General features: G+C 44.4%; 1 protein-coding gene across 1 annotated transcript; it reads right to left on the bottom strand.

The window, feature by feature from the left end:
• Positions 1 to 22,807: 22,807 nt before the first annotated feature.
• Positions 22,808 to 68,816, bottom strand: SQOR (sulfide quinone oxidoreductase). The gene is made up of 10 exons (XM_082647986.1): positions 68,499 to 68,816; positions 47,714 to 47,964; positions 44,744 to 44,914; positions 37,593 to 37,646; positions 34,242 to 34,436; positions 32,200 to 32,409; positions 26,993 to 27,176; positions 24,854 to 24,921; positions 24,385 to 24,563; positions 22,808 to 23,146 (listed from the first exon to the last, which is right to left on the bottom strand). Exons 2-10 carry the CDS (start codon positions 47,945 to 47,947, stop codon positions 23,089 to 23,091), a joined length of 1,353 nt encoding a protein of 450 aa, XP_082504112.1. The 5' UTR covers positions 47,948 to 47,964; positions 68,499 to 68,816; the 3' UTR covers positions 22,808 to 23,088.
• Between the last annotated feature and the right edge of the window lie 3,273 nt (positions 68,817 to 72,089).

Raw genomic sequence — 72,089 nt, 5'->3', positions numbered from 1 at the left:
TTCATACTGCAAGGACTTCATATACTCATAAAACCTGTATTTCTTTGACCATGGAACTATCACAGTGATTTAAAAAATTTCTTTAGCAACAGAATTCTTCATTTAAATTAAATCTCACACAGAACCCTAACAGATATAAGAACGAGTTGCTCTGATTAAAGAGAGAAAAGCCAAAGGCCCCCTTGCCCTTGAACCCCACCTCAAACATCTTAGCGAATCTCTGAGACCAAGAGGAAACCTTTTAGGTCCCTTGGGCCCTATGTAATCGCAGCAGTATAATATTTTGATGTATTAACCAATTCTGTTAACCTCCATATTCCCAGTTACCCTGTGAGCCAGCCTCACTCATACATCCAGACATGAGGCATCCACTGCCTCAAGGAGGGCTCATCCCATGGAACTGCAGAGCCAAAAGGTCAGACGCTTAGCTTTTGTTTTCAAAAGGCAAGGTCCAGGTTGAATTAGTCTGCCCGATTAACATCAGGCTATCCTACAGCAAAAATTGAACCAGAAATATCAGCGGCTTGACACAAGAAAACTTATCTGGGTTGAGCCTTCCTCCTCCATCTTTTGGCAACATCATTTGGAACACATGGCCTTGAAGGTCAGTGCAACAAAGGAAGAAAGAGAATAAAGAGCTCACATTCAATGTAAAATTCCTCAGCCTGTATATTTATTCTGATCAGGCTGCCATAACAAAATACCACAGACTGGGTGGCTCAAACAGCAGAAATTGATTTCTCACAGTTCTGGAGAAAAGAAGTCCAAAACCAAGGTGTCAGCCAGTTTGGTTCCTCCTGAGGCCTCTCTCCTAGGCTTGCCAATAGTTGCCTTCTATGTCCTCACACGGCCTTTCCTCTGTGCACATATCCCTGGTGTTGCTTCCTCCTCTTATAAGGACACATGTTGGATTAGGGCCCCACACTTTTGACCTCATCTAACCTTAATTATCTCTTTAAAGGCCCTCTCTCCAAATATAGTCACATTGGGGGTTGGGCTTCAACGCATGAATTTGGGAAGGTTGGAGGGGCGGGAGAGGACACAATTCCATCCATAACCACCTGGAATCAGAAAATGCAACTTCCATTCACATTTTGTTGGCCAGAACAAGTCACATGACCCACCTAACTGCAGGAGAGGCTGGAAAGCTTCATCTTCACATGTGCCCCAGAAGAAAAGGAGAACCAGATGTGGGTGAGCACTAGCAATCTCTACCTCACAAAGGTAACACAAAAAGATTTAGGAAATATATGACTGGGCACAAAGAGTCTTCCCCACCCCTAGGGTGAGTGATGGGGAGGGAGGAGGGAAGGGTGATGAAAGGGAAGCAATGAGGGATTCAACAAAGGGCCCTCACTGGAGAAACTGTGTGGACAGAAGCACAGGCAGCACCCAGAGGCACGCCCCTCACTCCCCCTGCATTCAAGCAACAACCCCCAGCGCCAGGAAGACAATTGGAAGCTGAGTTCATGCTCACAGATGGCCCAGACTCCATTCCATGAGAGTAAAGCACTCTATACCTGTAGAACTGAGAAGCCATGCTAGTCATCGTGCCCTCTGACATCTGGAGAGGTTCTTTTATCAGCAGTAGCCTGCACACTGCCCACCAACCATCCAGAAGGACTGCTGCCCATGTGCCCCAGACTTGGTCAGTATCTGACTGCTCCATCACCTGGCTACTCCAAGGGACTACCCCCTACACACACACACACACACACACACACACACACACACACACACACACACACACACACACACACACACACACACACACACACACACACACACACCTGCAGCTCTCAAAGATAGAGACACCGAAGGTAGAGATGGTAATAGGGGTGGTGGGAGGTGGGGAGAACGTCCATCCACCATTCTCCTCACCTGTGGGACTGAATGAAACAGCTCAAGATTTCCCCACCAGCCAGGGCAAAAGCGAATGAACTTCAGACATTAAGTGGCACCAAACTAATGTGTCAGATCAAGGAAAGCCATAGAGCCATCTACTGGTCACAAGTGAAAAGGGAAGTCATCGGAAAACAATAAACAGGGGAAAATAAAAATAATCAAATTCGACTATAATAACTTCATTATAGAAATGTGAAGGGAAGTGTCATCTCATTCCCTTCAACACAGGAAACTATAAGAGACAAGGAGTTAGACATGCCTTGAGTAAATGTGTTTAGGAAATTAGAATTGTAGCAGGTCATCCAGCACACGGTTCTAAGGTGCTTTTCATTTCTGTCAATTCTACAGATTCAAATTCTGTAAAAATAGGACACGGGTTCATTTTATGAAACCCAAAGCCTCCACCTTTAATTAAGGAATTTGCAATCCTGCAGCCCGGCTGACAAATGATACACTTAGCACCCTGCTCTTAGGTGCTGTGCTCACAGCCTCCACGACGCTGTGACGTGAGACTGACGCTCCTGAACGGTCAGGAAGGTTTTTTAACGCAAAAGAGCTCCGAAGACCTGGATCGGGGGTGGGAGCAACAAAGGCCTCACTCAAGTCGTTCCCACTTTAAAGGGCAATATTGGATTTAGAAATTGAGCTATGTCAGCTAAAACACCAAGCAACCTTGCTGCTTAAAAGAAAGCCAATGAGTTACGGTCAACCCAATTTCCCCACCCTCACGGGCTTAGAATGTGACCTTAATGTAGTCTCTGCTTCCAAGTACAAAACCCAGAAAAGACTGCCCAGGCAAAGGCTCAGAAGAAACACCTCAGGGTCATTTTCACAGCCTGTGGGCATAATTCCAAAACTCAGCCCAGGATATGATCCAGCCTACAGTGAATGCTACATTTGAGCATGCTACAGAATGCTACAGAATGGCTGACCTTCCCTTTAGGGTCAGAAATTGGCTAATCTGTTTCTCAGACTTGCTCCACAGAAGCTGAACAGAAAGATCAAGTTTAACTAAAAGGATGCCAGACGCCTTGCCTTCGCCAAACGGAAATCTTGGAGATACGCTGACCACCATGCACTGGTACACAGCGCCACCTACAGCACTACTGGTGCAATTCATCACAGCACTCTTCAAAGGCGGCGTTGTAGTGAATAGCAGAAAGTCTGGGAGAACCCTTCAGGAACCTGTACAGGGCAGAAAGAATCTAACCCAAACATCAAACTTGGCATATATTATGTTTACTTGGGGGTGGAAAAAATAGAGAAGTTTGATAACAGGGAGGAGGTTGGGCTGATTGGTTATAGGCTTGTCTATTTGCTTCTTGCTGGCTTTAGGCTAACAGCATTGAATTCTGACGTGTTGATTTTTTTTCTGATATCTGTTGCAAGAGTTCACCAAGGAGGAAAATCAATCAAAAATAACTGTCAAGAGCAGTTGCAATTGAAATCTGATGTGAAACACTCAGTCAATCATATCTGCCATCTCTGAAATTTAGAAAATAAAACCCCAGCAGAAGTCCTCATCTTACAAGTCCTTATGGATTTGAATGTGATCATAGCTGAGAGTTCTAAAAAGGGTTGCTACAATCATCTTCTCGCTAATTCCTGAAATGACGAGGACAGAGTGTGGGGTGTCTTGAATGACAGGTAAGAAGCTTGGATTTTTTCCTGCTTCTTCAAAACTGCCAGCTTGATCAAAAGACAATGACAGTAGCCAAACAAAATTAGATTAATCTGGTGAAAGTATGAGATGAATTTGAGGGGAAAGAAACTGGAGCTGAAAGGAGCAGTTACTTTAAAATAAATAATGATATTGATGGGTTACAACCATTGAATAAAATGGGAATCTATAAGGCCTTAAAGATATAAATAAATAAATGAGTACAAGTGTGAGTCTGGAACATCTTGTTGTGTAAGAAAGTAAGGAATCAATGCAATCCCTAACAAGATTGCAATGGCATTTTTTACAGTAGAAAAAGCACTCCTGAATTTATATAGAACCACAAAAGACCCTGAATAGCCAAAGAAATCCTGAGAATGAAGAACAAACCAGGAGGCATCACACTTTCTGATTTCAAGTTATACTATAAAGCTATAGTCATCAAAACAGTATGGTCCTGGCATAAAAACAGACAAATTGACAAATAGAACAGAATCAAAAGCCCAGAAATAAACCCAAGCATGTATGGTTAGCTAATGTTTGACAAGGAAGCCAAGAATACTCAATGGAAAAAACAAACAAACAAACAGTCTCTTCAATAAATGGTGCTGGGATAATTGGATTTCACATGTAAAAGAATAAAACTGGACCCATCTCTTACAGCACTCACAAACATTAACTCAAATGTATTAAAGACTTCAATGTAAGACCTGAAACCATGAAACTCCTAGAAGAAAACAGGAATAAAGCTCCTTGATATGGGCCTTGGTAATGATTATTTGGATATGACACCTAAAGCACAGGCAAGAAAATTAAAAATAAAGTGGGACTCCATCAAACTAAGGCTTCTGTACAGCTTTTTAAAACCATCAATGAAGTGAAAAGACAACCTATGCAGTGGGAAAAAATATCTGCAAACCACATATCTAATAAGGGGTTAATATCCAAAATATATTAAAAACTCATACAACTCAATAGCAAAAAAGAACAAATAACCCAATTAAAAAATGGGCAAAGGACCCAAATAGACATTTCTCCAAAGAATATATGCAAAAGGCCAACAGGTACATGAAAAGATGCTCAACATCACTAGTCATTAAAGAAATGCAAATTAAAACCACAGTGGTATAACACCTCATGCCTGCTGGAATGGCCATCATCAAAAAGGCAGGACATAACAAATGCTGACCTGGATGTGGAGAAAAGGGAATCCTAGCACACTGTTGGTGGGAATGTAAACTGGTGTGGCCACTATGGAAAACAGTACAGAGGTTCCTCAGAAAAGTAAAAATAGAACTACCATATGACCCAGCAAGTCCACTTATGGGAATATATCCAAAGGAAATGAAAACAGTTATTTCAAAAAGATATCTGCCCCCCCATGTTCATAGCAGCATCATTTATAATAGCCAAGACATGGAAACAACCTAAGTGTCCATTGACACTTGTATATTTCAATGAAATATTATTCAGCCATTAAAAAAACAACAAGGAAATCCTACCATTTGCAACAATACGATGGACCTTGAAGGTACTATGCTAAGTCAGAGAGAGAAAGACAAATATTATATGATCTCACCTATATGTAGAATCTTAAAAAAAAAAACCTCATAGAAAAAGAGATCAGACTTGCGGTTTTGCTAGAGGCAGAGGGTGGGGGGAGAGGGAATTGGAGGAAGAGGGTCAAAAGGTGAAAACTTCCAGCTACAGGCACACCTCTTTTTATTGCCCTTCACTTTATTACACTTCACAGATACTACATATTTTACAAATTGAAGATTTGTGGCAACGTTGCAGTCAAACAAATCTATTGTCGCCACTTTTCCAACAGCATTTGCTCATGTCGTGTCTCAGTGCCACATTTTGGTAATTATCACAATACTTCAAGGTTTTTCATTATTATTATATTTGTTATAGTGATCTGTGATCAGTGACCTTGGATGTGACTATCCTAATTGTTTTCAGGCACCATGAACCACACCCATAGAAGACAGCAAACTTAACTGATAAATGTTGTGCGTGTTCTGACTGCTCCATCAACCAGCCATTCCCTCTTCTTTCTCCATCTCCTCCAGCCTCCCTACTGCCTGAGACACAGCAATATTGTGATTAGGCTAATTAATAACCCTACAATGGCCTCTAAGTGTTAAAGTGAAAGGAAGAGTTGTACATCTCTCACTTTACATCTCTCACTTTAAATCAAACAAATAATTAAGCTTGGTGAGGAAGGCATGTCCAAAGCCAAGATGTGCCGGAAGCTAGGCCTCTTGCACCAAACAGTTAGCCAAGTTGTGAAGGCAAAATTTTCTTGAAGAAAATTGAAAGCAGTACTCCAGTGAATACACGAATGATAAGAAAGTAAAACTGCCTTGCTGCTGATATGAAGAAAGTTTTAGTGGTCTGGATATAAGATCAAACCAGCCACAACATTCACTTAAGCCAAAGCCTAATTCAGAGCAAGGGCCTAACTCACTTCAATTCTACAAAGAGTGAGAAAGGTGAAGAAGCTGCAGAAAAAAAGATTTGAAGCCAGTAGAGATAGGTTCATGAGGTTTAAGGTAAGAAGCCATCTCTGTAACATCCAAGTGCAAGGCGAGACAGCAAGGGCTGATGTAGAAGCTGCAGCAAGTTATCCAGATCTAGCTAAGATAATTAATGAAGGTGGCTACACTAAACAACAGATTTTCAATGTAGACAAAACAGCCTTATTCTGGAAGAAAATGCCATCTGGGACTTTCATAGCTAGAGAGGAGAAGTCAGTGCCTGGTTTCAAAGATTCAAAGACCAGGCTGACTCTCTTGCTAAGGGCCAATGCAGCTGGTGACTTTAAGCTGAAGCCAATGCTCATTTACCATTCTGAAAATCCTAGGGCCCTGAAGAATTATGCTATATGTACTCTGCCTGTGCTCTATAAGTGGAACAAAGCCTGGGTGAAAGCACATCTGTTTACAACATGGCTTAATGAATATTTTAGGCCGCTGCTGAGACCTACTGCTCAGAAAAAGAGATTCCTTTCAAAATATTACTGCTTATTGACAATGCACCTGGTCACCTAAGAGCTCTGACAGAGATGTACAATGTGATTTAATGTTGTTTTCATGCCTGCTAACACAACATCCATTCTGCAGCCCATGGATCAAGGAGTAATGTTGACTTTCAAGTTTTATTGTTTAAGAAATACATTTTGTAAAGCTATAGCTACCATAGATAGTGATTCCTTTGATGGAGCTGGGTAAACTAAATCAAAAACTTTCTGGAAAGGATTCACCATTCTAGATGCCATTACAAACACTCGTGTTTCATGGGAAGAGGTCAAAATATCAAACATTAACAGGAGTTTGGAGGAAGTTGATTCTAATCCTCATGGATGACTTTGAGGGGTTCAAGACTTCAGTGGAGGAAGTAACGGCAGATGTGGTGGAAACAGCAAGAGAACTAGATTTGGAAGTGGAGCCTGAAGATGTGACTGAATTGCTGCAATCTCATGATAAAATTTGAATGGATGAGGAGTTATTTCTTATGGATGAGCAAAGAAAGTGGTTTCTGGAGATGGAGTCTACTCCTGGTGAAGATCCTGTGAAAATTGGTAAAATGACAAGGGATTTAGAATATTACATAAAGTTAGATGATAAAGCAGCGGCAGGGTTTGAGAAAATTGACTCGTTTTGAAAGACGCTCTACTGTGGGTAAAATGCTATCAAATATCAAAGAGCAGGCTTCCCTGGTGGCGCAGTGGTTGGGAGTCTGCCTGCCGATGCAGGGGACGCGGGTTCGTGCCCCGGTCCCGGAAGATCCCACATGCCGCGGAGCGGCTGGGCCCGTGAGCCATGGCCGCTGAGCCTGCGCGTCCGGAGCCTGTGCTCCGCAACGGGAGAGGCCACAACAGTGAGAGGCCTGCGTACAGCAAATATATATATATATATATATATATATATATATATATATATATATATATATATATATATATATATATATATATATCAAAGAGCATTGCATGGTAAAGAGAAATTGTTTCTGAAAGGAAGAGTCAATTGATGCAAAAAACTTCATCGTTGTCTTATTCTAAGAAACCGCCATAGCCCCCCAGCCTTCAGAAACCACCAGCCTGATCAGTCAGCAGCCGTCAACACCGAGGCAGGACCCTCACCAGCAAAAAGACTACAACTCACTGAAGGCACGGATGGTGGGTAGCATTTTTCAGCAATACAATATTTTTTAACTAAGGTATGTACATTATTTTTCTAGACACAACGCTATTGCACACTGAACAGACTACAGTATAGTATAAATAAAGCTCTTATATGCACTGGGGAACCGAAAAATTCATATGACTTGCTTTACTGCGATACTCACTTTATTACGGTGGTCTGTAACCCAACCTGCAATATCTCTGAGGTTTGCCCGTATAAGATAAATAGGTACCGGGGAAGTCCAGCATGGTGACTATGGCTAACACTGCTGCTGTATAGGAAAGTTGTTGAGAGTAAATCCTAATAGTTCTCATCACAAGGAGAAAATTCTTTCCCTTTTTTTTTCTTTCTATTGTATCTATATAAGAAGATGGATGTTAGATGAACCTGTTGCGGAGACCATTTCACAATATAAATATCAAACCATCGTGCTGTACACCTTAAACTTATATAGTGATGTTTGCCAATTATTTCTCAATAAAACTGGGGTGGGTAGGGGGGAGAAACAGATTTGACCTTCCACAAAAGTAAGGAAGCACTCAAAGGTTAACGAAGACATGTCCAAAGAGCTCAGGAGTCAGCTTGAAGGGGTTCCCACCAGCCAAACTTGGGAAATGTGAGCTTTAGAGCAAATGATAATAATGGGGTTTACAGCCCATTAAATAAAATGAGAACCCATGAGACCTCAAAGCTGGATGGATGGATGGAAGGAAGGAAGGAAGGAAAGGAGGGAAAGGGAAAGCTCTTCCTTACAGTAAAACGCCAACGAATAAATGCGGCAGGAATGATGAAAATAGAAAATCACCACCTGGCAACCATTATGGAGGGTGTCATCAGTAATTGCAAAGACTGTGAGTAAAGGTTTGATGAGAAATAGGATATTGGTGTAATTTCAAAATATCTCCCCACAAAAATACTTACTAATCACAAGGGGGGGAAATGGTGGCTTTTTGGTGGAGAAATCTGACAGAAGATATTTGAAAGGTGGTCAAGGTGAATATCACCAGTGGTGGAAAGAGTTCTCATCAGGTACCTGCTAACGTGATGCACCAAGTGGAGCAGAGCATCACGTCTGTGGAATTACTGCCAAGAATGCGTGGCCTCAGTGGCCATGAGAACACATCAGACAGACCCAGGTTGAAAGCCAGCCTCCAAAATGAAAGGTCAGTGCTCTGTAAATCTTTGTAGGTCCTTCAAGACAGTGAAATACTGAGGAATTATTCCAGACTGAAGGAGACTAAGAGACATGATAAGTAAATGCAATCTGATTCTGGACTGGATCCCAGACCGGAACAGCAAAAATGGCATTGTTGGGATAGTTGGAAAAACTTGGGTGTAAATGTATCAATGTTGACTTTTTTTTTTTTTTTTTTTGGAGGATCGTACGATGGTTATTTAGGAAAGTGCTGTTTGGAGGGGGAAGATCCACTGTAGTATTTAGAGGTGTTGAGGCATCATATCCACAGCTTGCTCTTATTAAGTAGTTCAGGGGAAAAGAAGAGGAAAAATGATGCTATATAAGGTTTTGTTTTCAGTTACAATAAGGCGATATATGCAAAACACCTGGAACATGGTAGAGCCTCACTTCAAGTTAGTTGTCTCCCCCAAGAAATTAGGAGGAAATGTGCAGGCTGTGTCTACACACTGTCTGAAATGAAGACTGACATCACATAAACTCTCTTTAACATACAGGGGGAAAGCCCCCATGAAAACGGCAGTGATAGTAACTGGTATTTAGCAACATGCAGTATAATGATAGCTCTTTTTGGATTACAAAGCACTTTGGAGAACATTATCTCATTTTATCCTCATAGTACTTGGGGTGGGCAATTATCTTTATTGTTGCCATTTTTTAATATTATTATTACATTTTCTATTATGAAGAAATGGCAGTTCAGAGGCTTCAGATTGGGACTAAATAAATAATATTTTCAATGATGGTTTACTTAAAATACTGTATCCCTGTAAATTTGTGAGGTTGATAATTGTACTGTGGTTACATAAGAGACTGTCCCTATCGCAGTACACCTAATATTGTGGTTCAGTGTCTAGTGTAATATAGTATTTAGAGTTAAAGGCCATGATGCATGTAACTTACCCTTAAATTATTCAGAAAAGAAATGTATGTACACACATATGTATAGTATGTATAAATATATGTATGCATGTATATAAATGTATGTATATGTATATACATACGTACGTACAAAGATTCCATATATTTAGAGAGCGAGAAAGAAAGGTAAAGACCATGAATGATACAGTAAACCGGAGTAAAATGTTCCAAAGGGTGAATCTCAGTAAAGGGTACATAGGTGCTACTTGCACTATTTTATGTTTGCAAACTTTTTGTAAGTTTGAAAGGATTTCCCCCCAAAACTGGAGGAAAGACATGGTAGTTCTGGCCCTCGGGGCTGGGCTCTGGAAGAGCTAACAAGCAGGAAGAATTCAGGTATGTCTTTGGCCCTCACCAGACAGACCCTTTTCTGTGCCCCAAACTTTTTAACAATAACATTAATTCACATTAAAATGGCTAATGCTTTAATAGCGCTCTTGTGCTTATCAGACACCACTTTACCTTAAGACACCACTTAATGCCTTAAGTATATTAACTCATGTAATAATGGTTCACACACTATTATCCCATTTGATATCATAAGCCCCATTTTATAAATGAGAAGAGTATAAACCAGTAAGCCAGTGACTCTCCGTGAAAGGCGGTCACCTTGGGCAAGTGGTGAAGCCAGGACACACACCTGCCTCTTTCTCTTCCACGTTCCGTCCTTTTTCCACCCCCACATGGTTCCCAAACCTGGAAGAGCTCCCAACTTACTCAAGAGCCTTTTAAAAGTATAGATTCCTAAGTCCTCCCTCAGATTCACTGGTCAGAATCACCAGAAAGGGCATCCAGAGACCAGTTTCTGGATTTTGTTTGGTTGTTTGCCACCCTCTTCTGTCCCCATTATGCTCCCGCATTACCCCTGCTCCTAGACATCCAGTGTCCCCCTGATCACACCCTCCCAGACCTGCACTCCTACTCATCTGGCCTCTGGCCTCCTCTATGGAAACACCAGCACCCAGAGTCCCTGCGTGCCCTGGAAGGCCCTAGCTCAAGGATGTCTATGGCCAGCTGATTCGAGCTGAGGGGTAAAAGGCCCCATAGGCCAGTCCAACCTTCTATTTCACTCCCAGGTGATGTGGGATATGGTAAGCCTAGAGGATTCTATACTCATATGCCCATTACCACACCTCCTTCACTGTAAAATGAGGTTTCTGGTCTGAAAAGCTGTTAGGTAGGCTCCCATGACAGTAAACAAGCACTCTGTGAACACTGGGATGATATTAGCGGAGGCGCAGGAAAGGCCAATGAATATCTGGTGGGATCAGTTCCAAAAAGGATGAATCACTGTCCCCTATAGGATGATAAAGTCCTGAGGGCATCAACTTGGTGACAAAGGTATGGCTGGACTTCTTGAGAAATGGTACCATATCAAGAGTTCATCTTTTATCTCTGCCGTTAACACATCAGGTATTCAGAAGTGGCAATAACTGGACCAGCTTTGGGCAGAGGAAGCCCATGCAGAGCCTCTATCCCTGCTACTGTAGCTCCATCCATGGGCCCATTGGGTGAGCACCGGGACGGCCAAGAGCACAGGCTGACAGACATCCATCAGACGAGTCATCTTGACTACCTGGTTGTTGAGTGACCCCTCTGCTGGGTATTGATGGTCAACATAAAGACCTGCCCACTCCCATAGTTCAATCACATGTTTCTTCCCCAGACTCCTGGTCTTGGATCTTCCACTCCTAATCCTTCCAGACACCTAACCAAATTATTTACCACTGCCCAGGAGTCTGTGGAAACTACCTCAGGCCACCTCTCCTTCCATGCGAAATGGACAAATAAGGGTACCACTCACAGCTCTGCCTATTGGGATTATCTCCCTCATCACAGTCCTTAAGGCCACTCTTGTGACAGCAGTCCATTTCAACCCCTGCCAACAGACCCAAGCTCTTCTCCCAGCATCATAGGGAACCTCCACCCCACCCCACCCCATGAAGCCATAATAAGAGCCGGGGGAGATATTGGTGCAGCAGAGGTAGATGCCACAGGGATGCGCACCACCTGTCCATGTAACACAGATTGCCAGGCTTCAGCCCAAAGTGATCTAGACAGAATCCCCAGGCAAAGGCTTTAAAAAGAAAAAAAAAAAAAGTTGATTGTACTGTACCACCAGGTTTGGGAACCACAGATATGCAGCTGCCCAGCATCAAGACTCAACACAGTACATAGTAAGGCTTCGTTGCATAAAGTAGATAGATCTTTGCCCTCCAGAAGCCTAAAGTCTGGTGGGGGGCAATCAGTGGATACGTACTTCCTTAATGAAGGTTTAAAAACTATCACTTTAAATCGATTGATAATTAGAAACTAGAGTGGTTACTTACAATCAGAAATGACCTGTTGAAACGAGGCAATCAGGAATGGCCAATAGCGATATTCTCCTCTGTAACGAACACGTCATTTAGACACCCCTCAATCAGACCAAGAGTTGGGAGCAAGGGAAAATTGGGAGAGGGAAATAGAAAAAGAGGAAGACTGATGCCTTTAGGTTATCTCAGACAGAGGAAAACAGCTACTCCAGACTTTAATTCTAAGTGTTATCGGGGCAAGGGAGACCCCAGCACTAGCCTGAGAGGACGCTCTAGGTAAGTGGGCAGCTTGCACGCATAGGCACACGGTGTGGATTGCCAGCCATAACTCACCAAGGCCTCTCGTGGCTTTACAGCTTCCTCCCATATGGTATCGATGACCAACATCCCAGATTGTAGAAGACTCCTAAATTCAAAAATTCTGCCTCCTGTCACACCAGATGTAGTCTAATTTCCAGTTCCAGAAACGTGTTCATCCTACCTACAGCCCATATTCCCAACGCTGTCCATTTCCTCCAATAAATAAACACATACATAAATACGTACATACATACATACTGTGTTTATGTGGGTTCTTAACGTTTGTCAAAATACATTGCGGGTTTTCCCCAAGGAAAAGCAAGACTCATAGGACAGTATTGAAAAAGGAGGTGCGCCCTCTTGTGGCTCTGGCCTGACCTGGTCTCTTCCTAGCCACGTGCGCTGGGCGAGTTACTTCTCTAATTTAAGTCTCAGTCCTTTATAAGACACAAGTAAAATGCTCTCCCGTATGGTGATCACGAAGATGAAGTATGAAACTGGATGCAAAGCCCCTAGCCAAGTGTCTGCCTCAAAGTACTCAAAATTATACCAATTAATTTTTCTTTCTTTTTTTTTTTTCTTTTTGCGGTACGCGGGCCTCTCACCGTTGTGGCCTTCGCGGAGCACAGGCTCTGGACCCGCAGGCTCAGCGGCCATGGCTCACGGGCCCAGCCGCTCCACGGCATGTGGGATCTTCCCGGCCCGGGGCACGAATCCGTGTCCTCTGCATCGGCAGGCGGACTCTCAACCGCTGCGCCACCAGGGAAGCCCCACCAATTAATATTATTTTGATTATGATTGTGATTATGGCTGAGCCGACTCACCTCGCAGGACCTGGTAAGGAAAGGGAACGCGGCGCCGTCCCTGTGGTCCCTGTGCCGTGTGAGGTGGTGGGGAAGGCGGCTGGACAGACGGGCAGAGGCTCCCCGTGACGCGGAATTCTGGCTCCTTTACTCAGCGCTCACCTGGCTGCCAGTTAATCAGGTGCAGGTGGTAAACACGCACGGCTTGGCGTTACTTCAAACCTAGCGTTTACTGGGCCCCATTTGTAAAAGAAGATCCGCAGGCGCTCCAGTTCTCCAGCAGGCGGCGCCCACAGCCCGGCTCCGGGACCCAGCCAGGCGCGCTCTCGCCTTCCCCACTCCCTCTCCGCGGGCCAGGACTTCACCGGCTCTGTCACAGAGCCTACTGAGAGACCCTGGGAAGCTGAAAGGGCTCTTGTTGGCAGGTCCTGGCAGGAATCCCTGGTGTCAGCGGGCATCCTGGAGGAGCTGCAGTCCGCCTCCCTAGTCCGGAGGATGCTTTGCGACGGTGCAAAAGGACCATTCCTGAAAACGCAGGCTCCCTGAGGGTCTAAGCTCCTCCAACGGGGGAACCCAGCTTACCCACCTGAGGACCCCAGCAGCCGGCCAGAGACTGAGTGAGTAAGTAGACTAATGTTGACAATGGAGAAGAAGATAGGATGTGTCCACCTTCTTATTCTTGTAGTAAAAAGAGGTTTTTAACCCGAGCATCTCATTGGAGAATCACCACCACCACCCCCATTCTCAGTCCAAGTGGCTCCCACAGAGCTGACCCAATCCTCTCCCCCAAGATTGGTTCAACAAGTCACAAACTCAGCTTGGATCATCACACCTTTCCCCAGATTTTTGCCATTTTAACAGAAAAGAGGGACTGTGGGCTCTAAAGGCCAGAGGTAAGCCTGACCCTGCCCCACTTTGTCAGCATGTGAAGTGGTGTACCTGAGGAAGAAACCAACACAAAGAAACGCAGAGCAAGAACAAGAGAGGAAGAAATTGAGCCTCTGTATCCAGCCATGCCTGATCTCCTTCCCAAACTTCTAAGTACATAAGCCAATAAATTGCTTTTTTGCTACTTGGAAAATGAGAGAACTTGGACTAATGCATGTCTCCTTTTTCTTTTACTCCTGAGAAGAAATATGACAGCACTGAAGTAAGAGAAGCCTTCCAAAGTAATCCTGATATCAACAATTTTTCTCAGACACAGTGAGAACAGACTGCGATTCAAATCCCAGTTCTGTGTCTTATTTGCTATGCAATCTTGAAAATCTTTTGGAACTTTTGACAATGAACATATAGTTCCTAGTCACAAATAACATCCTTTTCCTAGATTTATAAATTGGATTCTAGAAAAGTTTCATTTTAACCACAACCATTCAAATTACTATATTGTTTGTACAGTTATTGATGTTGAAGTACCTACAGTATTGTATTTGCACAGAAAATCCATAAGAAGGCATTCCTCATTTAGAAGACAACCACTAATTAGTCAGATATACAGTGGGTTCACAGGATGTATGGATGGATTTACAAGCTGGACTATTACCAATTTGGAGGAAGTAAGCAATAAAATCAGCTTTGCTGGAGTGAAAAGGCCTCCATTTGCTGAGATAAGGAAGAAATAAGGTACGGAGAGTTTTCTGCCACAATCTTGTTAAATTTCAGGGGATGGTCCCCAGTCAACCTAGGTCATCTACTCTGGGAGGAAGGGCCCTGACTGACCACTGAGATAGTAAACAGGGGCGGGCAGAGGCCAAGGGCTGGTCAGCAATTGTCCCTTTCCCCACGTCCTCCCATTGCCCCCATACAGGGATTAAGTGACCACTGCCCTTTTTAATGAGGTCCTCCCAGGTGCAACGCTTTCTCTCCTCTCCACCCTCTGCCTCTCACCACCTCTCCCTCCACTCTGCTCTTTTCACCTCATCGCTTTGCTTCAGGCCTCTCTCTGCCATTCACGGGACTACACATGCCAACAGGGCCCTTGGGCCAAAGAGATTGCCAATGTTTTCCATCTCCTGGAACGTCTCCTTTAAAAGGAATACTTATAACTTGCTTTAGCCTATAAGCTTGGAAAGATATGTTAATCCCAGGCTTGTAAATCCAATTTTCTTATGTCAAAACTACTTTATGGTTTCACTCCATGAATATCACTGAGTGACGGAGTCTGAGTAAAACCCCATCGCAGGGGCTTCCCTGGTGGCGCAGTGGTTGCGAGTCCGCCTGCCGATGCAGGGGACACGGGTTTGTGCCCCGGTCCGGGAAGATCCCTCGTGCCGCGGAGCGGCTGGGCCCGTGAGCCATGGCCGCTGAGCCTGCATGTCCAGAGCCTGTGCTCCGCAACGGGAGAGGCCACAACAGTGAAAGGCCCGCGTACTGCAAAAAAAAAAAAAACCCATCACAGAACTTGGCTGAGACCCCACAGTTGGCAGGGATTTGGGAAACTAACCTGCTGGCAGTGCCTCTCTCCCTGTCCAGAATCTTCTCTTCCACCCCCCTCCCTCTCCGTGGCGGCACTGTCATCCATCACAGTCACCGAAGCCTCGCAGTCATCCCAGCCTCCCTATCCCCCACCCATTGTAGTCATCCCAAAGCCCTGGGCTTCTGTATCCCTGTCTCTCCTATACTCACCTCTGTATCACGGACGAAAGCTGGGAAAAGACAACTGGTTTCATCCAAAGTCTTCCAGTGAGGGAGGGGCATTTGCATCTCCTTCCAGATTGAAGATGGAAGGGAAGCCCTTTCCCTTTGGCAATGGCTGGCATACCAGTCCGTAGACATGAGGCTTGCAGGCAATCACCTGATTTGATGGGGCAAATCCTGAGATCAATGGGGCCAGTATTCCTGCAATTTCTGTAGCCTCTTGACCCCCTGAAAACCAGCAGTACTTGCCCATGATGTTTGTTTCCCCAGCCATTCCTAGAGTTCTATACGTACCAACTTCCCAATGTTCCAGGAGTTGGTGAAGTTTTTTCTGTAAAGGGCCAGCTAGTCAATATTTTAGCCTTTGAGGGCCACGTTCAGTCTCTGTCACAACTACTCAGCTCTGCCACTGTAGTGCAAAAGCAGCCCTAGACAATACAGAAATGGAGGAGGATGGCTGTGTTCCAATAAAACTTCATTTATAAAAACAGGCAGTGGGCTGAATTTGGCTCACAGGTCATAGTTTGCCAGCCTCTGCACTTTCCAATTCCTTTCTGCCTGCACTATTTACATAGTGGTTTCTGTTTGCCTGACATACAGTATCCTAAATATTCCTGATTTTTTCCCCTCCTCTCCTTCCTTAGTGCCTTAATTCAAGCCCTCACCCTTCCTTGCTGAAGTTAGTTGGCCCTGGCCTTGGTCAGCCTGTCTGGAGTCTTCTCCTCCATGCATAGCTCACCCAAGCTGCTACAGTCTCCTCTCATTCACGCGTAAATTCCTTCAGTGGCTCTGCACCCCTTTGAGTTTACGTTGTGTCAGTCAGCGGCCCAACAGAAAGCAGATGACACGGTCAAGTGAGGCTAGTTCACGAAGGGCTTATGTACAAAGGTGGGCCAGGTTGGGGGAACCGCAGGCCCAGTGAGGTCCCTCGGGATTCGTAGGCAGGGAGCTGTTGCCACCCTTGTGCCCGTCAGGATGGGTGCAGGGAGAGGGCATCAGAACCCAAAAAGAGAGTGGGGCTTCTCCAGCCATCTGTGCTGAAGGACCAGATTTGTGGGATTTGTTTTCATTTTGTTTGATTTTTTAAAAATCTAATTCTTCTCAGACTAGTACTTCTGCAAAATACAATTAAAAATTATTGGGAAAAAATGAAATTTGAAAACACATAAAACACAAGCCCCCACAGGGAGATCAGCTCAGTGCTTTGTGACCGCCTGGAGGGGTGGGATAGGGAGGTGGGGAGGGAGGGAGACGCAAGAGGGAAGAGATATGGGAACATATGTATATGTATAACTGATTCACTTTGTTATAAAGCAAAAACTAACACAGCATCGTAAAGCAATTATACTCCAATAAAGAGGTAAAAAAAAAAAACACAAGCCCCAATTTTTTTATTATTAGATCCAACAGGTAACATATATAAATTATCTCTGTCAAATTAACTCCTACTCTCAATTTCTGTTCTTACCTCATCATAGGGCCAAGATAGCCCCGCCAGGAGGGAGCCAGAAAAAGAAACGCCCCAGCCTTACCCTCCTCCCTCCCTCCCACCTCTTACCAACCCACACTGGCCAAACCCAACCAGAAACTAGACAGCAGGGGAGACCATTCGCGGCCTGTGCTGGGCCGCCTCCCAGGGCAGACAGCAGGATGCAGAAAGTCCAGGGTGGGGCTGGAGGAACAAAAGGCAACATCAGAGATCCCAACCCAAGATCCTCCAGAAGCCCATTTCCCACCGTCTTCCTGTCGTTCAGTATCCCTCGTACACATACCAAGTTACCCACAGTCCCCACAGCCTCCCGCCTGCATCCCTTTACACATACTGTTCCCCACGCCTGGGAAGTTTCCGCTCCTCTGCTCCTGGCCAAGTCTAACTCGCAGATCAGGACTGTAGTGGTAATAATGGTTTGGAGTGCTGAGAACATTTGTCCATCAATCTACTTCTTTAGGTAGCAAACCCCACTCCCCTAGCTATTAAGTGGGCACATGGCCAAAGTGTAGCTGGTTCGTTCAGCTAACAAATATTTACTGAGAACTTACTGTGTGCTGCTCTAGGTACTGCGAATACAGCACTCAACAGAAAGAGCACTCTTACGGATAGGGGAAACACAGTTATCTGTTCATCTGCTAATAATCATAATCCTTCCCCAGAACTGGTCTGTGGACATTTCGAAAGCCAAGTTCTTTTTTCCACTAAGGAGGCCAAGCCAGGAGGACATGCATGTAGCCAGCCCTCTTCCCTGGGCACAGTGAGAAAGCCTGTCTGTCGCAGAGAGTGAGTCAGAGGGAAAAAGAATTGAGGGAATTGAAAGGAAAAAGAGAGCACCTTGATTATATTATGACTCCTAGATCTAGCCAAATCTGAAGTGAACACCTGAGTTTCCCAGTTACATGAGTCAGTAAGTTCTCCTTTTTCTCTTAGGCTTATTTGGGTTGGATTTCTGTCCGAACCAAATGAGACCTGGCTAATACAGGGACTCATCTCAAACTTTACCTTCTTCTGAATATTCTCCCTGAATGTCTGGTGTAAGACAGTGGCATATTCTGAATGCTATGACCACACACAGATGGGACATCTACCTTGGCGCTTTATGGAAAGAACCCAGCAGAGCTCACTGAGGACAAGGGTTTTCATCTCTGAATCCCCAGGGCCTTGTGTTTATTAGATGCCCCCAAAATATTTGTGGGAGTAGCTGATAGTGAATTCTTGCAGTCAGTGAACCCCTATAACCAATAGTATATATCTATCATATGTATTTATACAGCCTGGAGATTGGGACTGATTGAGATCAAAAGAGATTGAATACAAAGGGCCTTCTGTGATCTAAGTTAACCAGTGGCCCAGAGAGTTTCAGGGACTTCCCCTAGGTGACACAGCCAGTGAGAGGCAGATCTGGGATTCAAACCAGGCAAGCTGGATCCAGACACGTGCTCTTAGCCACTACCCCACATGGGCTAATCTATAATGCTGGCAATTTCCCAACTCTGAAAGTCAGTCGAAATGAGGCAGGGATCTGTGGTGGTATCAAGTGACAGAATCCGTCTTGCTAGAACAAGGATGTTGGAGAGCCATCATGACCGCATTTCTCACAGGCAGGCAGGAATTTCTAGTCTAAGGGGAAGCTGTATTTCTGAGCACTTCATTCAACTACTGGAGTTAACAACAACAATCACAGCTACAGTCTATGTGCCAAACTGCTAAAAGCTATACCTCAATTCATTTAATGCTTGTGTTAACCCTGTGAAGTAGGTATTGTTACCCACTCTACAGGTTATAAAGTGGTGATGAAAACGCACTAGTGGGACGCTATGAGGCACGAGTCAGTGGGAGAGCCAGGACCTGAATCCCCGTCTGCGGCTCCAGATCCTGTGTTCTATCCAGCTGTCCCTCGAGAAATCTGAACCCAGCTTGTGCCAGGACAGCACCAGAGTTCCTGCCTTTTTGCACCACTGCGGGCCTGGGTGTGGCCTCAAACTGTAGCTGAGGGATGCAATTACAGGAGTTTTACTGCATGTAAACATGGAAAGTTATAACTTCATTTAGGGTTGTTCACAGCATGCACTCCTCCCGGGAAGTTACTTTTTAAAAATCAGTACGGGGGGGGAGGGGTAGAAAACTGTTCCATATTTCACCATCCATCTTTCTCAACTGTGTCTTGTGACCTTTCTACCTAATATCTGTTGCAAAGTATTAGCCTTGACTTTCCCTAGCATGAGACAAGCAATCTCCTTAGCTACTTGGCAGTTAACCTACGCAGAGAGACCTGGTTTTCATTCATCCTTTCAGAAAGCCTCATCTTATCCAAAGCATTGCTCTTGTTCCTTCCCCCCCCACACCCAAAATGATCACAGTGAGCCTATCCCAAATGAAAGTTCCGTCTGTGGTCTTAGGGCATAAAGCAGGGACTTTGCTTTAAAATCAGACTGGACTTATCCAGTGCATACAATCAGAGGAGCTACTCTTAACTGTTGCATTACAAAGCCACCTTCCACAAAAAGACCTTCTATGTCTTTGATAATTATCTGTTATTGGAGGATTATGTGAGAAAAGTATCTAGTGATGACTATATGCCAATACTCTCCAAGGCACATGACATATATTTGTTACATTAATTAATTAGCAGTTTTCTCAGCCAGGACAAATGATCCGTGCACCTTGAGTAATTACTCACCGATCTCCTCCTCTCTACAACCAACCCCTGGGTCTTCAACGTATATTAAGTGTAAAACACAGGTCACAAAACAGTACTTACAGTATGATCCTATTTGTTTTCAGGAACTTTATATGTAACAGCAATATTAGGACCCTAGAGAAAAAGACACCAAGATGCTATTAGCTGTTACAACTGGGTGATGGATTTGGAGTGATTTCTATTCCATTTGTTGATCTCTGTTCTCTAAATTTTCTACAAAATTTAGAAATAAGGGGGGAAAAAACACCAAAAATGTTTTTAATACAAAAGAAATAAATAAATAAGAACCAACTGAATCTGAAACTCTGTGCTCTCCCTGCTGACTTAAGTCTCACTTCCCTCCCTGTATCTCAGTGGTCCCTAAGCTGCCACCCAGCTCTGTTTTCACTATATCCACAGCTCACCCCGGGCTGACACCAAGGGTGGGGGTGGGGGGGCAAGGAGGGATTTCCCAAGTCAGCAGTCCTAGCCCTGAGTCATTTCTGCACTCTGCAGGCATCAGCCTCTGAGCTGGAGCCCTCCACAGGGTGGGACCAGCCACCTCACCCTGCCCCAGGCACCACCTTTGGAGAAACCACCACCTATCCTGGTCTTAACCCCTCCCCACTTCCTGCTGCTGACCCGGCTAACCTGAGGCAGTCCCAGAGAAGGGCCTCGCCCTCGGCCGATCCCACATTCGTGGTTCAGGAGATATGGTTTCAAAGGCCAGACTTTTCTGGAATTCAGCACATTTCTGATCTTTCCCGGCTCGGAGGAGGAACAGCTGGAGACCAGTGTACTGACCAATAGTGGTTACTGCTCCCTCCAGCCCCGGCAGTAAATTCTGCCCAGCATAATGTGCACTGAGGCAGTTTCCTGATGCTTGGAGGTTTATTCGGAATGCATGATCGTAAACAGACCCAAGAAGCTCCAGCTCACCCGGGGAGGGATTTCACAGTGACTCACCCCGGAGCCTCAGCCATTCCCAGAGACACAGCCTCACTCTCTGAAAATACATTTTTGTCCACATTTAGGGAGAGAGTCCTGGCTGGTTATTCCCAGGACTTCTTGGACCTTGCAGGGAAAGATCATTTGGGGTGAAGCGCCCCCAGCTCTCGCTGCCTCAGCGGTCTCAGGCAGGAACTCTGTAAAGGCCCAGGGACTCCGAGAACAGGGCAGAAACACCCCACCTCTGCCTGTTTCAGAGCCGCACAGAGGGAAAAACAGTGCCACCTGTTATAGCACTGCTCTCCCATTCTAGAACTGAGGTGGGAGTGGGAGGGCTCAGTGCGACCACTACAGTGGTCAGTATAATCTATGGTCCAAATAGGACATTTCGGAGAGTGAAAGGGGGCGTCATGGATAGCTATGCCGGAATAACATATGTTAAACGGGAAGATGTGTGGTCATGCAGAAAACATCTCCCACTTCTAGTGCCAGATTAGGGGTCTGCTGCTAGGATGGTACCCCGTTCCTCCTCAGAACTGTGCCACTGAGGAAAGTCTACTTTTCAAATCAGATCAAGGCCTCTTTCGGCGAGCTCCCCAGCATCCCAGGGAAAGGAGAGGAAACTATCCTTTAGGAACCACAAAACTGTGGCAGGGCCGTTATCTGTCGGTTCACCACTGCATCTCCAGGGCCAGGACAGTGCCTGGCAGCTCAGTAAATCCTTGCTGAATTAATGAATGAATGCCTAAGCAGAGTTTCTAAAGTCATCAGGGAACTTCAGGAAACCAGAGAGACTTAGCAACCCTAGGTAACACTGTTACCTAAACTAGGTTAACAGTTTAGGTTTGAACTCTAAACTGTTATGAAAACCTAAGGCATTGCATAGACTGCTAAACAATGCCCTTTGGTGGAGTGTATAAATAAATGTGAAACATGCAAAGCTTTCAAATACCAGACTGAACTGAAACTGCAAGCTTCCAAATAAACTGGTTGGGGACAAATGATTTTGCTGCTGAACTTCAAATAAACTGCAACTACTTCCTGCAATATTTCCAATGTGATCTCATTCAAAATTTTATTGGCCAGAATTGGGACTGAATCAACGCCATCCTCGCTGTGTGTATGTTCTCTGCAAAGCAGGGGCCATGAGAGAATTAGATTTGCAAGAGATTTATTGGGGGAAATGTCTGTCAAGGCTAAAGAAGGAGGAACAGGAGAAGGCAAGGGAGGGCTTTCAGACCATGATTCGGCAGGGACACCTGGGAAAGGAGGAGGGGAAGGAAGGAGGGATGGGAAAGAACCACCTCAGGCTTGACGCAGTCCCGAGAGAGTTTCAGCCAGGCTAATGGGAAATCCTGGAGCCAAAGTTGCCAGGAAGAAGAGTTCCACATCCTGTAGGAATAGGCCAGCATGAGTACCCACCCCACTCCCCGCATCAGTCACTGGCTAGGAGAATGTGGCCTCCGCGTGAACATGGTGGCAGAGCAGACGGGCAGCAGCCGGGCTCTCGGTCCACTGCCCCCGCAGCACCAGTTCTAGGCCGCACGTCTTTGGGGCTTTCACAGACACTGTTTGAAATACTATTCTCCTTGGAATGACTCTTGTTTTCTGTAAATCCAAACAGGCTCTGGAGAAATTAGGCCCGCTATCAGTTGAATACTCGAAGTAGATAACAGGTAAGCTATCCCACCACCACCATCTTTTCCTCCCCAGGGCCGTAACTTTTCATTCCACTAGTCAAGATAGAATTTTCTCACAGAATGTCAATCAATGGCAAGCTTTTATTTAAAAAATAGAAGTCTATTCTTTCATTTGCGTATTTCCAAAGAATCAAACTCATCCTGGGCAGCCTGCATGGTGGCTGTCCAGAGGGACTGAAAAGGGAGGCATCTGGTCACCATCATCCAGCAGTAAGTGCTTTACGGGGTTAGATTTTGAGTTCTTCATGCTGCTCGCGGTCAATCAGTGGCTGTGATTTTGGTCCAGGAGCCATCCAAGGATGGATGGCCATCCCTGCAAGCCATCCAGAAGCTGAGCCATCCTCAGCTCCTACCCAGATGGAACAACTTCCGCAGAAAGGCTGGTCCTCCCCAGTAACCCCTGTAAGAAATGACACAGAAAAGTTCTTTGCGTCGGAAAAGATGGGGGTGACTTCGGCCAGCCTGGCGGCTGCTCACACAAAACACTTATCAGGCCATACAGCAAGACTGACAGCGAAGTAGAAAGATCCCAGGACTAGGAGGGGACAAGTCCTGGCTTTGACACTGACTTGCTATGTGAGCCTGAACACGCTGACTCGGTTCGGCCAAACAAAGCCCCTACTACGTGCAGACTGCAATCCCTTCTACCTTCACCTGCTCGTGAATTAAGTATAGGTCAGGGTTTCTCAACCTCGGCCCTACTGACATTTTGGACCAGATACTTCTCTGTGGTGGAGGCTGTCCGGTTCAGCAGCATCCTAGGCCTCTGCTCACTAGATGCCAGTAGCATCCCCTCCAGTTGTGACAACAGAATGTATCTCCAGATGTTGTCAAACGTCCCCTGGGGAGCAAAACCACCCCTGGCTGAAAAACACTGGTATCGATATTCTGACTTACTTTTCTTAAAGGGTTTAGGAAAGTCAAATGAGATCATTTTTTTTTTTGCAACAAAAAAAGAGGAATTATTAAGTTTGGTACTCTGTTTACTACTTGAATGCCTACTATGTAGCTGTCTCTTTAGGTATTGTCTCATTCTTCCCCATCCTGTGAGGAAGACAATGTTACTTTCATTTTGCAGATGAGAAACTTAAAACACAGAGAGTTTAAGCAACTGGCCCTAGGACACACAGCTAGTAAATGGCAGACACGTGATTCAAACAAAGGTCAGACTCCAAAGCTTATGCTCTTAATCGCTATGTTTTCTTTGTCCTATAACATAATAAAAACAAAAGCAAGGTAGCAGATGATAAAGTACTTGACATGTCAAAGTGATTTACTATGATGATTACTATTATTTATCCAGCAGCAAGAGAGAACCAGAAACTGGAAGACAGAAGACTCGGTCACTGCCAATAATGGAGACAGCAGGCTGCATCCCCTGTGGGTGGTAGCTGTGCTAGGGCTCCCTTCCCTCACCCAGGGCAGCCTCTTTCCCACCACATCTGGCCGATGCTTCAGAACCCTTCTCAGGCGGCCATCACTAATCTATGAGACCTGGCACAGCAAGGTGGTTCCCTTTCGACAGTCCTGCTCGGGGTCATATCTCCTGAAGCTGGAAGGCCTTTTGGAAACAACCGCCCTGCACAAGTCGGTGCAATCTGCTAACAGCTGTGCCTCTCCCCCAGGCAATGCACTGACCTTAGCATCACATTCCAATACAGGAACGGCATCATGTCAGCCTTCATGAGGTACATGGAAAGCCTCTCTTTGCTCTGGTCAAAGGGGAAGGTTTCCAGGGGCTGAGCGTTGTAGTCAAATTCCGCGAGAATAACACGGTTGTAGCCAGTCACCAGTGGACACGACGTGTAGCCATCATACTAAAATTGGCCATGAGACAGAGTTGGAAAGTGGCTTCTTTCACGGTGCTGTGTAGATACTTTAGAATTTATTATTTACTCTGAGCAGTTGTAATTTTTTTCTTTGTTTGTATATTCTAATTTTTTGTACAGCGAAAAAATAGAAATTATATAATACACTAAAGGCAAAAACTGAAGTGCCCATATTAGAGAAATTAATTAAGAAAGTGGCAAAATTGTGGGAAAACACTGTTTTCATGCAGAACGGAAGATGGTAAATTGAGACAGTGATTCTTACAAGGCATACAAACCTTCTTCACTGGTGTTTGATTCTTCATAATCAGAGAAATTGTTCTGTCAAGTATTCCTGACTGGGCAGCTACATGAGAAATGGAGAAGTCAGAAAAACATAAGCATCTAGATTTTCCATGAAAACTAATTTGCAAGTAACTTTAATGTGAACAAGTTAAGAAGACCCCATCCCTCTAGACTGTAACTAGAGCACAACTCTTAACCCAGTGATGAAATCTAGCTTCACCAGGGACAAGACAAACTAACATGAGGGGCTCCTGAGGTGACACAGTGGGAGGTACACAGCCTCACTGTGCAAGTCTTGCCGAAACGTATGATCTGAATCTGATCATCAAAAACTACTAGATGGTTCTAAATTGTGGGATATTCTACAAGATAACCGGCCTGGACTCTTCAAAAATGCCAATGTCATGAAAGTAAAAAAAAAAAAAAAAAACCAAATGTCAGAGGCTTCTAGATTAAAGAAAACCAAAGAGACATGACAACCAATACAGAGTGTGGCCTTTGACTGGCTCATGAATTTAAGGGGAATTGGGGCCGGGGGGGGGCAGGGAAAGCTATAAAGGACATTTTTAGGGAAAATGGAGAAATTCAAACTGGATTGTATTGATGCTTTGGTAATACAATGTTCAGTTTCTTGAACATGATAATGATCTTGTGGGTATAGAGGAGAAAGTGCTTTTTCTTAGGAGATAGAGGTTGAAGTGTTTGAGGGTGAAGTATCAGGATGTCAAAACTTACTTTCTAACAACTCAACCAAAAAATGTACATAGTGATCAAGCAAAATATTAATTTATTGGTTAATTATTATGTTAGTCACAAAATATTAATAACTGGTTAACACCTGAAGGGTATATGGGTATTCACTGTACTTTCAAATTTTTCATAGATTTGAGATTTTTGAAATGAAAAGTTGGGGGAAAATTACTGTTAATAATGAAAAAGACAGGTTTCCCTGGTTGCACAGTGGTTAAGAATCCGCCTGCCAATGCAAGGAACACAGGTTCAAGCCCTGGTCTGGGAAGACCCCACATGCCACGGAGCAACTAAGCCCGTGCGCCACAACTACTGAGCCTGCGCTCTAGAGCCCGTGAGCCACAACTACTGAGCCCACGTGCCACAACTACTGAAGCCCACGCACCTAGAGCCCATGCTCTGCCACAAGAGAAGCCACCGCAATGAGAAGCCCGCGCACCACAACGCACCGCAACAAAGAGTAGCCCCGGCTCGCCGCAACTAGAGAAAGCCCACGCACAGCAATGAAGACCCAATGCAGCCAAAAATAAATTTTAAAATAGTAATAATAATAATGAAAAAGACATTCAATGGATTTCCTAGAAAGTCTTTCTTAGGTTGACGTATTCAAGCAGAAGTAACACACGTTTGGCAGGTGTGTAATTCACACAAAATGCTCCCATACCCGTCAGCAGGGAGGTCCGTGTTTCATAACATCTAAAGAAGACAGTCCCTGTCTACAGAAAACAGAATCTAAAAGGCAATTCCCTCCATCACTGCTAGAGCAGAACATCGAAGTGAAGAATTTAGTTTCCCAGGCTGAGGCCTTAATCATGTACCAATCAGGGCACTCTCCACTGTATCTGTCTTAGTGCAATTTTCTGCTCTGCAAGCTTTCAATTGACTTGCATGTGTTTTCTGGGGAAACAAATGCTTCCCTAGTTTTACGGTGTTTCAGGCAGAAGAAAAATAGCCAATCTACCTGGCATCGGGGGCAAAGAAGGCCAGGGATGTGAGCACGGCAGTATGAGAAGTAACAGAATTCTAGAGAGCTGGAAAAGCGGTACCTCTCTGTCTCTAATGCCCCCTCCCCTGAAAACCACCCCTCTGACAGAGAAAAGGCAGATGAGGTCGTGCTACTCTGGTTGCAAAGCACTCAACAGATACTTTCTTCTTTACACAACACTAGGTTCACGGACAACTTGATTCTCTGTTGGGGAGGCCAAAGTCATTTTTAGGCCACAAAAGTTTCTTCATTATTAATGAAGATAATGAAATCTATTTTCATTAATATAATTAGCACATAATGAAATGCCACTTGTGCCCAACTTTTGTTTTTGTTATGACAGTGCCTGAGGATGACATCATGTTGAGTGGGGAAGAAACACAACTCGTGGTCTTACCTACGGCAGCAGCGGTCTTTGACGTCGGCAGGTTGGTGCAGTCCCCGATCCCAAACACGTTTGGGTACCGCTTGTGCTGCAGAGTGTCTTTATCCACGTCCACCCAGCCGGCAGCGTCAGCCACAGGACTTGTCTTGAGGACATCTGGTGGGCTCATTGGTGGTGTAACGTGAAGCATTTCATACTGCAGAAAGGGAGAGCATCCAAATGTGTGTTTCTTCTGTTATTTCTACAGCCCCACAAGCTCCCGTCCTAACTCCCTAACCCACACCCTATACTATGGCTGTATGGAGCAGTGTAAGTGCTCATTACTGATCCACACCCACTCCAAGATTTTACTCGCTCCTGTGCAAATGTGGTGATAAAATAACTGACATGGTCTCCCTATACAGAGGGCACGTGATCCCTTGGGCAGCAGGCATGGGGGAATCCGAAATACTGGAGTGAACCTCACTAACATTTTGAAAGAACTCATTGATGCTTCTATTTATTACTAAAACAAAGCAGGGGGTGTATCTCAGTTGCTCTCTCCCTGACCCTCAGCTGTCGACTTGTAAAAGTCTGGTACTTCAGTTTTATTCTGCAAAGAGGTTCTCAGAGCACCTGAAACTTGTAAAGGCCATGTGAGGAGCTCATAAGTGGGCACCATTCCCAAATGTGGGCCAACACTCAAAATACATAAAGGAAACCATCAAAACACCAATTTAAGGTGAAATAAAGGTGGCAAGAATATTGGCTAGCACTTTGAAGAAGGAGGGGTCTGATTCAGTGCTGGGTTTACTGAACCATGTGGGAGGCAGGGTGGATTTTTTTCCCAAAAACCTGTATCAGGGTTACCCTTGGCAATAGGGCACTAACCAAACCTGGTCAATTCTGATGGCTCGTTTAACTCTTTTGTTTATGTAATGTTCTTTTTTGTTTACATGATATTTTGCAGTTTATCCTTTTTATTCCTTTCATTTAATAAACTCCATCTAGCAATATCAAATTGATTTAAATGTCCACAAAACATTTCATTACGGTGAAAACGTTAGCATCTTAGGACAATCCTAACCTTGTAATAGTCAACAACCCCTGGTTTCCATAAGGAGCTCTGTCCCCTCACCGGGGCCTGGCAGTCATTGGTGGCAGAGGGAGTTAGGAAGGTGACTTGTATTTATTCCCACTCTCAGACAATTATAAGCTTAATCAACCTTAAGGTAGAAGGAGTAGGGCAAATGGGCAGTGTTCTGCAAAGCACTCTGGGTGGCTCTTTAGGGGCCTGGGTCCCTGAGGCTGGGTCTGTTCATTTACATGGAGACTGACCACATGTCTGCAGGACAGCAGATGGAATGGTCAAGAACCGTCATCCACCAAATTATTAAGGCCATGTCTGTATTTCTGCAGTTAACCAGACCACTTTTTTTAGCTGAGGGCTAAACCTTACTAAAGTTACTGTGCTTGAATTTTACAAATACACATGAATTTCATACATCTTTTCTAGAAGGAAGGTTAAATATTTCCACATAATCATCATAAATGTATGAAGTTTTACTTGAGAAAAGAACTACTGGGGTTTGCATTATAGATTTGCTGAAAATTAACATTAGCATTCAGTTGTAGCTTGTTCTTTAGCCATTATTTCCATAAACTGAATCTGATAAATAACTTGGTTATCCTTCATTAACATAAATCATCTATTGAGAATATAAACTTTAATGTTCATAAGCAGCATGTGGGAGACTTGTGGTAAATGCAGGTTCCTGGGCCCCACCACCCCCAGATCCCAATCCAGTAGGTGTGGGAGAAGAACAGGAATCTGCACTTTAACAAAATCCCCTAGTGATTCTGACATATGAAACCTGTAGATGATAGTTTTAGAAGCTCTGGCTTGAAGGAACAGGTTCATTTACAATGAAAAATGAAATGCTATTACTTAGAAAGTGATTTCACCTTTCCTTCCCTCATCTATAAGGAAATGCACTGCATTAGACAATCTCCAAAATCTCATCTAGTTCTAGGACTCCATGATATAAAAAAAGTTTAGGACTTCCCTAGTGGCGCAGTGGTTGAGAGTCTGCCTGCTGATGCAGGGGACACGGGTTCGTGCCCCGGTCCGGGAAGATCCCACATGCCGCGGAGCGGCTGGAGCCATGGCCGCTGAGCCTGCGCGTCCGGAGCCTGTGCTCCGCAATGGGAGAGGCCACAGCAGTGAGAGGCCCGCATACCGCCAAAAAAAAAAAAAAAAAGTTTAGATATTTATAAACATAGGAGACTTGGACCAGTTCACAAGCTCTCTATGAAGGATCAGAGACTATAGGCTTTTGGGTACATTTAATTCTTTACAGCATGGTGCCCAATCCTGGTTACACAAGAGAATCATTAGGGGAACTTTTGAAATTCCCAATCCTCAGTCCACACCCTAGACCAATTAACCAGAATCCCTGGGGGTTAGACCCAGGCATCAGCACATTTTAAAAGCTCTCCAGGTTATTGCAATGTGCAGCCAGGGCTGAGAGCCACTGCTCTAAAGACTTTTGGTCGATTTTTTGAAATTCGTATTTTAAACAGTGGAATTGGGTCTGGAGGGAAAATCTTACCTAAAATCTTATACTTCAAAAGGGCACAAATAATCTTCTTTCCTTATAAACCCTTTAGAAGAACCATAACCATTTATTTATGCAAGTCCCTATCTGCAGCCTCAACTATCCACAGCACAGCTGAGAACCAAAGTAAAAAGGCCCAAATAACAAAATTAAGTCCATGCACTCAAGCTCATACACTTTGCTCATAAAAGTATGCTGTGGGCCCTCACACATAGCCTATTTGCTTTTACTTTCCATAAAATTTAATGAGTTTGGCTATCTCATTTTCCAGCCAATAAAAAATTAGAAATAGCGATTTAAAAGAGCTGAAGCTGGAGGGACCTTCCAAAGTCACAACTGCCTTACAGCCAGGAAAAAAGAAAACCGGAAAACCACAAAGTGAACACACACAACAGCAAATAACAGAGTAGTCTGAGACTCTTTTGTAAGGTGATAACTAGCTCTAAACAACCCAGTAGGCCCTAAGAGCATAACTCTGCAAGAGCTATGCAAAATTATGACCCTGAGCTGGGGCAAGTAGATGAGCCTGAGACATACTGTGACACCAGAAAGCAAGGAAGTGCTCAAAAATATGATGGGGACATGTCACAACGACATAGGAGCCATCCTAAAAGGGCTCCTAGTGACCAAATCTGGGACAACTTGAGCACCAAAATAATTAAGGACAGGGATGAATTATAAACCACTGGGGGAAAAAACAGAAATTCATGAGTTCATACTAATAATTAATTAATTAATTGAGAAGAGAGGGCTTTTGCTGACAGGATGCCAAGAGTCTATCAGTAAAGGTGGAGGGAATGCTGGACCGCAACATCATTTTGCAACCATCATAGTAAAGACTGGATTAGGCAAAAATCATCAATGGATGTTAAATCTAGTGGGAAACTTTACTGAGTAGGGTGTTTGCATGGTCTGAAATTGCACCCCCCTCACCCCCGCCAAACTCCTTATTATTAGCAAGGAAGAAAAAGAATAATAATTATACAGTGGAGAAATTGGACCGTATCTTGACTGGAGATCAAAATGAACATCTTCAGGGAGGGGCAGATGAGCACTGTGTGCCTTCCAATGTGAAGCCCTAGAAAGACACACCACTTATGTGGTATTTCAGTCCAAAAAGCAGAGCCTGAAACTCATCAGAAGAAAACATAAACAAACCCAAAATGAGGAACATTCTATTAAAAAATAAAAGTGGGGTGGGAGGGAGCTGTATTATTCTAAAATGTCAGTGTCATGGAAGACAAAGAAAGGCTGTGGAAACATTCCAGATTAAAGGAGGCTAAAGAGACATGGCAATTATACTGGCTTCTGTCCTGGAGGGGATAGCACTAACAAATGCTACTTGTCAATCAACAAAACCAGACTGTAACTCATAGATTAAAATATTGTATCCATGCTAAATGTACTGAATTGATAACTGTACTGTGGTTATATAAGAGAATACTCCTATCTCTTAGGAAATTTACAGTGAAATATTTATGGGTAAAGGACCATGTTGTACGATGTACATAACTCACCTTTAAATGCTTTGGGAAAATATATTATATTACATTACATTATACTTACATATAGAGAGAAACAGAAAGTGAAGTCAATGAGTAAAACTCTATAATAAAGTGAATCTAGGTAAAGTCTGTATACAGTCTTCTTTGCACAATTTTTATTTTTGCAACTTCTCTAAGTTTGAGATTATTTCTAACTCAAAGTTTTTAAAAATATGACCTTGAGTCATTAGCAGCATTTTAAATGATAGTCATTACATGCCATTTAAGAAAGGAAAGATGTGTGAAATACATTTGAAAAAGAGTTTGTACTAGGAAGCTTAACGTGTGAAGTTTTGATGTTTACAAAATTCATCTTTGGTTCACTTCAAAATTTCCTTTTATGGACTCCTTCATTCCTCTAAAAATGCTGAATGAATAAACTGTGACTCTATGTACTGTTTCCTCATTAGTAACAGCTCTTGCCAGAATGACAATAAACAAATGATGCTTCCATGCATCTTCTCCAGATGGCTTTACATCTTGTTCTTAATGTACTAGTGCCACACTTCACAGAAGAAGAAACAGACACATAGAAGCCAAGTCCATATACAAAGGCTAGATCTTTCCAAGCAGGATGTGGCGCCACCAGATCTTTCAAGGATTTTTAAGCGTCTCCTTTCAGGCACAGGTGAAAGATGTTTAAAGACAGCCCCTCCCACAGATGAAAGATACCCATCATTCTTGAACTGCCCACAAGCAGGGCTGACTCACAAACCATAAATTGAGACAATCACCAAATCCTGCATTTAAGGAGCCTTTCTTAAACTCTAGGCAAGAAGTGAAGCTGTAAAATATTTTTGGCGGCTTCAAGTGACTCAATGCCAAGGAAGTACACACAAAATAGCATAAAAATTCACTTGGTACCAGTAGATGAACCTCCTCACCTCCCATAGACACAGCCTCTTATCTCTTTCTCTTCCCCACCCATTTGGGTCCACCGTCTCCCCTGTTGCAACCCTAATATGCTCACTGTAACCAGCCTCCCAGGCACATGATGACGATGGACAAGGAAGTGAGGGCCTCAGCGTCGCCTGCATCTATGGCACTGCTCAGCTGACAGCTTCAGCTCCACACTCACTGAAATCACTTGGGTCTCTCCAGGTTTGTCCAGATTTTCAAAAACAGCCTCTTGTTTATCAGCTCGGACTTCAATGAGGTTTTGCTTGTAGTTAACAGTGAGGTTCCTCTCCCGGATAATCTCTTGCAGGGCATCTGCATACTTCTTGACCCCAAAAATTGCTCCAAGAGAAGTGTTGAAAATGATATTGGCCTTGGATCGCTTCCCTGTCTGAGAAAAAGAAAAGAATAGAAACAACCAACATCAAAGTATTACTCCGGTCACCCTTTTTTTTTTTAACCTAGACAAGACTTAAAACCCTCAGAAGAGACCTCGCCAGCTTTCTCCATCACTATGCACTGGTGGGTGAGCTGTGGACCAATCCACTGCCTCCTCATTTTCTGTCAGTGACACAGCAACTAAGAGCAACTTGATTCAGGTGTTGAGGTGGACCCTGTTCAAAGAGGGCCAGAGATGAAAGTCAAGTCCAAGGGAAGAGAGAACTGAATTGTTTATTCATATATTCATTTGTTGATTCACTCAGTAAACATTTAATGAGGTCCTAGAGTTGGCCCGGTACTATTCTAGGTGCTGAGAGGACAGAAGTGAACAAAACAAAGTTCCCGTCCGCTTGGCTCATACGCTCTAGTATTGTTCATATGTTTCAGAGAGGCTGGTATCCTCCCAAGTGCCTAAGATCTTAAGGCACCTGAAAGAGAACCTTCCTCTCAGGCCATGTAAGACTTGGGAGATGTTATGCAAAGAGAATTCCAGGAGGGAAGAAAGCTAACCTCTGACTCTTTTCTTTTGTTCAGCTCCTTTTAGGATTTGCTCACCTGGATCACACTATTTGAAAGAAGATGGGTGGGTAAGAACCTCAAAAGGCTGTGCCAACCTGGAATTCTCATGACCCAGGAGTGACCTTTTCTTAGAAACAGCAGTGATGGTGGACCTGTTCCTTAACTGCCCACCCCACAGGGTTGGGGCAGGTTTACATAACCCAGGGGAAGGCCTTCCTAGTGCCAGGCTCCAAGCACACATTCAACATCTCTTCAGTCCCACCTTCCCCTCCCCTTCTGCCCACCTGTCCCTTTACAGAACCAGAGGCTGCTTTGAATCCTGTCACTGTCTCAAGTCAAACCGTGCTTTGGTAAACCAACTGTGACATCCCACACATGGGCAGGAGGGCGACAGCAGCTTCTCCACAGCTTCTCACCAGGTGTACCTGAGCTGTGGACACCTGAAGGTGTTTGAGGAACGCTGAGAAAGCATCCTCACCCAAACATCTCTTTCCACTAAGGTCCAAAGTTCTAAGTGAACAATTTTTTGTCTTTAGAGTTGGCGGTTTGCCTATTATACATCCAAGAATATATAATAAGAGCCAAAAAATATTCATAACACTGAAGTTGAGCGGGAGCAGCTGAGGATATTATTATGTACAAACATGAACAATGTGCAACTAATTGTGCAAGTGCACGGATATATTTAAACAATCTCTAACATATATCACCAGTAGACTTTTATACACACATTTAAAAGTATATTACAAAGACTATTTAATAACATATAATACATATAAATTTGTATGTACAGTATGATTATAACCTTGTTAAAAAAATATGTATAGGGAAAAGAATGGAAGTACATGTCAAATTGATGACAGCAGCTATACCAAAGCAATTGGATTATGAGTGACTTCTTCCTTTTTTTCTATTTTGTAAACTTCCAATTACATAATTTTGTACATATGTAATAAAAATTTAAAAACAAAAAAGGTATTTTGACATGGATAAAAATGAAATCCCGGGCTTCCCTGGTGTTGCAGTGGTTGAGAGTCCGCCTGCCGATGCAGGGGACATGGGTTCGTGCTCCGGTCCAGGAAGATCCCGCGGAGTGGCTGGGCCCGTGAGCCATGGCCGCTGAGCCTGCGCATCCGGAGCCTGTGCTCCACAATGGGAGAGGCCACAACAGTGAGAGTCCCACGTACTGCAAAAAAAAAAAAAAAAAAAAAAAACGAAATCCCTTCTGCCCTCCTTGTCTCTATCCCTGGAAAAGAAGCATACCTTCCTGAAATAGGCCTCTGATAAATACATGATCTTCTGCGGGGCTCCAGCGCACTTCACTGGGGTATTAGGGAAGGTAAAGATGGCATTGCCCTCCTTAAAGTCCTGCAGAGCTTTCCATGTCTTCTCTACCGTCCTAACTGAATAATTGGACCCTATTTGGGGATGGGCAAAACCTTCAGGGAGGCCTTTGATCTGCAACAAAGCACACAAAGAAATTATTATTTAACAAAAGTGCAAATGGAGCCTGTGTTTAGAGTCCTTGTTCTCTGCCATTTCTACAACCTCTCAAGTATTTCAGCACAATCATTAGCCCCAGGACTCACACACAGTGGAGCAGGAGGTGGCTGAGGGATCTGCTAAGCCCAGAGCTGTGGTGTCTGCAGTCACCTGTCAAAGCACAGAACAGGCTTGGCCCGGCGGAAACCCTCGGCCTCCCTGGCCTGGAGACCAGGATTTGAACCTATCTCTGCCCACCATCAGAGTGAGGACAAGAAGCCAGGATTACTTCCTTTTCAGAGAACCCGTTGCCTTACTGGGGAGAAAAAGAACAACAGGCAGAACCAAGAGCCATACTGTCAGTGATTAACAAAATTAAATTACTCTGTATCAGGCTGGACCAGGCCCAGCTCTTGGTAAAGGCCGCAAAGGCAGGAAATTAAAAGCATGGACTTGGGAACCCTACAGACCCAGCCTGGGTCCTAGCTTTTCCACTTACAAGCACTGTGATCCTGTGTAAATTACCCAATAAATCAGCTGGTGGGTCTCAGGTGTGGTCCCCAGAACAGGACCACCTGGGAACTTGTTAGAAATGCAAATTATCAGGCCCCACCCCAAACCTACTGGATCAGAAACTCAGAGGCCAGCCCAGAAATCTGTTTTAACAGGCCCTGCAGGTGATTCTGATGCGCACTGAGAAGCTTATGTTCAGCATCTGTGAAATGGGGATAAAAGTAACTGCTTCATGGGGTTGTTGGCAGGAATAAAGGAGACCAAGCGTGTAAGGTGATTAGAAAAATGACACTTACGTGGTAGTGTTTTGTAAGTATTAGTGTATTCCTGCCAGGAAGATTAACTGGGTCCCTGTCTTAAATGTTAGAAGGTTCATACAATGCAATGAAGATAGAAAGGAGTGAGTTAAGGGACTCAGGCACAAGCAGGGAACCATCAAAAACAGTCATCAAGATGGCCTGGTCGTTCAGAACCTCCCCGGGCTGTTCTCCAGCCTGTTCTCCCGGCTGTAGGGCACCCACCTGCAGAGTCACCCAACACCTATTCCTCAGGTCTCAAGGAAACAGAGTCCTATGGTCTCCATTGCATCCAACATTAAGAGCAACTATTCCCCTGATTACTGACCATATCTTCTGCTGCAGTTTAAGTAGTTGTAATATTCTCAGTCTCAACAACAGTAATCATTTATTACCATAAAACCACCTTGCATTTTAATGTTTCTGCAGTTTCACATCTATGCTTATATTCACTCTATTCACTATACCCCTCTGAGGGAGGGGGTGGAATATTACTGACCCACAGACACAGACGAGGCAACTGAAGAGCGAGGTTGAGAGACCCACCTAGACTCTTACAGAACTAGATACCGAGGCCCCTGACCACTGCCTGTGGCTCTTCCCACAGGACCTCCATACTTCCTGGCTCCCAAAGAAAAACTCAGTGTCCAAGAGACAAACAAACAGCAAGTCTGCCTTCATCGTTTTTCTCTAGTCTGAAGAAGTTATTGCTAAGAAAAAGGGTAACCAAGTTCCTTTTAAGGAGACTTGGTCGTAAAGGGCAGTTTATGACGCCACTGAATCCAAGTTGCTTCTGGGAACCCTGAAGCAGGAGGAGACGGGAAAGTCTGAGATGAGATAACAGGCTGTGCGTCGGGAGCTGCGGACCGTCCTACTGCACTGAGCAGACCAGCGAGCAGGACACGGCGCTGCAGAGACCCCCTCGGGAGCTGGTGGGGGCAAGAGGCGGAGGCAGCTGGGCAGAGGGAAGCTGCTGCGGTTCAACAGAGCCCAGATCAGAGATCCAGCCCTTCTGGAGGCCCAACTACATTCCTGCCCCCGAGATCCAAATACCCTGGTATCCTCATCAGAGAAATCCCTTTTTGTTTACACTAACCTGGGTAGTTTTCTAGTACCTGCAAGGACTGCTAAGTAACACAGTAGCCCTGGTAATGTTATTCACGCTCTCTTAGCCTCAGTTTCCTCATCTATCAAGAGGAGATAAAAATATCTACCTCACAAGCAGTTGTGAGGAGTCAGCATTAGATTCCTAGCATGGTCCCTGTACATAGTAGAGACTCTATAGTAACAGTTACTTTTAAATATTATTGTTTCTTGGTTTACTGCAAGAGGGTACTAAGAACTCTCAGCACTGGTCTCTTCAAACAGTCCTCCTCTCACGGCACTGGGCTGTCGGGGCGACAGGATGGTGGAGATGGGCTGTCTTTGCTAAGTCAACTCTGGTGGGCTTTTTAAGGGGCACGGACGTCCCAGAAATTATAACTGGCACCTTTCTCCATAGAGTCTCCTCCACAGCTTGTCGTCCCCAGGTCATTCTCACGACACCCTAGCCTGGACATGTCGCGATTCTGGTTTTTTACACAGAAACACACTTCGAAGACCCTGCTGATCCAACTCAGACGTGGCCCTCACCTGGACCGCATTCCTGAAACTTGTGACCTGGTCATCACAATGCTTTATGTGCTTCAGCTACTTATCCACGGTCCCCAGTAAGCTTCTGGAAATCATAATTACTAACTCACCCCATTATGTTTTAGGAAAATAAATTTGAATCTCACAATTGTCAGAAGGCATCTGGCTCTCTAGCTCACTGAAAAGGAAGGTCTAAGGAACTTCTAGGGCAGCATTTATATTGTGTCGGTCAATTCATACCAAAAACCCCAGCTCTATGCAACAAAACTCAAGACATCCTTCCAGCTCCTGATAAGTTAACTGCTGGTATTCTACCCTTAAAGTCTGCTTAGGAATTCACAATCTAAATCTTACTTTCAAAGGAAAATTTAATCTGTAATATAACCAACTAAGTCCTACAGAGAAAGGTAGTTTTCTTGTAAGTGTGGAAAAGGTGGCTATTTTGCAAGAATTACCATCAGGCCATGGACACGCCGAACTCTGATGATAGTTCAAAGCTAGAACATATCATGATCATTGACAGAATCTTAGAGAAGACTTTTTCCAAATCATAAAAAGACTGCTGAGAAATAAAACTAGAAGTGGACTGCTTAATACTCTTTCTTGCCAAAATGAATGTAAAGCAACTAAACGCTGTTTTGATCGTAGCGTAAGGACGCCAGTGTAACATAAAAGTAGCTTAAGACAGTACCTTCTCATAGTCCAGCTGAATTCCGAGAGCAATGATAAGATATTTGTAGGAAATCTGCAACACACAAAAAATGACATTTTAGACCAGGACCCAAAAAGTGGCAGCCCAAGGGCTGACTCAGGCCCCAAATGCGTGTGGCCAACACTGCGTTTCCATTTCTTACCGTGACTGACTTGGGGCTGTGGGTAGTGCGCAGGACAGCAGGCAGAGATGCACGTTCCAGTTTGCCATCATGCCCACCGTTCTCTGCTGCCTCACACCTCACTGCTTCACAAATATTGTATAACCTGCCTGGCCTCTGGGAGCTGGAGACGCCTGTATTTTTACACAGTGGAGAACGACAGCAAAGAGGCCACAGTGCTTCCCTAGTGCTTGTGTTAACACAATATTTTTCATGTTGAAGAGTGGGAGGATGACTTTCAAATCTTAAAACAATCAGCTTTTTTTTTTTAACATCTTTATTGGAGTATAATTGCTTTACAATGGTGTGTTAGTTTCTGCTTTATAACAAAGTGAATCAGCTATACATACACATATATCCCCATATCTCCTCCCTCTTGCACCTCCCTCCCACCCTCCCTATCCCACCCCTCTAGGTGGTCCCAAAGCACCGAGCTGATCTCCCTGTGCTATGCGGCTGCTTCCCACTAGCTATCTATTTTATGTTTGGTAGTGTATATGTGTCCATGCCACTCTCTAACTTCGTACCAACTTACCCTTCCCCCTCCCCGTGTCCTCAAGTCCATTCTCTACTACGCGCCTGCGTCTTTATTCCTGTCCTGCCCCTAGGCTCTTCATGACCTTTTTTTTTTCTTTTTAGATTCCATATATATGTGTATTAGCATATGGTACTTGTTTTTCTCTTTCTGACTTACTTCACTCTGTATGTAGGTCCGTCCACCTCACGATAACTCAATTTCGATAACTCAATTTCGTTTCTTTTTATGGCTGAGTAATATTCTAAAAACAATCAGCTTTCTTTAAAAGCTATCTGGTAGCTTGTGAATCCCAAGCAAATCTGACCTGTCGTATGAATTGGATCAATATTGTAACTGAGAAACCGCTCTTTTGAGGGCCACTAGAAAGGATGTGTGTGATATAACCTACCTGATCTTGTTTAATGATCTGGTTGGAATTTAAAACTCCTCTCTTTAAATATGGGCATTGTGCTTATCCATGCCGCAGGCAAAAGTATCCATGTTTATTGTGATGGAAATGGGGGTTTAGGATCAGAAGTTGGACAAGTTGAAGCACAAGAGTGTAAGCAAGAAGGACGTAAAGTGAAAGGACTTGCCTAGAAAACTGGAGAATGACTGCCGTGACAGGAGCCCAGAATGGAGCCACAGGTGGTGACTGCCACAGTCTTGTACCAAATAGAGAAGCACTTGTGTTATACAGCAGCAATGTTCTCCTCACTACGTCGAACGCTCCTAGAGGATAAAGGTTATGTCTTGTTCTCTACAGTCCTAGAATCCAGCACAGTCACTAAATTAAAGTGAGGAAGTTGGTAATGTTTGTTGGATGAAAGGATAGGTGGATGGTTGATTTCAGTTGCTTGTGAAAAATACAGTTTATCAAAGTAGACAGATAATATATACATCTTCACCTGTATGATTTGCCTACCCACAGAGACTGGGTGCCCTTAAATTCCTTGGTCTGTAGGAAGGTGTACCAGGCCCATTAAATGGCTGAGTGAACTGTGTTGCGTCTTCAGGGTGTGAGGTCAGAGATGGCATGGGGTCTGGGGGTGGTGCCCTACGGCTAAGACATATGCACACTGTCAGCAAGAAAAGCCATTGGTTTGTGCATGCCTTGATGGTTCTATTAGAGCATAATATTGATTATTTTAAGGACTAGTAACAGACATGCTTGAGATTATGAAAAAAATAAATAAATAAGGGAGAATAAACCCTAAAGTAGCAAACAACACAAGAAAGCCTCAAGTCTTTTGAATGAGTTCAGGCTTCCAGGCCAGATGACCTAACTCTAAGGAATTGCAAAAACTTGTAGACAAAACTTTTGAGCAATTTCAGAGAACAGTGCAGACCCCGCTGGAAGGCTAAATATGGGCAAGTGTTCTAATTTTATACAGGGGATGGGGGGAGGTAAATTCGGACACTAACAATTTAGTAAATAGGATGTTTAAACATTTCAAAATTCCAGGCTCATCTACTAAATAGATGTCTCGTAATAATTTAGAAAAAGAAAAGCATCAGCGTGTGTTCACAGATTGTAAACCTGCTTTCCATCAGTCAGCAGTCAAATACTCCGCGGGCGCAGGGCGGATACTCAATAAATCTTTCCTTTTCCTTTCTTCCATGTATTCTCTTTTTTTTTAATAGATCTTTATTGGAGTATAATTGCTTCACAATACTGTGGTAGTTTCTGTTGTACACCAAAGTGAATCAGCCATATGCATACATATGTCCCCATATCCCCTCCCTCTTGAGCCTCCCTCCCCTCTAGGTCATCGCAAAGCACCGAGGAGCTGATCTCCCTGTGCTATGCGTCTGCGTCCCACTAGCTATTTTACATTCGGTAGTGTATATATGCCGATGCTACTCTCACTTCACCCAGCTTTCCCCTCCCACCCCATGTCCTCAAGTCCATTCTCTATGTCTGTATCTTTATTCCTGCCCTGCAACTATGTTCATCAGTACCTTTTTTTTTTTTAGAGTCCACATATATGTGTTAGCATACAGTATTTGTTTTTCTCTTTCTGACTTACTTCACTCTGTGTGACAGACTCTAGGTCCATCCATCTCACTATAAATAACTCAGTTTCGTTTCTTTTTATGGCTGAGTAATATTCCATTGAATATATGTGCCACATCTTCTTTATCCATTCATCTGTTCATGGATATTTAGGTTGGTTCCATGTCCTGGATATTGTAAATAGAGCTGCAGTGAACATTGTGGTACATGTCTCTTTTTGAATTATGGTTTTCTCAGGGTATATGCCCAGTAGTGGGATAGCTGGGTCATATGGTAGTTCTATTTTTAGTTTTTTAAGGAACCTCCATACTGTTTTCCAAAGTGGTTGTATCAATTTACATTCCCACCAACCAGTGCAGGAGGGTTCCCTTTTCACCATACCCTTTCCAGCATTTATTGTTTCTAGATTTTTTGATAATAGCCATTCTGACCAGTGTGAGGTGGTACCTCATTGTAGTTTTGATTTGCATTTCTCTAATAATTAGTGATGTTGAGCATCTTTTCAGGTGTCTCCTGGCCATCTGTATGTCTTCCTTGGTGAAATGTCTATTTAGGTCTTCTGCCCATTTTTTAACTGGATTGTTTGTTTTTTTGATATTGAACTTCGTGAGCTGTTTGTATATCTTGGAGATTAATCCTTTGTTGTTTCATTTGCAAATATTTTCTCCCATTCTGAGGGTTGTCTTTTTGTCTTGTTTATGGTTTCCTTTGCTGTGCAAAAACTTTTAAGTTTAATTAAGTCCCATTTGTTTATTTCATGTATTGTTTAAAAATTAATGACAGCAACATTTCTTGAGCATTCACTCTGTACAAGGCACTGTTATGAATGTTTTATGTTTTAATTCATTTAATCCTCACAGCAACCCAATGAAGTAGGTATTATTAGTAGTACCATTTTACAGATGAAGAAACTGAGGCACAACTTGATCACAAAGATTTACTGAACACCTTCTGTGTGACAGATATTGTGCTAAGTCCTGGACATACAACGCTGAACAAGAAAGACCCAGTTCCTACCCCTCCAGGAACTCAGTCTAGTGGGCAAGACAGACATTACCAGATAATCACACAAACAATTACTAAACCACAGAATGCTGTGATGGCATGTCAAGGGGGAACCTGACTAGTCTTGTAGATCAGGGAAGGTTTGTCTGAAGATGTCATCTCTAAGCTAACAATAAGCAGGAGTTAGCTAGGGGAAGAGGTGGAAGCAGCATGTGCAAATGTCCTGGGGAAGAAGGAGGCCAAAGTATTTGAGGAAATGAGAGGCCAGTGTGCTGGAGTAGGAACAAGGAAGAGAACAGAATCAGGTTAAATCTGGAGAAGGAGCAAGGACCAGTCTACGTGGGGCCTGGGGGACACATTCCAAACAAACAGAACTCTGAATCAGGGAAAAAATCAGAGACACAGACACACTGAGGCTAGATTTCAGCAGTACCCTCACATTGTAAATAGGATAGGAAAATGTAAACAAAGAATGGAAATGATTTGGTAAATTTTTTAATATTTTCAAAAGAATATTGATTGATTTATGTAAGCTAGAAAAAAGTTCTCTAGGGGCATGTTAAAGAATTAAAACCTTGAACTTAAATGAAACCATCATGGATAATGGCAAGGAAAAATGGCTAACTGGATGTCTGAATCAAAAATCTAAAAGATCCAGGCAGGCTGGGAGGGTGAACCACAACCAAGAAGAAGAGACGTTATATGTAGATTTCTGATATCTGGCTATGAAATATTTTTGCTTAAAAAATCTCGGAGGGCTTCCCTGGTGGCGCAGTGGTTGAGAGTCCGTCCGCCTGCCGATGCAGGGGACGCGGGTTCGTGCCCCTGTCCGGGAGGATCCCACATGCCACGGAGCGGCTGGGCCTGTGAGCCACGGCCGCTGAGCCTGCCCGTCCGGAGCCTGTGCTCCGCAACAGGAGAGACCACAACAGTGAGAGGCCCGCGTACCGCAGAAAAAAAAAAAAATCTCGGAGAAGAGTCTCACCAACTAATACCAACTTCTTTCACAGCCCTAAAACAAGACTCTACAACTCTCCCAAGGGTCTAGGCCTTAGATGTCGAAGCAGCACTCAGAAGTGAGAGCACCTCCCAGTGCCTCTCATTCTCAAGAGATAAGACAAGTTTATGTTCCTTAAGATACACACAAACCCAATCACAGAGGACTCTGAGCTATTCCTATAATGCAAAGGGGTCTGACTAGGAGGCAGGCACTGCTGTACCAAAGGGGGATGTGTATTAGAAGATACAAGTCCGCTGGTCCCATGAGCTGGCAGCAGACTGGCAAGGGAAATGAGTCCCAAAACTCAGTCTTGTGAATTGAGAACAATCTTGTGTTTAATCCAGTCTGCTCTCCTGGACATGCTGGGGAAAATATGGAAGTGTTTCAACCGGGAGAACATAATACATATATAACATATAAACTTTTTAATTGAATGTAAATAAATAAATATGTATGTATATATTTTAGGATGGGGGATGCTTGACTTGACAGTAGATCATGTGAAAAAAAGACCCAGTGGTTTGAACTGACCTCTAGCCCAGCATGAATCAGCACTGTGATAACTTGGCAAATGCTAGCTTGGCTTCTATCTAGTTGTGGGAGAGAATGTCCCACTCTATTCTGGGCTGTTCTGTAGTGTTGGCTACTCTTCCAGGCACCTCTAGGGGCCATGGATCATGGGGGCAAAACAAGCCAGATGCTGTCTCAAGCAGGATAAAGAGGGTAGTGAGAGGGCTGGAGCTCCTGAAATCTGCGGAAAGTGGAGACAGGAGGACAAGTCTACCTGAGGAGAAGACTGACACAGACTCTAGGAACCACCTTCAAATAGTTGGAGGGTTTCTCCACAGAAAAGAGAGAAGGCCTTCTCTCCCACACTGTAGGAAGAATAAGGGACAAGAACAGTATTATGGCCACTAGCACCCTGGCCCAAGAAAGAACAAAAAAGAGGTTACAGGGAGGTAGATTCTGACTCATTAAAGGGAGAACTTTCATATAACCTGTCTGTCTATAAAAAATGAAGAGGGATAACTTGTCAGAGAAGTCCCTGGCCCTGGAGAGTATAAATACTAACCCATTTTAAATTCAACCCCCTACCCCACGTGCCCCAATCCCAGTAATTCGGCTCCATTTTTTTAAATTAATATTCATCACCTTCTAACACATTATATAACTTATTACGTCTACTGTTTATTGTATGTTCTCCTCCACTAGAATATAAAATCCAGGACAATAAGGATTTTTGTCTATTGTCGTTCACTTGTATATCCCTAAAACTGTACCTAGGTTATAATAATGCTTAATAAATATTGAGGAAGGAAGGAAGGAAGGGAGGGAGAGAGGGTGGGGAGGGAGGGAGGAAGGAAGCGGGGAAGGAGGGTTGGTTCAGGGTTGATCAGGGCTCAGGGAAAGGCTGCAAACAATCTCTGAACTCCTTGAAATTCAATGCAAAATTAGGTACATATATGCATTTTCTAGACTGGGCTAATTAAGATCCACACTCAGAAAGATCCATGACCTAAGGAAAGGCTGAGAATGCCTGGCGCCAATGGTCCCTGCTTAGAGCCGGGGGTTGGATCTGAAAGATGCCCACCAACTCTCAGATTCCACAGTTCTGTGAAAATGCTGGAGTGCCCAGTCTGGAGGGAGCCGGGTCAGGATATTAAGGCCAATAACACCCTGGGGGCCCAAGAACCATGGGAGCCCGGAACAGGGCTGTGCGGCACGACGGCTGTCCTGGGCTCAGCAGCAGACGAGGGGACACGACGCCCCGATGGCTCCTAAGCCTGTCTTCTCACCATCCTGCCCTCAGGCCCTCAGTCAGACACAGGGGCTGCAGTTGCTGAAAAGCTGTGATCCCTGTGTGGTGGGGGTGGGAGGAGACTTCTGAATGGTGCAGGGCAACCATGAGCCGCAAGCTGCGGCAGCAGCAATTCTCAGCCCTGGCACCACCGCAGTCACACGGTTCCCTAACAGCTCCGGCAGAGCTCCCCCGAGTGTGACTGGGATGGATACTTCCCAACACCCCCTTCCTCTGCAGGACCAGGGTCAGATAGAGAGGCTGGCTGCTTCAAAGGAAAAAGGAGGGAGGTACCTGGTATTTTCACACAGAGCGGTAGTATTTGTGCAATAAAAATTCAGGCATATGATACTGTACCAAGCAATAGGACAAACAGTGGTGTTCAATAAATACTTGTCTTCGTTGTTCATTTATTAATTCAGCATCACTCAGTCCTTCCATCTATCCCATCCTCCATTCCCCACACCCCCTCCCATCTCATGCAGTATTCAGCACACACACACATGCACACACGCACATGCACACACGCACATGTATACTGCCCTCTTACCATGAAGCTGTCCAGTTTGATAATGGCTGTGCGTTCAATACAAGCCCTCAGGTTAACAAAAGCCAAAGGACCCGGACGGTTACCTCCTTGTCGTTGTCTGTGTGGATGCAGTTCTTGTCTGGGTTCAGATCAACCACTCTAGCTTTGATCCACTCTACACCAGATGGAATCACACTTGCTGTGGGACGGCCAGATGAGGCTAATGGTTTGGCACCAGCTCCCACCAGGGTCCAGATTGGCTGGTAGAAATGTCTCTAAGAAACAAAGTATTGGGAGATTCATGTCAATGTGAGGCCGATCAAAAGGGTCATAGCTCAAAGTACCTGAGCTAGACTCTCTCAGTTCTTCCCTCCAGACCCCTGGAGCATCACAGAGAAAAGTCTCCAGAAGGTGAGTCTTCCCCCCACCGACTCCACTGACGTCTCCTACTGTGCTAAGCTCTGAAGGGCAGTCACCTACAAAAGAATTCTGCCAAGATCAGCGAAAAAAGCCATAAACTATCTTTAGTGAGCACTGTACTATTTATTGCTTAGAGTAGATTTGGTGTTTAACATGTACATGTTACTTATACATGCATATGAACACACACACATTATTAATCCGTTTATGTGCACGGATATAAAGAAAAAGTAAGCCCAAAAACCTAAATATGGTTCCTCAGAAATTTGTGAGGTGAGTCTGAAAAGTTTACTGCCGCTTTGGGGATGCTCAAAACTTCATTAACTTCCCACTGTGTTTCCCAAGACCATGGGGAGGACTACAGACATCCCCTATCAGCACTAGGATCCCTCTTCTCCTTTCTCAGAGGCATCAGATCCCACCATGATACCCAAACTTCCAGTATTTTCTGGAGTTCTTCTGCTTCAGATGGTCCACTCTTGATCTCAGTTAGCTGTGAAAGTTCTAGGCTTGGGGCCAAAGGGTATATTGGCTTAATGGTCTCTGAGAATTCCAATACATCCATGGAGCAGACCGGGGGACTAAGAGATCTCAACTTTGTCAAAATGCCTCATACTGGCCAGACAGAATTGCCAACACCCCCAGAGAGTGAAGAGGACATAAGGAACAGCTCTGCAATCTCCCTACAGCCATAATGCATGGGATCAAAGATAAGGGGGTTAGGGCTTCCCTGGTGGCGCAGTGGTTGAGAGTCTGCCTGCCGATGCAGGGGACACGGGTTCGTGCCCCGGTCCGGGAAGATCCCACATGCCACGGAGCGGCTGGGCCCGTGAGCCATGGCTGCTGAGCCTGCGCGTCTGGAGCCTGTGCTCCGCAACGGGAGAGGCCACAACAGTGAGAGGCCCGCGTACCGCAAAAAAAAAAAAAAAAAAAAAAAGATAAGGGGGTTAGAGGTCTCCAGTTGTGAGAGCTCCAGCTGTGAGAGCTCAACGATTTCAAGTCCATCTTGAACAGAAAAGGGAATGAAAATACAAACTCGAATTATTTTTTAGACTGCAAACAAGCACGAGCTCTAGCAATCACTAAACCAGACACAGGAGGGAAAGTGCCAAAGGCCTGAGCCGCTGGCAGCTCCTGTGACAGCCCCTGTCATGCACTTCCTCACAGAGCAGGACAGACTCCATTCTGGCCTCCTGAATTGTGTCCAGTGCCTTGGAGGGGCCTGTCTCATCACAAAGAGTAGCCCCACTGGGAGGCCTTCCGTGGGTTAGCTACAATCCACCACAGGCCACCTGATACAGCTCTCAGACCACTGTCATTTAAAATGTTGTCCCTGAATTAAAGTCACTTTTAAAAGGAAATAGACGGAGAGTGCCCTCCAGTCTCCCCACAAATCACAACGTATCAGTTGGAGATTGCAAAAAAGCCCTGGGCAGCCTCGTTTGGTACTGGGAAGACTTCCTGAAAAGGACTGTGCCTTTCTTGCCCTACCCTCTCCACCAAACCGGCACCAGATCCATTTTGCTTTTTCCTCCCAAAGATACAGCTTCCCACTGGTGCACACCCAGTTCCTTAGGAAACATTAAGCCAACCGCCAAAAATCTTGACTATTTTTTGAAGCTTTGGACAATCTTAAAATATTTTTCATGAAATAGTGCCTTACAAGCACTTCCCAACTTCCCACCTCGTGTCTGCTACCTTTTTCTGCTTTATAATCTGTTTATAATCTCTTACACTTAAATTCCTCAAGCCCACTGACACCTTTTCAGTGGGTTTTCACCTTTTCCCCACCACCCCTCAACTCATCACCCTTTCTCCAGACTGGAACAGGGAAAGGAAAGTGCAACGGCCACTGATTTTCCTCTGGACATGAGACTGAAGGTGGAGGATGACATGAGTTGAATTGTTTCTCTCCAAAAAATATGCTGACGTCCTAACCCCAGGACCTGCGATCGTGACCTTATTTGGAAATAGGGTCTTTGCAGATGTAATCAAGTTAAGATGGGGTCACACTGGATTAGAATGTCCTTGACTCTCTAATGTCTATCCATCAGACTGTCTAACGTCTAATCCAATGACTGGTGTCCTTATAAGTAGGTCATGTGAAGACACTAGAGCCACACAGAGAGAAGCCCATGTGAAAACAGAGACAGAGATTGGAGTGATCTACAACAAGCCAAGGAACACCAAGGACTGTCCACAACCATAGAAACTAGGAGAGAGGCATGAGACAGCTTCCCCTTCCCCCTCAGCCTTCGAGGGGAGCATGGCCTTGCTAACACCTTGGTTTGGGACTTCTAGCCTCCAGAACTGCGAAAGAATAAATTATCTGTTGTTTTACACCACCCCCTTTATGGTAATTTGTTATGGCAGCCCTAAGAAACTAACAGAGAGAAGAACGTAAGCCAAGAGATCTGTCCTCGCTCTCTCCCTCCCCCCACCTTCTCCCAATTCTTTTGGACGACCTGCTTTTTGTGCCCAGAAAGAGAAGCACTAACCTGGGAACACGGTGGCCTAGGCATGACAGTCATCCCCAACCCAGCCCCTAACCTACACATGCATGTGCACGACACACACACACACACACACACACACACACACACACACACGCACACGCACATGCACACGCACGCACTCAAAAGGGGGAGACTTACCTCGCTGGGCTCAACGATGGCCACATTCTCTGCGCCCACTTTCCTCTTCATGCGGGCAGCCATGGTGATCCCACCACTGCCCCCACCCAGCACCAGCACCTCATAGTGGTTCTTAGCTGCGAGGCTGGCCCCTGTGTGAAGCTGGAGTGGTTTGGCCTGCTGACAGCCCAGCCTGAGGAGGCAGGCAAAGAGTCGGACACGGGGGCCAGACACCACAGCAGCCAGCGGGGTCATCTTCAGGCTGGATCAGGCTAGAAAGGAACAGATAAGGCTCTGTGTAAGGAAGGAGCCACTATGGGACCGAAGCATTTTCATTCAGGGAGGGAGGGGAGGCTGGCATCTGGCCGGCTCGAGCTGGTTGCCGCCGTTTCCACACCACCTCCCCACCTGGCTGTGGTCAAGAGCTTCTCGGGAATGCTCCACAGATGGCTAACAATTGGCTAAGCTTTCCTTTTCTCCCTCTCCTCCTCCTTGCAGGACATCTCAGACTTTGAACCAAGTAAGTCTCATCTTTTAAGCTCTCCTCATAATGTGCCTGTACCTCTCCCTGTCCCTCCCTAAAGCTAGGGCATCATCTACAGTATCCCGCTGTCATCCTTCTCCTCTCAGGCACATTCCTCAATTCTTTCTTTGGCTTTTCAGTCCCCCAAATATGTATGAGTCTACAGATAGACACCTGAACAATCCCTTGCCACAAAGGGCACCTGAGACCTTGCTGAAACAGAAAGAGTCCAGCAAGAAACCCACCTTCTCTGCAGCTCAGAGCTCAGGCCAAGGTAATCAGAGCCTCAGCCCCACTAAGAAGTACCCGGATCTGCCTGCCCAGCGACACACGATTTAAATCACTGGCTACAGACACGTAAGCAAAGGCCCTCCATATCTATGGCAGTTTCAATCCGATGATGCAAAAGCCATAAAAGGAGCCCTGCCTGGTATCATAAAGTTATATTTTATGAAAAGAATCTGCATATGCTGCTGACTAGTCTTTTATTATATCCACCCAATTCGGTAAATAATCTCCCCGAATAGTTTTTCCAAGAGACACACTTTAACCTTTAGGAAAAGGTGTTTCTGCTCTGAGCAGCTGGTGCTTTGGCAGTGAGGAAATGAAGGCGTCTCAGAAGCTGGCCTTGGCGTCATCCCATCCACAGATCCGGCCTTACATCTTGGATACAGTCTATTGTATAACTTGAGGGGTCCAGACCAAAATATCTCCCTCCCTGCGTATTGCAGCACCCCAAATTCCACCATCAAGCTCAGTCCTGTGGGTTCAACAATGCTCCAGGAACCCTTTATTAAAATGCAAGTACCCAGCTGGGGGATAACACTTCTAGTTGCTAAGTTCACCAACTTCTTAACGGGAACAACTTAATTATATGACTCCCCCACCCCACCACCTCCAGTGGAGAAGAGGAAGGCTACACGAGGGAATTAGAGAAAGCTGGGAGGGAAAAAGAAAGGAAGAAAGAAGGGCCCTGGAGGAGTGAGAAGGAGGGGCCGGAGTGATGATTTTAATTAAGATTAACTCTACTCCAGTGTTTTGGAACCCCTGACAATTTCCTCAATATTTCAGATCTGAAAAGCAACCCAGAGCTGGGGGAAGGGACATGGGGGCTACAGAAAGTGGGGCAGGCTCATACACGGTTGCCACAAGTTTAAATCAGTATGACCCTTATAGAAAACATTTCTCATCCTTTGACCCTGCATTTCCATTTCTGGGACTCTGTTCTAAGGAAGTAACCTCTAATACTTAAGAAGACAAACCTTTACAAAGATATATCTCACATATTCATTCATAATACATTCAACCCTGAGTTAACTGGTTTGTGGATTGGATCTGATTACGTCCTGGTTACAGAAAAAACAACTGCAGCCTCCACACTGGCCAAGGAAGGCTCAGGCTCCAGTCTATTCTAACCAAGGCTAATTTATGACTACTTCTCTTTTAAATATGGGGGTGGGTGCGGGGAGATGGGCAGGAATAGCCATCTGCTTGTTAAAACTTTGGGGAAGGGTTAAGTAAAATATGGTTACACAAGATGACCTATGTAGTCTTTTCAAATTATGTTTACATAATTAGTCTTTTCCAGAATAATTACGTAACGATCAGGATATAAACTGGAATTACAATATGAGCTCAACTATGTAAGAGAAAGTGTATTTTAAAAAAATAGGAAAATGTTAACACTGGGTAAGTGGTTTTTCTCTGGGTTTTAGAATAATGGGTGATTTTGATTTCTTCTGCTTTTCTGAATCTTATAAAATCTCTACTGTATACATATATTAATGTTATAATAATGAAATCTATTTTGATGACAATAACAAACATGTACTAAGTCCTTTACATAAACATTTAACTTGTGAGATGGCTGTCATTATCATCCCCATTTTACAGATGATAAAACTGAGGCAGGGAGCTCACAAATGGTGGGCTGTGATTTGAACCTGGGCACTTCAGTGCCAGAGCCTCTGCTTTAAACCACTATATCTATTATCTCTATCAATAACAACAAAACAGTGCTTATATGATAATCTTAAATGAAAAAAATCCAGATATCTTTTCCACACTTCCCACAAAAGGGAAACCATTTTTTGCACGGTACTGACACCTAAATATTAGCAATGTTTTGATAACACTATAATTGATTTTTTCCCTCTTCTTTGCATGTGCTTTTCTCACGTTTTCTTTAATGAGCTTTAAATTTTTAAAATCACTCAATTTGGTTTTATTTGTTTGGTTGGGTTTTTTTTTGTTTGTTCTTTGTTTCTTAATCATTGAGGAGTGGAGGAAATCACCAAGTAGGATATTGCTGTTTGCTAGGGAAGAAGATATTTTATGGTGAATAGACAGTCATCACATCCTGCCTTTCTATATGTCCACAGAACAACGGAATCACAGCAAAACTCCTCACTTGCCTTTTAGGGAAACCACTTTTTCATGGTCCTGACACAACATCTTAACTCCATGGAAACAGTTACAAAATAATGATCTAAAAGGAGGCCTGGCTAAGTTTCTGCTTTGCAACCACGCCATCTGAGGCTCTTCAACCTCCTAATTCCCTTCCAGCCTAATACCCCATGGTTCTCCTCTTGAAAGAGGAAGAGTTTATGCAAATATTTCCCTCATTCAGCCAAGAAGGCTAGTTCTGTTTCATTTCAGCAGTTACCCATAGCCTATTTCTGGATTCAGTGTAAATAAACACAAAGTCCTCTGAACCAGTTCTATCAACTTCATTAAAAACAGTCATCAAGCAGAATATCCTGGTCTTTGCAGTCAAATTTCACTTGTGAACCATAAACAAAAATTTCACAAACATAAAAGAACGTGTTAGAGGAAATGTTCCAAGCTTGAAAACACTTGAAAATCTCAGGAACACTCCCATTCTAACAATGTAATGTCATCCTCACTTTCGGATCAGAAAAACCAGAACCACAATCTAATGCTATTTATGGAGAAGGTAGGGCATGATACAAGGTCAAAGACCAGAAAAAACCCAGGACAATAATCATAATTTTTTAGTATCCCATTTTGCAACTGTGGTATAATAAAATATATATATTTGCACTTTATTCCCTGTTCATGGTACAAAGCTCCTAAAACCCTTGGAATTGCCTGGGTGACAGGAGTTGTTATTCAATAGCAAATAATAAGAAGGAGCCCCTTTCAACCATAACTGTTAATGTTAATGAAGCGACTCAGGGTGGGACCCCTAGATAGCTTCACGATGGAGGCCGTTCACCAGAAAGACCAAACATGTCATTAGAGGGTTGGAATTTTCAGCCCCGCCCCCAGTCTCTGGGAGGAAGTGGGGCTGGAGATTGAATTCTATAAAAACTCTTGAACAGGGGCTCCTCTGGTGGCACAGTGGTTAAGAATCCGCCTGCCAGTGCAGGGGACACGGGTTCAAGCCCTGGTCCAGGAAGATCCCACATGCCGTGGAGCAACTAAGCCCGGGCGCCACAACTACTGAGCCTGCGCTCTAGAGCCCGCGAGTCACAACTACTGAGCCCGCGTGCCACAACTACTGAAGCCCGCGCGCCTAGAGCCCATGCTCCGCAACAAGAGAAGCTCCCGCAATGAGAAGCCCGCACACCGCAAGGAAGAGTAACCCCCGCTCGCTGCAACTAGAGAAAGCCCGCGCACAGCAACGAAGACCCAACACAGCCAAAAATAAATAAATAAATAAATTTTTTTTTAAAAAAAACCTCTTGAACAATGAGATTCTGAGAGCTTCGGGGCTGGTGAACGTGCTGAAGTGCTGGGAGGGTGGTGACACACCCAGAGAGGTCATGGAAGCTCTGTGGCACCCCCCCACCCTCTCCCCCCACCCCAGCCCATACCTTGCCCTACGCATCTCTTCCATTTGGCCATTCCTGAGTTGAAATAAGCTTTATAAGAAACTGGTAAGCATAAGTGAAGTGTTTTCCTGAGTTCTGTGTGTCATTCTAGCAAATTATCAAACCTAAGAGGGCATCCTGGGAGCCCCAAAATTTGTAGTCAGGCAGGCAGAAGTGTGGGTCGCCTGGGATGCCATTTGCAGCTCTGGGAGCTAACATCAGAACTGAACTGTTGAACAGCCAGTCGGTGTCAGAGAACTGGCTGGTGTTGGAAAAGACATACACCAGGTGTTAGAAGTAGTGTCAGAAAATATCGACAGGAACCAAGAGAAATTTCTGACATTGACCTAAACCAAGTCTGGAGCAACAATCAAAAAAACAGACAATTGAAGGAAGCAGGTCACGCAATCTTAACCAGAATGAAAAAAAAGGAAAGGCCAAACTTGACCCTGAAGTCAACAGAAAAGAAATAAAAGGCCTCTGTCAACAAAATAACTAAGGAGCATAAATCTAAGTCTCTGAGTCTCCCTAGAAGGGAGCCTGAAACACATCTACCTGTTAGGTTAAGAAATAAGAATTACCCACTAACGATGCAGGCGAATGCAGTTGCTTTCTCTCTACCCTCTTACAAGGTGAAACACCCACTCTTTAAAAGGATCAATAAATAGGGCAAAATTAACTTTCATTTAACAAGTGGCACATTTATTTAATTTAAAAAAATGTATTTCATATAACAAATACATGTCCTAGTTAAATAACGTCATGCTTTTAAGTTAGATAAAAATTCAATTAATGCTAAATCAGTTGAGGGCTTCCTTCAAAGAATCAAAATAAATGCTTTGTTCTAGCTGTAGTCTGACTGAAGTAAAATCCCTGCTGATTGAAAAATAATACAGCCTGCTAGGCATCTCCTACTTACATCACCGGCTGCTGACTCCAGACCCCCTGGTCTAGACAAGTCTTTGGGACTCCCCCACCTCTCACAGCCAGGCTTTCTGGGACAAGCCGCAGACCGCCAGTGTCGAGAGCTCTCTAATCCTATGCCACGTGCATGCCACTCACCGGGTGTCAGCTAGGACACTTGGCCCAGTTCAAAAAGAGCTGGCCTCTAAACAAGGCTTATTCAGAGCATCTTAATGAAAGACCCAACAGGCCAGCAAGACTCAGTCAATCTTTCAGCTATTTTTGCTCTTGAGGAAACAGGGGGTCTTTGTATGGGTCACAACTGTCTTATCTCAAGCCCATGCCAGGCTGGGCCCTCATTGCTTTCTGTTTCAATAACTACAAGGCCAACCTTTATTATATCATCTTTGTAGAAAACTTCAAAAATCAAAGAGGAAAACAGACAGTGAACAGCCTCCACCTCTCACCACCCACCCCGTTCCTCCTACCTGACCTCTGGACCTCCAGCTTCCCAGCCAAGCTTATGCTGAGCTGTGATGTCCTGAGGGTCTGCATCCCTGTGGGTCCCAGTCTCTGAGACACAAGTGAACCTTGTCTACACAGCATGGGTTGGGCTCACACCTAGTGCCCAGGTGGTAAGACTCCTGGAAGGCTCTTCCTCCTCCATTCGCTCCTCCCCCTTGGGCTTGCTGGGCCTCTTAACTTAAATCAGCCAAGGCTATCGTCAGTTATTTACATCTCTCAACAAAATTACTTCCAGAAGACAGGGTTCGATAAGAAAAGGTAGGGAGAAACTATCCTAATAATAATAGCTAACATTTACTGAGTGTTTACTAGTTGTACCTATGCTGTCTCAGAGACAATAACTTTGTAAAGAGGGTGTTAGTATCGCCATTTACAGACGAGAAAATTGAGGCTTAGTGTAAAGTTAGGCACCTGCCTAAGGTCACCTCCCTGATTAAAGAGCAGAGTTTAATTCAAACTTACTCCTCAATTGAGTTCTCACAGTGTTAGACCTAAGAGATAATTCAGGGAAAATGTCTACCAGCTGAATTTTATTTAATTCAAATGTAAAGTAACTTATGCCCCAGGGAGTGAGTTGGGAGGGAATATATGATATTAAATTTTAGCTTACTAAATAAATTGGAAGAAAAAAATTTTAAGTTTTTTGGGGGATGAGTGAGTAGAATAATAGTATTGATGTAAGTTTTTATGGGCCCTTAAATTTTTAAAATACTGGGATTCTTGCCGTTTAAATGATTTGGAATTTGCTCAAAAATATTACAGGAGGTGAGTAGGTAGGAGTGTAGATGATATCAGATTGGCCATGAGTTGATAATATTTTTTTTAATTGAAGTATAGTTGATTTACAATGTTTCAAGTGTACAGCAAAGTGATTCCATTATATATATATATATATATATTCTTTTTCAGATTCTTTTCCATTATAGGTTATTACAAGATATTGAATATAGTTCCCTGTGCTATACAGTAGGTCCTGGTTGTTTATCTATTTTATATATAGTAGTCTGTATCTGTTGCCAAATACAAATTTATCCAATTCCAAATTTATCCCTGCCCCCTCCTTTCCCCTTTGGTAACCATAAGTTTGTTTTCTATGTCTGAGTCTACTTCTGTTTTGTAATTGTAAATAAGTTCATTTGTATCATTTTTTTAGATTCCACATATAAGTGATATCATATGTTATTTGTCTTTCTCTGTCTGACTTACTTCACTTAGTATGATAATCTCTAGGTCCATCCACATTGCTGCAAATGGCATTTCAGAGTTGATAATAATCTGAAGCCAACTGATGGATATATATATGGGCATTCCTTGTGGTAATCTGTGAATTTTTGTATATGCTGGAAAGTTTCCTCAATAAAAAATTAAAATGAACGAATGAATGAAACAGCAAAAAACAGAAATCAAAAAACAGTGTGTCAGGGTGGACATTACCTTTGCTCTTTAGTCACTGAAATGTTAAGGTCTAAGCCTATTTCAAGTAATAGCAAGATAACAGAAATACAAATAGTAGCAACACAATTATGATACTTCCCTCCCAAGTGCCTAGAGCTTTACAATTCACAGGACCCATACCTGAGTCTACACTGGAGGTATCGATACCACTTTACAAATGGGAAAACTGAGGCTCAGAGGGCCGAGGTGATCTTCCAAAGGTCACTTGAATCTGCAGCAGGGTCAGAGCTACAGTGAGTCCTTTCCGTGAACAGCAACTTTTTCTGAATGCCCTTTGGAGCAGCAACGCAGGCATTAGCGGGAGCCTGCAATTCAGAGGTGGAGAGCTCCCAGTCTGGACCTTCTCCCGGCTCCGAATCTCAAGATGACCTCTTTGCTGGGGCTCCACATGCCATCCCCCAGAAGGGCAGCCCTCCAGGCAGGGGCAGATCCAGGTTTTATGGGCATTGAAGCCTATACATGTTGGAGACCCAAAATTACAAATACAAAATTAGATAGTTAATATTAATTTGGAATGAGAAAACAAGTCCAAATAAATGTCTGGATCCTTGGTGAGTCAAGACTCTTCTGAGATCTCTCTTAGGCAGTTTAACAGAAACGTAAGCATAATGCTTTCTGGTTATAACCTGGCTACCCCTCCGCTCCTGGAACTCCCAGCACCCACAGAGACCTGTGCAAGAGAGAGGCCCAAAAGCTTAAACTTCATTTGCTTCTGGGTAAATCCACCTCTAGTGCCTACTGCACTCCTCTAGGGCACTCTGCCCACCCACCCCTCTGGGACTCACTGAACTGGCCTGGTCCCTCCCTCTACCAGTTCTCTGCAAAAGCCCCTCCCACCCCTTGCCAGCATACCATGGCTACTTTGGATAATCTGAAGCTAGATCCTGACCCCTATTGTAAAACTGGCTCATCACTGCACCATCGCAGACTCCGATGTGCCAGGCACTGTGCTAGGCACTAGAGGTAGACATATCATCCCCAATTTACCAGCTGAAAAAAGTGAGGCTCCAGGAGACTGGTTACATCAAGGCCACACAGCCAAAAAAGGACAAAACCAGGATTAAACCGGAGGTGATGGAAAGGTGAGAGGGAGAGAACCAAAGCAAACATCATCACTTTCCCTATTATACAAAGGGCACTCCTGGAAATTGGCTCACACGATTATGGAGGCTACGCCCCAAGATCTGCAGTCAGTAAGCTGGAGATCCAGGAGAGGCAATGGTGGAGTTTCAGTCCAAAGGAACAGTGGGCTCAAGACCCAGAAAGCTGATGTTTCAGTTCAAGTACCAAGGCAGGAGGAAACCAGTGTCCCAGGTCAAGGCAGGCAGACAGGAAGGGTTCTCTCTTCCTCGTGGGAGGGTCAGCCTTTTTGTTCTATTCAGACCTTGAACTGATTGGATGACACTACCCACACCGAGGAGGACAATCTTCTTTCCCCAGTCTACTGATTCCTCCAGAAACACCCTTATAGACACACCCAGAATAATGTTTAACCAAACATCTGGGCACCCTGTGGCCCAGTCAAGTTGACACAGGATATTGGCCATCACACCCTCTGACTTAAACTATCAAAGGGCAGGTCCAAATATGGAAAAAATCTCAGGAAGGAAATGGTCACTGTGACTGGATTGCCAGGAAAATACCAAACACTGCCGCCCAAATGCTATGGTACCTTAATGTGATCTCATCTCAATCCGAAGTACATGCAAGTATGTAGGCATATTTGCGGCACTTATCAATGGCACTGAATAAGACACTTCATGAAACCTTCCTGGAGATATTTTGAATCCTACTGTATTAATCATGTTTTTAATTTCTGTATTTTATGATTGATTGACATCTGGGGACTTTGTTAATCCTAAAGAGACTGCCCCTCTCAGGGCTAACCAACTCCTAAAGACAGTACACAACTCAGTCTAGGAGCACACCTTTGATAGGTAAAGCCAACAAACCCAGAGTCCATACCCGAACCACTTCCTCTGTCTGGCTTTTACATTCCAGAAGGCAACATTCTTCTGCCCTGATCATCCCAGGACCAGACATCAGACAACCAGGGCAGTCCCTATACGCCAGAGCCCACTAAAATTATTCAAATTAGCCAATCCCAAACCTGGTCCGCCTGTTCCCCCTGCCTCATGAAAACCACATTACAGGTTTTCCTTAATTTTTCTGCCTCCTGACCAACCTGCATGCTTCCCCATGTGGCCCGGGTACATGGTGTACCAGGCCTCCCATTCCTAGGGAACTCGGATTCAAAACTTTGTCCTTCATGGTGGTCATCTCCTGATGTGCTGGTTTCACCATGCCTCATTGAAAACAAATCCCAGGTACATTTTAATACACTAAAGTGCATTCACTACTGTCCAGTCAGATGGAAGATTTTACATGTTTAACAAATTTTGCTCTACTCCTTCTCCTTACAAACTCGCTGAACTGTCAGGTGGCATTTAAAAAGCAATTTAATTACATATTACTGTTGAATGCTATAATTATGTGAGTGAGTGAGCCAAGTTTTGCAACTAAATAACATAGCTACGGTATGATTTTTTAATGCAATAATTACTCCTGAAGAATACAGCACCGGGCGGTCCTCTCTTTTGTCCCACTCTATTAATGTACTGAAACGGGATATCTTCTCCAACAAGGAAAGTTTTCCCATATATTTTAGCCATTTAACCTTGATAAAAGAGAGGTGTCATCAGCCAGAAGTGCTCAAAAAACATCACCTAAGCTATATTTTTATTTACAGATTTATTTCCTACACAAAAGGTATGCAGATTAAATTACATTTAGCTATGCTAAATGTGCAATCATATCTTTATGGAAAGAAAGAGTTACATGAAATCTGCATGGCCACAATTCTGCTGTATCTAAGAATGTTTCTACAAGTATTCATTGAGTACCTACTACATACAAGGACCTGTGCAGATGGACAGAAATTTCCCCACCCAGTCCTGGTCCCATTCCCAGTCTATTAGCTTTAGATGCTAATGGAAGAACAGCAGAGCTTGCCAGTTACTGATAAGGTAGGCCAATAAAAAGGTGAGCCAAATTTCAGGGGAAAGGTGTTTGGTTGGTTTTGGCCGCACTGTGTGGCCTGCAGGATCTTAGTTCCCCAACCAGGGATCAAACCCAGGCCCCCTGTAGTGGAAGCATGGAGTCCTAACCATTGGACCACCACAGGATTCCCCAAGGGAAAGTTTTTTTTAACATTAGAATGTCTAATTTAAATATTGGAAGGTTAAAGGTAGTGAGATGTGTGTACATCTTTCCCTTTCTAGCTTGAGTAGGGATGTGTCCTAGTGCTTTGTGTTTTCCTCTACACTCAATAGAGTGTTTCTGAATTAATTAAGTGCTACCTTCCTTCACTGTGTACACATCTGACATACAAAGGTACTGAATAAATCCATCCATCTGCTAATTCATTCTATGCTCTAAATGTTTGTGCCCTTCCAAAATTCATACGTTGAAATCCTAACTCCCAAAGGTTATGGTATTAGTAGGTGAGGCCTTTGGGGGGGATGAGGTTATGAGGGTGGAACCCTCATGAATGGGATTAGTGCCTTGTAAAAGAAGGTCCGGGGAGATCCCTCACCCCTTCTACTATGTGAGGACACAGGGAAAAGACACTGGCCCTGACTCAACTATGCTGGCACCTTGATCTTGGACCTTCCAGACTCTAGAACTGTTAGAAATAAATTTCTGTCATTTATAAGCCACCCAGTCTGTGGTACAGTAGTCCCTCCTTACTCACAGTTTTGCTTTCTGTGGTTTCAATTATCCACAGTGAACTTCAGTCCAAAAATATTAAATGAAATTAAATTTTTAATTTCAGAAATAAAAAATTCATAAGTTCAAAACTGCATGCCATTCTGAGTGGTGTGATGAAATCTCACGCCATCCCACTCCACCCCACCTGGGACATCAATCATCACTCTGTCCAGCGTATGCTGCCCCTTAGTCACTTAGTGGCCACCTCGGTTATCAGATCAACTGTATTTCAGTGCTGTGTTCAAGTCTCCCTTGTTTCACTTAATGAAGGCCCCAAAGCACAAGAGGAGCAATGCTGGCAATTTGGATTTGCCAAAGAAAAGATGTAAAATGCTCCCTCTAATTGAAAAGGTGAAAGTTCTTGACTTAAGAAAATAAAAGAAATCATATACTGAGTGCTAAGGTCTACAGTAGGAATGAATCTTCTATCCATGAAATTATGAAGAAGGAAAAAGAAATTCGTGTTAGTATTGATGTTGCATCTCATACTGCCAAAGTTACAGCCCCGGTGTGATAAGTGCTTAGTTAGGATGGAAAAGGCATTAAATTCATACAGCAAGATATTTTGAAGACCACATTCACATAACTGTCATTATAGTACATTGTTATAATTGTCCTATTTTATTATTGTTAGTCTCTTACTGTACCTAATTTATAAATTAAACATTATCACGGGTATGCACATAGAGGAAAAAACATAGTATATACAGGATTCGGTACTATGCATGGTTTCAGGCATCCACTGGGGCCGGGGGAGGGGGATGGGTCTTGGGACGTATTCTCCCACCGATAACAGGGGGCTACTGTATTTCTTATAGCGGCCCAAACAGACTAAGACAATTACTGAGATCCTATCCTTCATTACGCCAGGAGCTGTGCTGGGAAAAAAACCAGTGAACGTGTCACATCAGGTCCTTGTGCTGACGGAACTTACCTTCTAGTGGAATGGAGTACACGTTAGCCCCTTAACCCCCGGCTATTATTCCCTTCTGAAATGCCCCTTCCTGTCTCCTCATCTTAGCCGTGGCCCAAAGTGCAGTCCAAGTCCCAGCTTCTCTAGTCCCTCCAGCCCAGGTTGGTTCTACAAGTCATGGTACCTGTCTTGCCCTTCTTGGAACTTCCTTGTGGTCACTGTTATTTGTTGGCATTTTGATGCATCTGTTTTCTCAGAGAGATTGAAACCTCTTGATGGTTGGAGACTCTGGTTCTAACTCTGGTCCCATCTATCCCCACAACACTTATCGAGTATCTGGGCCCTTCTTGTCAACCCTGGGGTCCAAAGAGTTGGTGGCAACAGGCAGAAAACCTCGGCAGCCTACCAGGAGTGCAGCACTCTCTAGCCACCTCCTCAGGGACAGTTGCCAGAAAATGAGGCACCTGTATTTTCCACCACCTACATCATCTCTGGATTAGGGGAAGGAAAGTTGGCGCCGGCTTCCAAAAATCTGGGTTTATATCCCATATCTTAGATTTAACTAGCAGAAGCAAAGTACAATGTAATCAGTATGAGCTAAACACCTTAGGTGTTTTGAGGAGAGAAGAAATCATCAATGAAAACTTGGTGAAACAGAATCTGAGCAGCACGTAAAAGACTGGCAGCATCTGGACAGGTGAAGATGCTATGGGAGGGAACAGCATAGGTAAATGAATCAAAGAGTAGGCTACTGCCCTCCAGACCTCTCTCCAGCCTTCTCTGCCCTCTCCAAACCCTGGGAGCTGACCTGCAAGGTGCGCATCAGCTGGCCTCCCTGGTCCTCTGGCTTCCAGTTGGATTCAGCCAGTGGGAGGCACCAGGAGATCAGAGGATGCGAAAAGAATGAAATTCGGGTATTTATTCCCCAGACCCCTCGCAGCCAAGCCTCAGCTGAGCAATGCTGGATTCCTCCAGCTGAAGGCCTTGGTTCCTGTGGGGTGGCCTTCCCCTCAGCTACCGCCCTGACTCAAGGTTCTAGTAATCCCTCTACTTGCTTCTTCAGGCCCCAAATCAATACCATTGCTTCACCACTCTTGTTGGTTCCCTTTAACCCTGCCCACATCTTTGTAAATAGTTGTTTCATGAAACCCTTCTTAACAGCACTGTTTGAGTGTGCCAACTGTTTCATAAGACCCTGACTAATAAGCTGGGAAGGCCAACCAGATATGACTGATATTGAGAGGAGTAGATAATAAAGAAACATCATAGCCCGATTATAAAGGGCCATGCTAGGGAACTGAGGCTTTATATATCAAACTTTTCAGAACAGAGGGGAAAGCTTTGAGAAAATCAATCTAGTGTCCAGGAGAAAATTAAATCAAAAGAGAGACAAAACCAATTCTGGACATCAGTTAGGAGACTAGTACAGAGGTCCAGGTATAATGATAAGGGCCTGATTCAGTGCTAGCATTAGAAATACAAATAAAGGGCTTCCCTGGTGGCGCAGTGGTTGAGAGTTTGCCTGCCGATGCAGGGGACACAGGTTCGTGCCCCGGTCCGGGAAGATCCCTCATGCCGCAGAGCGGCTGCGCCCGTGAGCCATGGCCGCTGAGCCTGCGCGTCCGGAGCCTGGGCTCCACAACGGGAGAGGCCACAACAGTGAGAGGCCCGCGTACCGCAAAAAAAAAAAAAAAAAAGAAAGAAAGATTCAGATAAGACAGAGGTAAGGGAAAGAGAATGACTGGATGAGAGGTAAGAAGGGCCCCTGTGGGGACGGAGCCAAAGTTGAATCATGGCAGCTGAAGAGAGAGGCATTGTGTGGGCAGAAACAGGGAAGTCTAGGCAAGGGCCGATCTGGGCTAGTTTGGGACAAGTTAGGGATTTGGGAGATGGAATCCCAAATGCTAGAATGAGCATGGCATAACTGTGGACAAGGAGAAGGGAGCCTAAGCTGGTGCCAACTGGGAAGACAGAGAAATAAGACTGTATAGGCATATTAAGTAAAATTTGGGGTTGGAAGCTTAATCCTAGACAATTCGTAATCTCATCTAGGGGTCACAAAGTAGCAACCTGCAGGCCCAATGCAGACCAGAGCTGTGTTCTGTTTGACTCACAAATTCTGCTTAAATTTTGAATTAGTGCCAACATTAAAATTTTTGGATATCTTACCCTTGAGATTCCAGATTATTGGCCTCTCTGACAACACTGAACCCACATTCTCCCATGTCAACTCTCTGGGCTGGAGCTGAGCCATCACTGCCCATCTGGACCCTGCACGAGGTTCCAGCTCTCACCCAGCCCCACGTGGCCTACGATACTCCTTTGTTACTACTCAGCCCTAGCTGCACACGAGCTGTGGTCCCCGCTAAAGGCAGTGAGAGCCCTTGGAAGTTCTTAAGGAAACTGAAAAAGACCCCCTGGGGGGGGAGTCGAAAGGATGACTTAGAGTAATTCAGTTGAGTTCAGCATTTTTGAGTGTTTACTATGTCCCAGGCACTGGGGTAAGCACTGCGGAACCCGGGATGAATAAGAAGAGTCTATTGTCCCAGGGAAAACCAGGAATATGAAGGTCCATTAAATGGCTGATTCAGAAATTCAGGCACCAGCAAGGGCTTCGAATAGACAGGAGAACAGAGATGAAGGTGTGAATGCAAAACAGATGTTGAAGGAATTTTTGTGACAAATTAGCCATAGGGGATAAAGAAGGAAGGATGTGAACCGGGACCTTGTTCAGGTGGCTATACTGGAGAGACGGTGTAAGTAACAGTACTGGACTACTCAGAGTGCAGTGAAGATCCAAAGCAGGGTGAGAGAGAAGGAAACCACGCCCCTTGAGGGCCCTGAGAACGAAGGAGCCTAAGGAGCTGAGCCCGAGAAGGGATTAGGCAGGTGGCGCCCTTCCTCTCAGCTCACCTCCCCTTGAATTCAGGAACTGGATTACTATTTTGTTAACAAATAAAGAAAATGGGGCAATCTTCATTTAGGCCTGCAGGGCCATGTTGGAACTCTACCTCTAGAGCTGTTACAATGCCAAATATTTGTTTAAACGTGAAGCTGTGAAGGTAGTGCTCTAGTAGTGGACCAAGAGAAAATCGTCCAGGCAACAGAAACAATCCCGGACGGCTCCCTGATGACTCAGGGTTGAGTCACACTGGGTTTTTTAGTTCCCTAACTCTTTAGGGGGAAACTGTAGGAATTTTCTTTAAAGAATTACTGATTAAGAGTTACTAATGAGGGGGCTTCCCTGGTGGCGCAGTGGTTGACAGTCCGCCTGCCAATGCAGGGGACACGGGTTCGTGCCCCGTGCCGGGAAGATCCCACATGCCGCGGAGCGGCTGGGCCCGTGAGCCATGGCCGCTGAGCCTGCGCGTCCGGAGCCTGTGCTGCGCAAGGGGAGAGGCCACAACAGTGAGAGGCCCACGTACAGCAAAAAAAAAAAAAAAAAAGTTACTAATGAGGACATGGCAATGAAACAGTGGCTCCCTTTGCTACTGAGAAATTTCCTACAAGTTTCCCTAGCCTATGTTCATTTTACAATCAGAGAGCTTTGCAATAGGGGGGGGGACTGACAACTTCACCAAACCATACATTTGCTAAGCAGAAAATAAAAATCCTATTTACAGAAAGAGAATTCTCTCACATTACGGCTCCAGAAAAAGAAACAATAAGACAGTCAATTGGATTATTTCAACTGAAAGTTAAAGGTTTTGTCTGAATTATATGGGGGGAAGTGCCTTGTTTCTCTGCTTATTTTAGCCAGTGGGAGCTTGACCACTCATGTTCTAGTGTATAAATCATCACAATTTAGCTCCCCTTCAACCCCACCATTCACAGTTGGCCTCTAGTCAAGTATACTGAAGGTTTCAATGTTTGCATATGCCTGTGTGTGTCCATCCTGAGACTGTACAACAAGACACACAGGAGAGGGAGGCCTAATGTGGAATTAATTTGCTTCCAGTCACACAGCAGGGATCCACCTTTGCCTTGATCTCCTGAACCCATTCAACGATCACAATAAAATTACTCATCAGCCTCTGGAGTGCTGGAATGCCCACTCAGAGTTTCACATACAAGAAGCCTCTGAGGAGTGGAGTTTCATTATAAACAGGGACTGGTCAATTTGTCAGGCATATTGTTCCATGGAATCCAGCGTGTGAGGTCTTAACACAATGAGAAGAGACTCTTTAATTACACGTTACACATGTGTTGTTTGAACGTGATTGAAGAGATGCCAAGTTCAATACTTTAATGGTTAGGATAGAATGAGGGGGTAGACACAGTAACAGGTGTGCCAGGTTCCCTAAGCTAGTGTCTTTCCTATGTCTAAATAAATGACACAGTTTCCCATTCCTGCAAAAGCCTTGTCTGAGGACATGTCAGGAGTTAGGAGACCCAAGTCCACATTCCAGGTAGTGCCAGGTAGGGCTTGTCCTTAACTATTCTGGGTCATGTTTTCTTCATCAGTGGAATAAAGGATTGGACTGGGTAGTTTCAAAGGTCCCTTCCTTTTTTAAACTCTGTGATCCTCTAAACGAGGGGAAAAGGGAAACAGAGGTTCACAAGCAGATACTCAAAGGTGAATACTTGTCCTACTAACTCCATAAATTGACTGGAGCTCTAAACTACTGCAGCAAAGAATGACAATGGTTTGTAACCAAGCCTTGAACATATCAGAATGGAAACCATATCTCCCTTTCTCTTCCCCCGAGTCTGACACCAGCACCATTGCTGACCATGATTCACTGGGCAGTTGCTGTGCACTATCCCAGACACAACAAAAACATCAGAAAAAATTACTGAAGGTTTTCTATGTGACAGGCATTACACTGTGAATCACATAATTTCTCGCAACAACCCGAGACGTTGGTATTATCATCCCTGTTTATAAGTGAGGAAACAGACGTTGTGGAGCCACGGGCAAGTCGCAACCACTTTGAGTCCTCTTCCACGAGCGTAAAATAAGTGGATGTGTCCAGTTGACTTTAAAGGTCCCTCCTACTCTATGACTCAAAACAAGCTTGGATTTGATTACCTAGACCTTGAAAGGCTCACGATTATCGTGCAAACCCAGTTGGCCAGAAAATAGGATGGCCTGTCACCCACTTAAAGCACCACGCACATGCTCACAGAAACACAAAACCACATTTACTAAACGCAGCGCCTCCTTGGGATGTTCTCACAATCTATACTGTAAACAAGGTGATTGTTAAAACACACCATTTTCCTATGAAGACAACATGGGCTGCCTTACAGCAAACTGCCAAGGGAAAAAGAAAGTATCATAGATTGAAATCACCATAGGCCCCAAGATTGAGGCCTCCCCCTTCCAGAAGTCAGGGATTGGTCCCAGGATAAAGACACAGCTATTCCCTCTCCATTACTGTAGATTGGGCTAGAGCTGCTGGTTCCCAGCTACACAGAATGAAAGCTCCCTGAGGGCTGGGCTAGGGTCAAATTTGTAAAGTCATTATGACTGGAAAAGAATTACCCCATGGTACTTAAGGATGATCACCAACACCATCATCCCATCACCCACCATGCATTTATAAAAGCATCTGCTCTGTACATGGCTCAGCAGCTAGGCTGGTCATTTGCTTAAGACTGTTCTTCCTAACAGTCAGGACCATGAAGGTGAAGAAGGCCTTAATGACCTCAGACAGGATCCAAGGGACAATACAGAGTGTCTGTAGAAAGAGAGCATAAGATATTCTTGGGTAGGTAAAGGAGAGGGGTCCTAAGAGAAAGTGATGGACCTGCTGGGATCACGACTTAGAATAGAGTGCCAAATTATATTAACTTGTTAGAGCTGCCATTAAAAAAAAGAGAGAGAGAGAGAACCCACAGCTAAACAACAGAAATTTATTTTCTCACAGTTCTAGAGGCTGGAGGTTCAAGAGCAAGGCCTCTTGGGGCCCTATGTAATTGCAGCAGTATAATATTTTGATATATTAACCAACTCTTTTCACCTTGAGATTCTCAGTTACCCTGGGAGTCAACCCCACTCATGCAACCAGACATGTGGCACCCACTGCCTCAAGGAGGGCTCATCCCATGGACCTGCAGAACCAAAAGGTCAGATGCTTAGCTTTTGTTTTCAAAGGGCAAGGTCCAGGTTGAATTAGTCTGCCTGATTAACATCAGGCTATCCTACAGCAAAAATTGAACCAGAAATATCAGCGGCTTGACACGAGAAAACTTATCTGGGTTGAGCCTTCCTCCTCCATCTTTTAGCAACATCATTTGGAACACATGGCCTTGAAGGTCAGTGCAACAAAGGAAGAAAGAGAATAAAGAGCTCACATTCAATGTAAAATTCCTCAGCCTGTATATTATTCTGCTCAGGCTGCCATAACAAAATACCACAGACTGGGTGGCTCAAACAACAGAAATTGATTTCTCACAGTTCTAGAGGCTAGAAGTCCAAAATCAAGGTGTCAGCATGTCTGGTTTCTCATGAGGCCTCTCTCCTAGGCTTGGACCTTCTTATGCCCTCAAATGGTCTTGTCTCTGCACACTCCTGGTGTCTTTTCCTCTTCTTATAAGGACACTAGTCGTAATGGATTAGGGCCCCACGCTTATGATCTCATTTGACGTTAATTACCTTTTTAAAGGCCCTCTCTCCAAATAGTAAGATCCTAAGGTACGAGGATTAGGGCTTCAACATATGAATTTTTGAGGGGACACAATTCAGTTCATAACACCAGCATTTGCCCTCTTCAAAGTTACAGGCGTAGACAGACCCAGCGTGGTCTAAATTTACTGTTCTTTACAAAGTTCTCTCCCCATCTCTCTGCCCCAACTTAGCAATTTTACAAAGTAAACCACAGGCTTCACTGGCTGGATCTACTTTTCTTCTTCCTATTACCATCCACATTTATTGGATTACATAGACTTTTAAGGCTGGGAATTAAGAAGCAACTAGTTGGCTTTAGGTCTAGTCTAGGCAGCTTGTAGCAACTTTCACCTTCTGCTCCTTTTTACCAAATCTTCAAGGGTCATAGAGGAGTTATGTAATGGGTGACAGAGCAGGGAAACGTGAAAAGAGAAAAGAGAAATGTGCATCTGTGTCCAGAAATGCCTCATCATGGGTCTGTCTCCATTCCCTATAAGACAATTTCCTGCGTTACATCACATCAGATTAACAGGCCTAGACACAGGCAAGATGGAGGAGAAACTGTTCTGCAAAGGAGTTCTAGTTTCCTATCAACACTCAATTTCATTTTCTCTGGCAAAACACCAGCCACACAGACCCACACGCACAGACCCATAGGCCCTGATTGACATTTCAAGCCCTCCAGCTCCAGATGTGTTTCTACATTGTTCAGCCAGTAGGAAAAAGCAGCTCGAATTTTAAGCAGAGTCATTTCGCAAACCACCAGCTGTCTCCTGGATAAATTCTGGGTTTTTTAGATGTAGTTACAAGCAATCCTCTCCAATGCACTTATTCATTCAAACAATATTTATTGACTACATTCCATGTACCAGGATTGGGGACATAATGGTGATTGCCACAAGCTTGGGGTCTAGTGAGGGAGACAAGTTCTAATAAATGGTACCTATCTCACCCCTCTGTGCCAGGTGCAATACTGGATACCTTAAATACTTGGGAAGGTACGATTATCTCCACTGTACAATGAAGAAGCCAAGGTGAAAAGAAGTCCAAAAGACAAGCTCGTGCTGCTAGTCAGTGGAAGTGTCAAGACCAGAAGCCATGTGACCTGACTTCCTGAACTTGGGTGGAAGATAAAAATTTCTATCTTTATTTTCACTAATCTCTAACTGAACTTTAGCACTTTCTTCATATATTTATGCAAGAAACCCCAGCAGTACCAGTAGTACCTATTACTGTGTCACCAATAGAAATCACAAATATTTTCTTACATTACAAGCATTGCCCAAATCCTGAAATATTATTTGTGTTCATTACTATTTCAAAATTATGATAGCTATTAGAGCCACTGCTAGATCATGTTACTTAATGCATTCATTTTTCTAAAGGCACATATACTACTGCATAAATTCTTTTCATATGTTGACAAGTGTTTTGAAATAGGTTTCCTTTATAATTCTATGCCTTTTATGTTACACCTTCAAAAGTACTGCACCAAAAAGTGGTCCTTAGTCTTCCCAGAAATGCCAAAGTGGCAATTGTCAGAAAAATGGGTCAGAACCCTACATTACAGCAATGGGCAGCCCAGGCAAATCCAGAGGCTCTGCTCACTGTGTCTTTGAGTAAGAAGCTAGGTTGGGATTCTTTTATAACTAAAAGAGAGAAGCGAAGAGGAAAGGAAAGGACCCAATTCCACGAGAGGACCCTTTCTACCCTTTCCACCAGTTCCTGCTCAGCACGTGCCCTAAATGCTCTCCTCTGCTGGTTCCAGCCGCAGCTGAAGCTGATTCCTTGAGCGCCCCTCCGTGCCTCGAGCTGTGTGGATAAATGTGCCCCACTGTGGGCAAGCAGACTTCCTACCCCCGGGGGCTGAGCACCCCTTGCGCCCTGGGAACCATGCTGAGTGTCAACAAGCGGAAGGTGCCAGAAATTCCCACACACTAAGATACCAAGAAATTCCCATACACAAGACGACGGATACTTCGGGTTTTTAACCGCCCCTCGCAGGTCAGCTTCTCCGCGACCCCGAGGCCCGACACTGCCGGAAGGAGTCCCAAGACCCGGGTTCCAGTAAGGGCAGCACTAGCTGTAGATGCCGGGGGTGGGGAAGAAAAGTGTGAAGAGGGATGTAACCCGACACACAGGGGCCGCGCAGTCCCAGCTGCTGGGAAAGAGTTGGGTTAACAGTCGGCCTTATGGGTGATCTCTGTCCCCGCCCGGTCCCCCTCTCCTGGCCAAGTGCCCGATATAGGCCGCAGGATGCCTCTTACCCAGGGGTGCGCAGAGCCTCCGGCCACAGCGTTGGTGCAGCAAAAGCAGCCGCTCCCTGCGAGGGCTCTCGCCTCTGCTGGGGCCCGCCCGGCCCTGGGCGGAAGCTGGAGGCGGGGAGAGCGAGCCCACCCCCACCCCCACCCCAGGAAAGTTCCGGAAAGGTCCCGCCGCTGCCCCGCCCGGCGCCACGGGCCGGGGAGCCAAGGCCAAGTGCGAGCTGCACCCGGGCTTCAAGCCCTCACAGGGTACAGCCAGGGACGCGAGTCCAGAGGGCCCGGGGCGCTGCCGGCAGGGCAGACGCCCCTACCCGCAGCGCACCCTGGAGCGCGGCCGGGTGCCCTTGGCGCGACATAGGAGGGCACGGAGGCCACCTGTCGCTCCCCCCATTCCTGGGTGCCTACACCGTTGCGTAACTGGCAGGAACAAAGGTGAAGGCGGGGCTGTGGATAGAGGCTCTGGCGGTTTGCTTTGGGTCGTCCAGTGAGCCCTGCTGGGCTTCTCATCTGGTTCCCAAGACTGTCCAGAGAGACAACTGTTCCCGGGTTCATTTCACAGATAAGGTAACCAAGGCTCAGAGAAGCCCCAAAACTTGCCTTGGTAAGCGCCGGAGCAGCGCTCTTCCCTCAGGGTGGAGGTCAGGGTCAGCTGGCTTTCAGACACTGGTCTCCACACCACGTTGCGTCCTACTTTGATGACTGGACGTTTTCAGTTGGCTGCTCTAAGTAGGTGCGAGGTGTAGGTGAGTGGTCCTCGACCACATCAGATCTAGAGCACCTTTTTATAACATATATAGGGTGTCCAGAAGTCTTACTGCAATTTTAAGCTTCTATAACTTCAGATGTGTTACAAACTTTAAAGTCCCTTGAAAGTATAATTACGTTTCTTTTACATTTATTTCGTCTGTGAATTTTGAATAATTCTTTTTGAATTTTTTGTTTCAGTCAACTTTTTTTTCTTTTTTTCTTTTTAAAGAGGAACCCTAGTAAACTTAAAATTGAGGCAATCACAGAGGTAAGAGCTCGGAAAAGCAACCTAATAAAGTTGTCCCCCTGCGTTGGGCGCACGGAGTCTTAACTGCTGGACTGCCAGGGAAGTCCCTATGTACTGTCTATATTTGTCACTTGTTATCTTTTTGGCTTGAAGTCTATTTTGTCTGATATGAGTATGGCTACATCCACTTTTGTCTGCCATTTGCTTGGAGTATCATCTACCATCCCTTCATTTTTAGCTTATGCGTGTCCCTGGAGCTGAGGTTTGTCTCCTAGAGGCAGCATATAGTTAGGTCTTGTTCTTTAATCCATCCAGGCACTCTGTGTCTTTTGATTTGTGAATTCAATCCATTTACATTTAGGGTGATTATTAATAGACGAGGACTTAGTACTGCCATTTACCTCTTGTTTTCTGGTTGCTCTATATCTCCATTGTTTCATTTTCCTTGTGTTTCTGTCTGCTATTCTAGTTTGGGGGTTTTCTATGATGTTTTTCTCAGTTTCCTCTTTTTTTTATGTTTCGTGTCTCTGCTCTAGATTTTTGTTTTGTGGTTACCATGAGATTTGTATACAATGTCTCATAGGTAAAATAATCCTTTTTCTGCTGATAGCATCTTATCTTCATTTACCTATATGGGTTTCTTCCTTTTCCCCCTTTTTGTTTCTGTTGTCTCAAATTATCTCTTTATGTTGTGAGCTTGTTACAAAGTTGAAGTAGTTATACTTTTTTCTGCTCCCCCCTTTAACCTTTATGCTGTAATGAAGTGTTTAAAACCTATTCTGATTGAGAGTTGCAATTTTCTGGTTCTATTTATCACCTTGCTCAAAGTTTTATGTACTTTTGCCTTTTTGTTTCTGCTAAAGAGCTCCTTTCAACACTTCTCATAAGGAAGGTCTAGTGATGATGAACTCTCTCAGCTTTTGTTTGTCTGGGAAAGTGTTTATTTCTTCTTTGTATATGAACTATAATTTTGCTGGATAGAGTATTCTTGGGCAACAGCTTTTATCTCTTAATATTTTAAGAATGTCATTCCACTTCCTCCTGGCCTGTAGGGTTTATGCTAAGAAATCTCCTGAAAGCCTAATGGGGGTTCCTTTGTGGGTTACCATCCTTTTTTCCCCAGTTGCCTTTAAAAGTCGTTTTTTTGTCATTGACTTCTTACAATCTTAATATAATGTGTCTTGAAGAAGGTCTTTTTTCATTTAGGTAATTAGATGTTCTCTTAGCTTCATGGACTTCTACAACCAGTTCCTTCCCCAGGTTTGGGAAATTCTCAGATATTATTTAAATAAATTCTCTGCTCCCTTCTCACTTTCTTCCTTCTGGGATACCCATTACCCTAATGTCACCCTTCCTAAAAGAGATAACTCTCATAGAATTTCCTCATTTTTTAAATATCTCATTTCTCTTTCCTCTTCTAGTTGTATCATTTCTAGATTTCTATCTTCAAGCTCATTAATTCTCTCTTCCATATGGTCTGCTCTATTTTCAATGCTTTCTAATGCATTCTTCATCTCATTTATTGACTTATTCAGCTCCAGAATTTGTTTGGCTCTTTTCTAGAGTTTCAACATCTTTGGTAAAGTATTCCTTCTGTTCACTAATTTTATTCCTGAGCTCACTGAACTGCCTTTCTGAGTTTTCTTATAGCTCATTGAGTTTCTTCATGAGAGCTATTTTGAATTCTCTTACCAGTGAGATCACAATAGTCTGTGACTTTAAGCTGGGTTCCTGGAGAACTGTCATTTTCTTTTTGTGGTATGGTGTTACTGTGGTTCTTCACGGTGTTTGATGAATTGTTCCTCTGCCGGTGCATTTGAAGGAGCCAACAACTTTCTGCGTGATTCTAACAATTCAACAGCTTAGAAATTAGAGGCTTTTCTTTTGTTTTTCCAGTAGGTGGCACTATAGGACAAGTTTTGAGCTTCTCTTACCTGCGCTGCCTCTGATAAATTATGTTTGAGAATCAGTACTTCCCACCCTCTACCACCTCTGTCACAGGGGTGGCCCCTTGCCCTCCTTATCATTTCTGTTCCTCTGGGGTCAGTGTTGCTGATGTGGCTGCTTTGTGCACCAGGATGGTGGGCTCTTCTGTTGCGTCCAAGATCCCCTGAGTCACAGGCTCCATTACCACTGGGAGGGAGGGTGGAGGCCGGCTGGGGTCATGCAGGTGCCTCTGCCGTGTCCAGTGTTGTCAGGTTTGCAGGGTCCACCACTGCAGGTGGTAGACCACGGGGCTAGAGTCACAGGCACCTCAGCAGCTGGTGGGCTGGTATCCTAGGTACCACTGCCACTGCTGCCCAGCTACTTGTGGCTGCAGGCACTGCTGTGGCCAGGAAGCCAGAGTCATGTGTACTGCCTCCCCTGCTACTCGTGGGTTCTCTGGGGCTGCAGGCTCAGCTGCCATGGTGGGGAAGGCCGGGATTACAGGCACCACCTCCACTGTTCCCTTGGTTCTGCCTCTTCTCTGTGTTCCAATCAACCCACCTGTTTTTCTTTCTTTTTTTTTTTTATACTTAAATGTTGGGGCAAGAGGGGGCACCAGAAATCATGCAGGACTCAGGACAATTAATTGTGTATGGCACTATCCACAGAGTACA

The sequence above is a fragment of the Grampus griseus genome (assembly GCF_964374135.1).
Source record: "Grampus griseus genome assembly, chromosome: 2".
Taxonomy (NCBI): domain Eukaryota; kingdom Metazoa; phylum Chordata; class Mammalia; order Artiodactyla; family Delphinidae; genus Grampus; species Grampus griseus.
The sequence above is the reverse complement of the archived record's forward strand: the minus strand, read 5'-3'. Positions and strand labels throughout refer to the sequence as shown.

Coding starts and splice junctions, on each gene's coding strand:
- SQOR (XM_082647986.1), bottom strand. CDS start 47,947: ATGACCCCGCTGGCTGCTGTGGTGTCTGGCCCCCGTGTCCGACTCTTT. Junction 24,922..26,992: donor AAAGACCGCTGCTGCCGTAG/GTAAGACCACGA, acceptor TTTCTCATGTAG/CTGCCCAGTCAGGAATACTT. Junction 23,147..24,384: donor TATTGGAATGTGATGCTAAG/GTCAGTGCATTG, acceptor CATTTCTTACAG/GGGTTACTGGGGAGGACCAG.